Source organism: Hemicordylus capensis, chromosome 3 (genome assembly GCF_027244095.1).
Source record: "Hemicordylus capensis ecotype Gifberg chromosome 3, rHemCap1.1.pri, whole genome shotgun sequence".
Taxonomy (NCBI): Eukaryota; Metazoa; Chordata; class Lepidosauria; order Squamata; family Cordylidae; genus Hemicordylus; species Hemicordylus capensis.
This window is the reverse complement of record NC_069659.1, coordinates 135804489-135876577: the sequence shown is the minus strand read 5'-3', so window position 1 is coordinate 135876577 and position 72089 is coordinate 135804489. Positions and strand designations below refer to the sequence as shown.

General features: G+C 43.4%; 1 long non-coding RNA gene across 2 annotated transcripts; it reads right to left on the bottom strand.

Annotated features, from left to right (window-relative positions):
- Positions 1-28669: 28669 nt before the first annotated feature.
- LOC128349078 (uncharacterized) lies at positions 28670-49752 on the bottom strand. 2 transcript variants are annotated; one of them, XR_008318544.1, is made up of 3 exons: positions 49639-49752; positions 49149-49231; positions 28670-29134 (listed from the first exon to the last, which is right to left on the bottom strand). It is a non-coding gene; the product is annotated as an uncharacterized LOC128349078 (long non-coding RNA). The 2 variants fall into 2 exon arrangements; XR_008318543.1 differs by lacking the exon at positions 28670-29134 and adding an exon at positions 35995-38267.
- Positions 49753-72089: the final 22337 nt, after the last annotated feature.

The following is a 72089-nucleotide window of genomic DNA, read 5'->3' as shown; positions in this document are numbered from 1 at the left end:
ATTTATTACCCACTTTCAGTCTAAGGGTTTTCTGAACAGTCTGTAGTTCATAAGCATACAATTTAAAAGAATGGCGTTAGCACAATCTCATGATAAAACAACAAAAACTTCGGCATGACCTGGATTTTCCAGCCATTCCAAAGTGGCAAAGGAAGGAGACATTGCACAGATTAGGAAAGGGATAAAGTCCAAGAGGATGCCAGTGTGGTTAATGAGTGTTCAAAAAAAAACACACAAAAAACACCCTTCTAAAAAGCTTTGATGAATGGGCCTTCTGAAAATGAATGGTTTATTTTTTAAAATGTTGTATGTGACAGACTGCAAATGTCCATTTGTATGTATGAGTAATGAGAGTTTTATTCATTATTCATTATTATTGCTGTTGTTGCTGTTGTTGTTTGTTGTTGTTGTTGCTATGTCTTACATTATTTTTGCCCTCCATACAATGTTTGTTATTCGACTATATTCTTGAGATACATACCTTTGTACTTTGATTAGACTAAATGAAAAGGACTTTTAAAAGGAGGGGCGGAGCCTTGCCCACATAATAAGGAAATGAAAAAGAGTATCAATAATATGAAACCAGTCAGGGAGGATTGTAACATTAGACCCAAAAGGTGTGAAAGGATTACTGGAGATGTATAGACAGGTTGTGGAGAAGATGTTTTAGACCATTGAGAACTGAGCAAAGAGGCACTTTAAAAAGTGGTTCTCCTATATTTTGTAGGGGAACAGCAACTGTCCACCCCAGCACAGCATCCCTCCAGCAGTTATTGCAAGTCTGGACTTTAATATTTCCTGTTTGATTGTGAACCCTTTTGGAACAGGAAACCATATTTATTTATTTATTTGTTTGTTTGTTTATTTATTTATTTATTTTTCTGTGTAAACTGCTATGAGAACTTTTGTTGAAGAGCAGTATAAACATATTTGTAGCAGTAGTACTAACAGCAGCAGCAGCAAAATGAAGGATCTGCACTTGAACTAGCGCTACTTCTTATTCATAAATGCCCTAGACTTAGGGTTGAGAAATGAGGTATTATTATTTCTTGTTTACACAGTCAGACAGGTGTTATTGACTGGTTTGTTTTATACAGACATCAAGTCCTTCCCAAGGACCTGGGAGGGCTGAATTTTATTGTCAATGTTGTTGCTATTGTTATAGATATCGTCGCAGAATATAGGCTGTTCCCAGTAAAGTTGCTTTTTGTAATTGGCTGATGGTGATTTCTGTGGCCCCTATGGTGGTATTATTATTATTATCAATTCGGTTTCTATACTGCCAAAAATTGCTCAGGGCAGTTTACACAGAGAAATAATAAATAAATAAAATGGATCCCTGTCCCCAAAGGACTCACAATCTAAAAAGAAACATACATAAGATAGACACCAGCAACAGTCACTGGAGGTACTTTGCTGGGGATGGATAGGGCCAGTTACTCTCCCCCTGCTAAATAAAGAGAATCACCACATTAAAAGGTGCCTCTTTGCCTAGTTAGCAGGGTCTGAGGATGAAAACACATTATATGGGATTCTAAAAGCAGAACCATGGAGGCTCCATTTGGTTCTTATAGCAAATAGCCATTGCTACATCAGTCCTCCATGATTTGTTTAATCCCCTTAAAGCCATCTAAGCAAGTGGCCATTGCCACATCTAATACTACAAGTTGTACATTGTACATGAAGAAGTACTTGTTTTTATCTATCCCTTAATCACTATCCATCCATTTCATGGGTGAACCAAGTTCTGGTATTACAGGACAAGGAGAAAAATATGATCTCTGTCAACCTCCATTAGATCGCATTTGTCCAGATGTGCATATGTTTGTCCACACAAGCCCTCTATTATGTTCCCCTCAAGCTGTCTTTTTTCTGAGCTAAAAAGCCCCAGATGTTTAGCCTTTCCTCATAGGAAGGTGCTCCAACCTTGTCATAATTCAATACTGCTGTGCTGAATGTTTACGAGGTTAGAATGTTGCTGCAAAACTAGTCATTTTGAGAAAGGGAGGAGGCACCAACATGTTCACACACAACACCCTCCCCCTGCCAACCTACTAGACAAAAGGGAGGTGCTGCATCAAGGGAACTAAAAGCCCATAAATAAGGCAAAATACAACAAACAAAAACAAGAAGCAAAGATCCTCGTAGAACTTCCTGTGGAAGCGGAAACATTTGTTTAAGAACACAATATGCCCAGTGTGTTTTGGAGGCAAAGAAACCATTCGCTTCTTCGGGGGCAAAGACATTGCTTTACTGTGGTAATTTAATCACAGAAAAGACCTTGTATGACTGGAAGAAAACTGGCAGAAGAAACTTACATGCTCTTCTTCACCAATTCTACATGTTTTGCTCCAGCCAGTCAGTCAACCAAGTGAAAACTAACAGACCTTCTGAAGTATGGTGGAAGTGGTTTTTGACAGACAGTTTCTTCATTCTGAGGCATTTACTTTCAGGCACGTGCTTTCTAGGCACATGCATTCACAAGTCTTGTGCTTTTCAGACACAGAGTGTATTTAAATCTCTTTCATCACACTAAGAATGTATGTGTGCCCTAGATACGATTAGAGGTGAGGGACAATGCAGAGCAGCTAAGGACAGGACCCATGCATGGTGGCAGGGCAAGGTAGGGACAGGCAAACCGGTTTGACTTCAAATTGGTTTGACATCGAATAAGTTTGGTATGAAGGTTCAGGGTCGAGTAGCACCACCCCCAGTTCAGCTTGACCCCAGACCAAACCTTTCCCCCAGGCCATTTGTGGGGTTCACGAGCATTTTTATGTTAAACATTTTTTTTAGTACTTACCCCCTCCAGGTGTGGGGATTCTCTGAGGCCATCGGGAGGTCCACAGAGGCTTCCCCTCTCCCACCAACCACCCTTATATCAACAATAACCCAGTCATGACCCAAGCCATGCAGAGGCCCATTATGCATGCGCGGCAGCCTCCAAAATGGCCACCTCAAGTGGGGGAAGGCCTGGAACAGGATGAAGAATGCCCAAACCAGGAGATTTTTGACATAAGGAATGGGATTTGTTTTAAATGTAAAAATACTCGTAAACCCACCCACCCTCGAACTGGAGGGGGGTGTTCAATGGAGGGCAAATCTAAACTGGCCCGGCCCAGTTCTGGTTCAGACTAGAAACAAACTGGGCCAGCTGGTTTTGTGCACACCCCTAGTTCAGAGTGGGGAAGATTGCACTTTACCGGGGCCCAGAGATCCAGGATGGTCCAGCCCAGGCTACTACTCTATCACTATGAGTAAAAAAATATTAGACTGAATTGTAGATCATACGTAAGGATATTTTTTTGAAAGTTCTATACTACCCATTGGACCTCCACAATGAGATTTTCTGAAGCCAGTCAAAAGTAGTCTGAACAGTGAGTTGCTAGCCATCTCTAGGTCCTTCTGTAGAACAGAGGAGACATCCTTGTGCACTTAATTCTAGGACCTGCCATTTGAGAGACAAAGGGCATTTATTTATTTATTTATTTATTTATTTATTCTCAAATTTGTACACCGCCCCAAACTTTCATCTCTGGGCTGTTAACAATAGCATAAAACCAGTTTAAAACATTTACAAAAACTTATTAAAACAATTTAACAATTTAAAAATAAACCAGAAGTTAAAACCTAGGAATTTAGGAAGCTGAGAAAGCTTAGGTGAAAATACGGGTTTCCAAGTGTTTTTTGAAAATTGCCAGAGATGGGGAGGATCATATCTCAGCGGGGAGTGCATTCCACAATCTCGGGGCACCAATCTATGTAGCCGCCAAACAAATTGGCGGTAACTGGAGACGGACCTCCTCAGATGATCTCAATGAGCAGTGGGGCTCATAGTGAAGAAGATGCTCTCTTAAATACCCAGGGCCTAAGTCGTTTAGGGCTTTATAAGTTACAACTAGCACTTTGTATTTCATCCGCTAACCTATTGGCAACCAGTGTAGCTCCATCAGTAAAGGAGTAATGTGGTCTCTCCGAGATGACCCAGAGACCAACCTGGCTGCCGCGTTCTGAACCAGCTGAAGTTTCCAGACTATGTACAAAGGCAGCCGCACATAGAGCGCATTAGAAAAGTCAAGTCTGGAGGTTACCAACAAATGTACTACTGTTTTGAGATCACTGATCTCGAGAAACAGGCAAAGCTGGCGTATCAGCCGGAGCTGATAGAAAGCACCCCTGCCACCGCCTCAACCTGAGAAACCAGAGAGAGGTGTGAATCCGGAAGTATTCCCAGACTGCGTACCTGTTCCTTTTGGGGAAGTATGACCCCCATCTAGAACAGGGAGATCAAAATCGTCTCCATAGTTCTGACCCCACACAATAGGTACCTCCGTCTTATCTGGATTCAGCTTCAGTTTATTCTCCCTCATCCAGCCCATTACTGCTTCCAGGCAGGCATTTAGGGAGGAAATGCCAGCTCCTGAAGAAGCTGACATGGAGAAAGAGCTGGGTGTCATCAGCGAACTGGTAACACTCAGCTCTAAATTCCCTGATGATCTCTCCCAGTGGTTTCTTGTAGATGTTAAAAAGCATTGGAGAAAGTACAGAGCCTTGAGGGACACCATACTTAAGCTCAGATTTTGAAGAACAACAATCTCCAATCAATACCATCTGGAATCTATCCGAGAGGTAGGAGCGGAACCACTGTAAAACAGTGCCTCCTACCCCCAACCCCCTCAGACGTTCCAGAAGGAGACTATGGTCAATAGTATCAAAAACCGCCGAGAGATCCAAGAGGACCAACAGAGTCACACTTCCTCTGTCAGTTCCCAAATGGAGATCATCCATCAGGCCGACCAAGGCAGTCTCCACCCCATAGCCCACCCGAAAACCAGTTTGAAATGGGTCTAGATAATCAGTTTCCTCCAAGACCGCCTGGAGCTGAGAGGCCACCACCCTCTCAAATACCTTGCCCAGACATGGGAGGTTGGAAACAGGCCTATAATTGCTCAATTCTGAGGTATCTAATGCAAGCTTCTTTAGAAGAAGTCTAATGATTGCCTCCTTAAGACAAGGAGGCATCCTGCCCTCACTCAGAGAAGCATTTATGATTTCCACCAGGCCATCTACAACAGTCTCCCTGCTAGATCAAACAAGCCATGTGGGACAAGGGTCAAGAGAACAAGTGGTAGGCCTCACCACTCCAAACAGCTTGTCCACATTCTCAGGAGTCACAAACTGAAACTGATCCAGTTGAATCACATAAGAGGAATTGTTGGGCACCTCCAGTTCAGACATCAAATTAATTGTGGAGTCTCTAGGTTGGCCCGAATCCGAGAGATTTTATCTGCGAAAAGCTCTTTAAACACATCACAGCGGGTAACTGATGACTCCAAATTGTGGTTCAAGGGAGAGCGAGCAGATACTAGTCCCTTCACAACCCTTCACAACTCTGCTGGACGTGAACCTGCAGATGCAATACAGGCAGAAAAGAACTGCCTGCAGCATGTATTGCCTGAGCATAGATCTTTAGATGTGCTCTATGTCACAATCTGTTAGATTCAAGTCGAGTCTTTCTCCACTTGCGCTCCAGTCACCTACCTTGCCGCTTCAGCCCATAGATCTTCCGTATACCAAGGGGCCAATTTTGAAGCAGGTTGGAGGGGACGCTTGGGAGCAATCATGTCTACTGCCCTGGTGAGCAAGTTGTCCCAATTCTCAACCAGGGCATCAACAGGATCACCGGCAAATCCAACATTGAATCCCTCCAAGGTTTCTTGGAATCTTACTGGATCCAATAACCTCTTCAGGCAGACCATTCTAATAGGCCCTTCGCCCCTGCGGAGGTGGGAAGTGGTTGTAAGTCCAACCTTAGCCAGATGGTGGTCCGTCCATGACAATGGGGAAATCACAGGAGTCCCCACCCATGGAACACCACCCTGATCAGAGTGAAAGACCAAATCAAGCATGTGACCTGCAGTATGCGGCAGTCCAGAGACCACTTGGGATAGGCCCATAGTTGTCATGGCCGCTATGAACTCCTGAGCTACCCCGGACAGATGGTCCTGAAATGAACATTGAAATCCCCCATCACCAAGAGTCTGGGAGAGTTCCGCGACCAAGTCTGTGAGCTCAGTATGGGATTTGGCTGGGCAGCGGGGTGATCGGTACACCAACAAAGTCCCAATCTATCCCTGGTCCCCAAACTCAAGTACACACATTCAGTATGGTCCGACACCCTAACAGGGACCCTGGTAAGGGAGATGTTATCCTTATAGACCACAGCCACTCCTCGTCTCCTCACCTGTTCCTCTATAGAATATCCTGGAGGGAGAAGCTGGGACCAAACTGGACCACTAGCCTCCCCCAACCAAGTCTTGGTAATACATACCAGGTCTGTATTTATACCTCCCCCACCCCTCTCTCTCATACACACATACACTTCTGCTATGGTACAAGAATGGTTAAGCTGCCTTGCAAATTATCTATTGAGTGTGAACTTGCAAGAGAAATTGACTTTTGGAAGATAATTCATTATTTTGCAGAGAAAAAGCCAAGAAAAAGTAAAGCTATAAAGTGAATTAGTCTGTTTATAAAATGTTTGCAGCCATGTTATTCCATTAGAACAACAACAGCAACAACAAAATCAAACCATCAACTGGATGATGCCAGTATCTGGAGGGACCAACATCCCCAAAGTTACAAAGTAGTGATATAGAATGTAATTTCAGAATTATAACCGAAATGTTTCATGAATGCACGAGATTTTATGTATGTAGGATGGTGTGGGGTTGTGAGAGGGAGTTGTCCAAACAAGTTTGCACTGGTCCACAGTAATGATGCCAGGACCCTATCCAAGGATTGACCATGGCCCTGTATTCCATGGCGTATGTCCCACACTCTGCTTAATACACTGCACTGGCTCTCACACTGACCTAGCAGCCCTGTCTCTGAGGATTTTGGGGAATGTTGGTATGGTTTCTGTGTGAAGCAAATGCACTCCACGCATGCTCACTATGCAAACTGCATCTTTATTACTTTATAAGTCTCAGAACTCTGACCAGTGTGAGCTTCAAAATGCTGGTCTGAATCCGTGTACATCAGGGCTCAGATTAAGCTCTACAGGCTCATTTAAAATAATGCATTCTTAGCTGCGATTTTTCTCCTTGAAATTAGAGACTAGAACTTGTATGCCAAAAATACCTCAGAAATAGCTATTTATATACTCCCCTCTTCAAAAATCAGTCTATTCTTTCAGTATTAGAGCACTGATGATTTAAAAGATCCTAACAATATTATTTCGTGGTCCATAGATCATAATAACCTTGTGTTAGTCACTCCTGGGTGCCAGAGAGGTTGTGAAAAACAGTGATGATGACAGCTGTCATCCTAGGACTGAATCACTTTGAGAAACAGCCTTTTGCTTTGCCCCTTGAGCTGATGATCCGGATGCTTTGACACGGGGCTACAGTTCCATGCCTGTAATTTTCTGTAGACCAGCTCCAAATCAGAAGCCCGCTGACTCATGGCTCTCAAGCCCAAGGGATTCTCAGACAAAACCAGTAGATGCAAACCACCTGCAGAAAGATCAGTCGCTTTCTGTGTCGCATTTTATTTCTCTGGTAATAGCACAACAATAATTTTGCATGATACTTTGGAGGTATTTTGCTCACTTTATTATAGTGTTGTCTACAGCAGCTCAGCCTCCGTCATCATTTCTGTGACAAACAAATAACTGGCCTTTAAAAATCCATTCAGGATGAAACCTGGCATGCATACACTCAACACAGAAACAATTTATTTCACCTTCTTTAAAAATATATATTTTGTTTAACTCTGTTGACAGTTTTTAAGGTAGAGCAGGATTTTTTTTTTTTTAAGGTTTGCTGAGACATAGGTATATGTTTTAGTACTGCAGCAGAGATTTGCCTTCTAAAGCAGTGTTTCTCAACCGCCGGTCCATGGACTGGTGCTGGTCTGTGAGGAGTTGAGTGCCGGTCCGTGCTGGCCCATGAGGAATTAACCCCCCCCAATACCATTTCGAGCCGGTTGGGGCCACCGCTGGTAGGAGATCTCTGGAGTTCATTTCTCGGCAGTCAGTCCTTGCTGCTAGGATAATGTTCATTTTGAGGAAGCTAACCCCGGCTAACTTGGCAGAGAGGCACCTTTTAACGTGATGATTCTCTTTATTTACCAGGGGGAGAGTAACTGGCCCTATCCACCCCCAGGCACAGTACTTCCAGTGACTGTTGCTGGTGTCTATCTTATGTTTCTTTTTAGAATGTGAGCCCTTTGGGGACAAGGATCCATCTTATTTATTTATTTCTCTGTGTAAACCACCCCGAGCCATTTTTGGAAGGGCGGTATAGAAATCGAATAAATGAATAAATCAATGAATGAATGAGTGTTATCCCAGCAGCGAGGCTGCCTGCCCAGAAATGAGCTCTGGAGAGCTCCCAGTGGTGCCCCCCCCGGCTCAAAATTGTTTTGGCGGGTGCCTGGGGGAGGCGGCGAGGGGGGGGGACCCCTTTACTAACTGCTGGTCCAGAAAACTGCGCACCAAGAATGTACCGGTCCATGACTCCAAAAAAATTGAGCAACACTGTTCTAAAGCATAGAATTATAGCCAGTATTAGTCAGTATCATTTTGAATACCCAGATTTGCAAAATGATAAAATTATATGAGGAGAGAAATTATAGTCCTGCCCAAGAACTGAAGAAATTAATCTTTTTGCACCACTTTAAATAGAGCCATCCAGAACATGTATAGACTTTAAAGATACTTATCTCTCATATACCAGCTATATACATCGTAGTCCTTAAAACACTTAAGAGAAAAGAGAGAAGGAATTCATATTGAGTGACATCATTGAGTTATATGCTGTCTGCTTTGACTAGAAGCAAACTCTCTCCGGAGCATAAGACTCTTTGGCGTCTTCTACAGAGGTGTTTCCTTGCATTGCTATCTGACCGTTAATATGTGATGTCAAGGACTGAATCAAGCACTTTATACATCATGTGAAAGTATCTGCTCTACCACTGAGCTATGTGTTCTCCCCTCATGTGTGCAAATAGAATGCTTCATTTATGGCACTGTACTGAATCATCATGATCAATAGGACTCTTTTCTAGGTAAATTAGTTAAAATCAGAATGCCAGTATTAGTTACACACATACACACAATATGCAGCCATTAAATGATACCCAGAGCAACGCAGTGCTGCTGCTTGCAGGAGGATGTTTGACTAGCACAAAGCTGTTGCACTGGCTAGTTGTACTTCAGTCTGGAGCTTGAGCTAAAGACTGGTCTTCTGCTACTGCAAGCCTGCTCACAATTGCGCAACTGCTACTCATCTCATTTGTTTCAATGGGAACTCGTGCACACAAACGCTATAGCATAAGTGTGCAATTCTGCAAATCTCCATTATTTAGCACAACTAAGCTAACTTCTGGTGCTAGCCCCCATTTGCTCATGGCACAAGTGTGCCATTGCTCTGGATACCAGTGTTTTTACTTATGAGAAGGCCAAGATCCCAAGACTAGCATAACTAGTTCAGTGAGCCTGGGGTGGGGTGGGACGGGACCAGTGTTCCCTGTAAGAAGGATTCCCAGATGTTGTTGGCTACAACTCCCAGCGTTCCCAGCTGCACTGGTGGAGGATTATGGGAGTTGTAGTCACCAGCATCTGGGAATCCCTGTTACAGGGAACACTGGTTGGGGCTTGTGTCTCAGACAGCAACTCTTTGTAGCCTATTCACACGATGCACATACAATCTGTGCACAGTGCATGCATATACAGTTGTGTGTGCGCATATAGTTATTCGTACATTATGCTGAATGCATATATTACAATACACTCCCTTTGCAGAAGCCTGGATGGAGGTTACATGTTCAGTCATTCACACAAAAACATGTGCATGTGTAAAGACACTTAGAAACGCATGAAGCTGCCTTATACTGAGTCAGACCATTGGTCCATCTAGCTCAGTATTGTCTGCACCGACTGGTAGTGGCTTCTCCCAGGCTGGAGTCTTTCCCAGGCCTACTGTACTTGGAGATGCCAGGGATTGAACCCAGGACATTCGGTATATAAAGCAGATGCTCTACCACTGACCCATGGTCCCATTGCCTTGAATGCAGGCAGAGGTGGAGCTATAATTGGGTGGACATGTCCCAAGAACAGTGCTGTTCAACTCTGGCCCTCCTGCAGATGTTGGCCTACAATTCCCATAATCCCTGGCTGGGGATTATGGGAGTTGTAGTTCAGAAACAGCTGGGGGGCCTAAGCTGAGTAAGCCTGCCCAAGAACATGTGCCACCTTGCCTCTGGACCACCTCATCCTGCCTCAGGGACCCATTTGCTTACCATCCCCGCCTCCTCTCCCCTCCTGGTCTGCTCACCAGCTGCCTGCAACCATGCTCCTGGTAGCTTCCTCCTTCCTGTAGCATGCCACACTGCCCATCCCCAGTGGCACACACCATGTTCCTACAGCCCACTGCTGCTTCCCAGCCCTTCAGGGTTCTAACCCCAAGGTGGCTGGGAATGAGGGCACCTCTTCAGTCTTCATTCCCAGGCATCTCAGGATCAGAGCTGGCTAGAGCACAGGTGGTAGGAGCATGCCACCACTGCCATCATTGCTGCCGGGGTAGGGAGGATGCTGCTGCCATAGGAAGGCTGCCCATGACAAAATGGATGCTTATGCCCTCACTATGCCACTGCATGCAAGTACAAGGAAAGATCTATGTATGTCTCATGTGACATGGCAAATTACCTTTTTAAGTACAGGGGATTTTCACAAAGAGCTTGTGATAGGGCATTGTGGTCTGTTTTTTACCTTAAAAGAATCAAGTCTTATTTAACATGCCTTTTACTGTAACATTTTGGATAGTGAACAAAAACTGAGGCCTAAAACACCTACCTAGATAGATAGATAGATAGATAGATAGATAGATAGATAGATAGATAGACAGACTGGCTTCTGGACCACTAGTTTTAGGAACATAGGAAGCTGCCATATACTGAGTCAGACCATTGGTCCATCTAGCTCAGTATTGTCTACACAGACTGGCAGCAGCATCTCCAAGGATGCAGGCAGAAACCTCTCTCAACCCTATCTTAGAGGTGCAAGGGAAGGAACTTAGAACTTCGATGCTCTTCCCAGCGCGGCTCTATTTCCTAAGGGGAATATCTTAGAGTGCTCACTCATGTAGTCTCCCATTCATTTGCAACCAGGATAGACCCTGCTTAGCTAAGGGGACAAGTCATGCTTGCTACCACAAGACCAGCTCTCTTCCTGCTATGCTGGTGCAACTGTGCTGACATCAAAAGTAAAACTGTGCCATTGTGTCATTCAGCCCTTAGGGGCATATTTTCAAGAGGCACAATGGGCTTCAGAGGGAAGCAGAGATTAGCAACAATCATCCCTTCCTTCTCACACAATGACATAGTTTTACTTTGGATGTCAACACTGACATCTTCAAAAATATATCCCTGAGGGTTGAGTAGCGCTAGGGGACATAGGTTTGGGAGGCATTAGTTTTCATAGGGAAGAGAACAGTGAAAAATGTCCCTCTCCCCTCACACAATGGCACAGTTTTAGTCTGGATGTCAGCACTGTTACACCAGTGCAGTGCTAGTCTGGATGTCAGCCTTTGTTGATTCCCAAGGATTAAGATAAACTAAGTTCCAGTATTTACATAATTTACACATTACTTCCTTTAAAATGTGTATTAAGAAAACTGACTGCATTTGATTTAGTGCACAACTAAGTGTGGCACCTTAGCAATTATCGATACTGCAATTTATTTGATATATTGCTATATATGACCATTTAGGCTGTTGTTCATCTTGCTCTTGACAATCTCCTTTGCCTGTGGGTGTAAATGCATGCATGCATGCACCTGTGATACGATGCAATGCAAAATATGGGCTTATCGTGTTTAGCAATGTATATTTATACAGCCACCACACACATTATGGCACACAGTGGTAGGACTGTAAGTATGGTCTATTTGCTCGGTCATGCCTGAGGAACTGCTATATTGAGCAGCCTATGAACTGGTCCTTAGAAAAATGAAAATCTTTATGTCTGATTGGATGACAACTCTACATACTAAAGATATTAGCAGATTAGTGCCTAAAGAAAAGTCAGTGAATAATCGTTCCTAAGGAATGCTGAATTGTAAGGTTCTCCTTCCTCTAGTGAGGTTCCATATTCTCAGCTCCATCCCTATCTGCCACCAAGCAAATGCAGACATTTTCACAGAAAAGATAATCAAACCAATAATTCAAATAATGTCGGTCTATTATGACTGGAGAATTAAGTCAAACAACAAACAATAGCTGATTTGGATATCCTATTAGTTGTTCTAGCCCATGGCCTAACAATAGAGTTAACAATAAATAAATAAATAAATAAAATAATGAAAACAACTTTATTTGTTAGCAGCCCCATAACAAATTGTTATCTGGGTGGCTAATAGGAAATAGCTTCATTCAAACTTATTTAAGGGAGTACAGCCCATAAATACTTATTAGCACATATAAGCACAGCCTCCACAAATGTACAAGAACCCCTACCAGGTGCGTAAATTACTGATTTCCCCCAATGCACATCTCATGCTTACAGCATTCGTCTGAAGAGATCAACACTGTAAGCGTGATGGTGGGCTGTTCCATGATTGAGAGGCTCGGACACGTGACCATTTGTTTCTTCAGGTTAATGTTGTAAGCATGAGGAGCATGCTGGGGGAAATCACATGCTGGGCAGGACTTCTGGCATGTTTGCGGAGGCTGTACATGAAGACCATAGGCCACCTCCAGCCTCAAAGGCAGGATGCCTCTGAGTACCAGTTGCAGGGGAGTAACAGCAGGAGAGAGGGCATGCCCTCAATTCCTGCCTGTAGGCTTCCAATGGCATCTGGTGGGCCACTGTGCGAAACAGGATGCTGGATTAGATGGCCTTAGGCCTGATCCAGCAGGGCTGTTATATTCTTAAATAATGTCTGAATGGGCTAATATAACTTGACATAGATAAGGTAATTTAGGGTTTTTGGTGTTTATGAGATACTTTCCTTTTAGTTTGGCAGTTTGGTACTCCCATCATTAGGGATACAGATGATAGAAGTGCTCTTAATCTGTGCCCATGTTGTTCTGTGAGCACCACCTTTCACCCAACTCTTTATATGCGGAAAATATAGCAGATGCCTATGCAGTTCAGTTTCCTGTTAAGACTGGTGGATCCCAAAGGATCAATTGGTACTGCAAGGACAACACATTCAACTTTCTGTTTCGTATTTGACTTTATAAAAATTGCTGTTGGAAGGAAAACGTGCTTCCTTATTTCCATCCCAGACAGTGAGAGATACTCTCATTATCATATAATTTAGTTGCATCCGCTCTGCATACTTGTGATGAATGAATTTATCCTGTATGTTTTGTAATGGACCTGGATTGAAATACCCAGGATATACAGATTCCAAAAAAACAAAGTATTGAATATTGTGTGATTTGTGCATTTCAGCGATTGTTATTCATATTCATTCACATTCTCAGCAGGCATATGGGGAAAGTCTATCCAGAAGCCAGCAGAGAGGAAGAAGCAACTAAAATAAACAGATGGGTGGACAGGGAGGAAATAATATTAAGTAGTTAAATAGACAATATAATGTCTAGGGAGAAATATAAAAGGGCTGAGCGGGGGGGGGGCCTCAGACAGTAACCCTCCCTCTGTTCCCCCTCCCCCTAATTCACACAGTGAAAGTAGTATGGCCAGCTTTTCATGGGAAATTATGAGGTGTCTGTAAACAAATGCAAAGATCATAGAAATGAATATACAAGACAAAGAAGCATGTACAGGAGCCAAAAACTCAGTTTCTCCGTTACCCTGATATAGTATAAATCCTTTACCTTTAATGGCCCTCTGCCAGGTTTATATTGACACAACTGATAGCAGAATATCTGATAGCCAAGTGAGAATTTCTGAGTTTAACCAAAACAAAGTGAAGCATTGGGAATCAGTAGAAGCTCAAAAAGGAGTGGCTATACATGCCAGCTGGTAGAATAATGAAAAACAGAGAGGAGAGGAGAGCTGGTCTTGTGGTAGCAAGCATGACTTGTCCCCATAGCTAAGCAGGGTCTGCCCTGGTTGCATCTGAATGGGAGACTTGATGTGTGAGCACTGCAAGATATTCTGCTCAGGGGATGGAGCCGCTCTGGGAAGATCAGAAGGTTTCAGGTTCCCTCCCTGGCTTCTCCAAGATAGGGCTGAGAGAGATTCCTGCCTGCAACCTTGGAGAAGCCACTGCCAGTCTGTGAAGACAATACTGAGCTAGATAGACCAATGGTCTGACTCAGTATATGGCAGCTTCCTATGTTCCTGATTAATGATCTGACTCCAATCTGATTTGTTTCTAGAAATGGACTGTAGTATTTCTTATTCCATATTCATTCTTCCTTCCCTTTTTAACCACCCAGAGAGTGGCTATCATACATCAACAGCTGCAAATAGGGAACAGTGAAGTTGTTGCCTCTCACCAAAATGTTGCAAGATCTGAGGTAGCTGAGAGCTTCCTCAAAGCACCAGGTTCTGGAAAAATACTGAGGCTGTTCTCACAAGCAGCCAAGCCTGGGCTTGGCTGCCTGTCCCCTGGGAAATTCCACCAGGAACCACCAGGATCCGTGAGGATCCTGCCAGTGCTGCGGCATTAAACCCAGTGCCGAAGCCTGGCTCTTAGCCAAAGTTAAGGGTGCAAATGCACCCTTAACCTAGCTTCAGGATTGTGTGTCCCAGGATCACAGAGATGGGTGCCTAGAGTGCCCATCCCCTGAGGAATTGCTTGGCACACAGTGCACTGTGGGATTCCCGGAGGCAGGGACAAGGGGTCCTGGCCTCTGTTTACCTGTGCTGCCGGGAGCGGGGCGGACAATAATCCACGCTGCGACCAGCAGCGCTGGCCATGTGGGTGTGTGGCTTGCACACCACAGGTGAAGGTAGGTTGAACCCTGCCTTCTCCGCTGCATGCCCGACCGTGCACGTGGTTGTGTGAATAGCCCCAGTGCGTGTGTGTGTGTGTGTGTTACTGCTTTTAGTCTTAATGATTACATTCTTGCAATAATTATGTCTGAAGTGAAAGATGGTATCTTTGATGGTATCTAATGGATGACTGGTGGTATCTTTCCCCCACATTAATGTACATGAGTCCATTATGACAAGCAAGAAATCAAATAAAGGATCCTTACAAACATGTCCTCTTGAATCTTCCTCCTCCAGAACTGTTTCGTACAGTGGCTACAGTACCTGTATTTGTTCATTTACCTTTTCCCTCTGACCCCATAAGTAACTATTTTAAGTTGTGAACATCTGTGAGTGCATTGATGGAAAGGAATTTTATCACAGTAGAAAACACCCACCCACCTACACCCTCCCCTACTTGGCATTCCTATGTTTAATCTTGATTATGCTACAGGTTGCCCCTCCCCACATTATACTATATCACATGAGAATTATTATTTTTAATTCAGTACTCAACCTTGAAATGAATAAAGGTATCATATAATAGGGCCTTTTTTCAGCTTACCATTTGTATAGTACTTCTCGGAATCCAAAGCGTTCCCATGTATTATCTTGTACTAATCCTACCACAACTCTGTATTATTATTAGGAAGTATTGTGGTCTCCATATTTATTTGTTTGTCAAATTTGTAGACCGCCCCAAACTTCAATCTCTGGGTGGTTTACAACAACATAAAACAGATTTAAAATGAAAACCTTAAAGCAATTTAAAGCCACAATCCAGTTAAAAAGCTTGGGTGAAAAAGTACATCTTCAGAGACTTTTTAAAAGCTGTCAGAATTGGGGAGGTTCTTATTTCAGCAGGCAGCACATTCCAGAGTCTTGGGGCAGCAACAGAGAAGACCTGTCCCTGCATCGCCCCCAGACAAGCCTCTGGCAACTGCAACTGAGGCGTGCCTAAGGCCACTTATTGAGTTCATGGCTGAGGTGAGATTCAGATCCTGATTTGTAGCCCACCTGCTATAACATGCCACATCCTCTCTAAGCACTTCAAGTTTAAAACAAGTTTAATACCCTGATCGATGCATACCTACAGGAGGCACAATCTGACACAGGACTACTTAAGAACATTGGCTAATATCCAGAATAAATTACTCAAGTTACTCTAAAGCAGGGTTGCTTAACCTTGGGCCCCCAGATGTTGTTCGACTACACTCCCAGAACCCCCAGACATGGCTTTGTGGCTGGGGATTCTGGGAGTTGTAGTCCAAAAACATCTGGGGGCCTAAGAAACCCTGCTCTAAAGGACCACTACATTCCAATAGGACTTCCTCTAGTAAATGGAGTCAGGATGTCAGCCATTGATTATGATGGCCTTAAGTCTGCCTAACCCTGTATATTATTTTGGCCATATATCAGTTGGGGAATGCACTCAAGCTTGACATGCATGCGTAACTATGATTTGTCTCATGTGCAGGGAAAATACATTGCCTTGCTGCAGTTTAGAGAAACATGGGGGTAGGGCTTGACTGATTTTTGTCATTATTGGAGTAAAAGGCATTAGTGTTTCCTTACAGATGGTCACCTATGCTGGAAGCACATGAAAGAAGCCTAAATTGTGAGAAGATTATTCTAAATTTAAGGAAGCATTAACTCCCTAATGCTAAAGGTGGAGCCATGCTGCTAAACATATTAGTATTTCTTAATTCAAACACCTGTTCTGCCCAAAAGATACATAAAAAGCTCTTATTTATTGCTTGCATCTCCATTTCAGATTTAATTTCACTATAAATTCATCTCATGTTAATTTATGTACAAACAAAGACACACACATTTTAAATATCCGAAATGCTGGAAATAAACTTATTTTTAATTTTGTGCTTGTTTTCCATTTGTCAACCAGCAAATGAAAGGACTGAATAAATCATGCACTAATTGCCAGCGGTGCTAAATTTAGTGTGAGATCTGGAATCCTTTTGATCAAAACCGCTGAATATGAAATCGTCCTCAGCTCTCTAGGCAACTTTATCCGCCTTTCTATTCTCCATCTGTCAGTCACCTGGGAATTTGTGAACTATTCCATATGTCAGGCTTGTCAATCACAATGGAATGTGGGAACTATCTGCCTACTGCATAGGAATTCTTGTTAAAAATTAATCTGCATTAAGCTAGGAGTTCTATGTTTTGTGTACCACACCATTTAGTATTTCCATACTATTTTCCCCATAAAGAGAGGCTAAGTAGATATGATATGACTATTCTGATATCTTCAGAGGCTATATATAACCATATAGAAGTCTATCACTTTATATATATATATATATATATATATATATATATATATATATATATATGCATGCTCAAAGACTGGGGAAGCTGCAGTTAAAGTTGGTTTCTATCTTCCATTTTCAGTTGCTAACTTCCATCCATTCCTCAGGGGCTGAATTTTTACATTTCTTATCTCAACCCAAAAGGTGACTTTAAAGTGGGGGGGAAGGAAGAGTATGAGCAAACGTGGGTTAGACATTTTTAAAATAAGTGAGTAGGAAAGAAAAACCATTTCTATTTCACCAAGAAAGTTTCTACTGAACTTTTATGCGGTGATTGTGTTGACTTGGTTGGGCCATACGGAACAAGAAAGTGCAGACATATTGCTTCACAAGATTAAGAGGTGGCTGTAGTGTTGGTTTTGGTGGAGGGAAATTGAAGTTCAATTGCCCAGTCAGTCATGGGGCTCACTTGGTGGCCTTGAGGATGTCACTATTGACCTAACTCAACAAAAAAGATTGTTGATAAATGCATGCTGTTCTGAGGGTTTTGCAGGAAGAATGATATACAACCATGACACATAAGTAAGGAGACTGCATTGACAATGCTTGTACACTTGGAAATATCCTACATATATTAATATTTTCTGCTCATTCCCCAAACTTAATAAACTGACATACATTAATGTCATATAATGAATACATTATCTGTCCCGAAGGTATACGAGTTCACAAATGCATAAGCACTCAGTTCCAGTAATATCTGTGATGAGGTGCATATGTGAAATGTATTGCAGATGATGGGTTCATAGAACTTCACAACACCCCATACAAATGATTTTCAACAGAAGCATTTCACATATTCAAGTGTGATTCATTGAGTAATAAGACAGCGAGTCATGTACATGTATGTATGAATTAACATGTTCACCATTCCTATATCCCTGCTTCTTATTACCAGTACCCTGGAAACTCATCCATAACGTTCCTACAATCTCCTGTAGATCCCAGTTCATTATTTGGTAACTCATTATTCGTGCTGTACAATTTTACTTACAATTTTTAACGTACATTTTTACTTACAATTCTACTTAATTTTACTTTGGCATTCCAGCTGTGATGAAGCACAATTAACTGTGGATGGGGATGGAGGGGGTTATAGTTCAACAATATGTGGGGTGCAAAGGTTGCCTACCTCTGCAATAGATCCATGATCTATTATTGTTTCTGCATACTCCCTTAATAATAGAAGCATTGACTCCAACATCTCATTTGGGTTTGGAACAACTTGGATCTCTTCAGGAAAATTTATTGAAAGCATGTTAAAACATGAAATAATTTCCTGCATTTTCCATGAATTCAATGGAAAACTCAGTTCTACCAATGGTGGAATCAAAACCACACTCAGAATTTTAACTGACCTTCTTGATCATTGTAAAAGAAGCAAGAACATAGTAGCATTCTTTGCTCAGCTTGAAGGAGCAGGCCACCTGGGAGACTGATGCTCCCTTAATCTTCTCCAGGGTGTAGAAAGTGAATTAATATCTTCCCTAAACATCAGATAGCCATGACCATCTCTTCTTCCCAAGCTTCCTCGAACAAGTAAATGCTTCCAAGAGAAGATGTGGAAGGAAGAGAAAATCTTAAACACTTAAACAAAATATGCCCATTGTGTTCCCTTGTGTGACATTTGTAGTGCTCATGAGCCAAACTGACTTAACGTTCAGTCAACCTGTCAACCTTATCTTATAGCCTGAAGCACATAATGCAGATTTTAATCCTTCATGTTATGTGTAATCCATTCCGCCAGTCCATGATAGGTGCCAAGCTTCAAAGGAATACAAGCCTTTGCTATGCTCACATTTGACTCAGCATTGATGTTGCATTCTTTTGTGTGTGTGGTTGATTAATATTACACTGGGTTCTTCTTGAAGATCTTTGATTTGTGGTCTTTTATCGGCCACCTAAGTCTATTCAAATATGTAGTATACCTTTAAAACTTCATATTTGCCCAGTTGTCCTGCTCTGAGGTTTGTATATTTACCAGGTGCACCACAGTTCAAGAGGGATTGTTGACAAGTTGAAAAGATTCAAAGGAGAACTAGGAAGATGATAAAAGAGTCTAGAAGGTAAATCCTATAAGGACAAACTGAAAGAATGAGGGCATGTTCAGCTAACAGAAAAGAACATTAAGATGCTAAAAAGGGACTTCTTTAAGATCATCTCCCCCCCCCCCCGATCTTAAAAGATCAAGACAGATATGCTTAAAAGGATCTCAGTTGATGGAGAATAATTCTTTATCATGCCTACCAGCATAGCACAATGGCATTAAACTGTGGGAAAGGCGATCTACGCTGCATTCTATGCATAGTTACTCACAAGTAAGTCCTATATTTGCTAGAATTCACATGTTGCATATTTCAGTCATCTTCCTAAGGTCACCTTTAGCCTATACATGAGTCTCACATTCCCAGACCTTGTGCATCTTTTTCTTAAAAATAAATGAAAACCTTGAGCTACTACAAAAAGGCATTTTAGTGTCCTAAAGGGGAAATGTAACTCTTACAATCATCTTAGGAACATAGGCAGCTGCCATATACCAAGTCAGACCATTGGTCCATCTTACTCAGAACTGTCTACACCGACTGGCAGTGGCTTCTCCAAGGTTGCAGGCATAAGTCTCTCTCTCTATCTTGAAGATGCCAGCGAGAGAACTTGCTGCCTTCTCCATGAAAGCATGCAGGTGCTCTTCCTAGAGCGGTCCCACCCCTTAAGGGGAATATCTTACCCTGCTCACACATGTAGTCTCCTATTCAAATGCAAACCAGGGTGGATCCTGCTTAGCAAAGAGGCCAATTCATGCATGCTACCACAAGACAAGACCAGCTCTCCTCTTGCTGGACCATAGTTTGATGTTGATTACTTAGCCCTAGACCAAAGTACTAATTAGTAGGTATGGATTTGATCTTTTATTTATTTTATTTATTGTTAGGCTTTCAGAACGACCTTTCATTAAAACAATCTGAAGGTGGTTTACAAAATATTTAAAATGATAAAACAGTTACACAATAAAACTATTAAACTGGAATATTAAAATACCAATCTTATTTAACATGTAGAAAAGACTACAAAATATTAGGGATGTGCAAAAAATTTCGGGCACAGATTGATCTGTGCCTGAAATGAGCAATTTTGGGTGATTCGGGGCTGAACCGAATCACCCCTGATGCCCCCCTATATTTTGGGGGGCTGAGCCGAATCACCCGAATTTCGGGGCAGAAAAATTTGGGTGATTCAGCTCATGACCGATTTTTTGGGAATTTTTGAAGTTTTACTGACTTTGGGGCAGTTTGGGGGCATAGCATGGGATATGGGCAAAAAGAGTGGAGTGGGGTGGTAGTGCCTAATGGGTGCAGGCTACCACCCCAATTTCAGGGGGATTGGGCAAAGGGCTGATTTTTGGGGAATTTCTGAAGTTTTCATGTCTTTGGGGCAGATTGGGGCAGATTGGGGCAGAATGTGGGGCCCTGGGCAGAAGAGTGGGGTGGGGTGGTAGTGCCCAATGGGTGGAGTCTACCACCCCAATTTCAGGTGGATTGGACAAAGGGCTGATTTTTTGGGAATTTTTGAAGTTTTAGTGACTTTGTTGCAGTTTGGGGGCAGAAAGTGGATCTGCCCCAAAAGAGTGGGGTGGGGTGGTAGTGCCAAATGGGTGGAGGATACCACCCCAATTTCAGGGGGATTGGGCAGAGGCATGATTTTTTGGGAATTTTTGAAGTTTTGGTGTCTTTGGGGCAGATTGGGGGCAGAAAGTGGATCTGCCCCAAAAGAGTGGGGTGGGCTGGTAGATAGAGCCTAATGGGTGGAGGCTACCACCCATCCCCAATTTCAGAGTGATTGGGCAGAGGGCTGAATTTTGGTGAATTTCTGAGGGTTTTCTTCATAAGGTGCAGTGTGCTAGATTGATCCATTCATCATATTCTTAGTAAATGAGAGTGTGAAAAAGTGAAAGTGGGGTCATGAGAGTTGTTTACTTGAAAAAAATCTCATTTGCTATCATAGAATGAGAATTCACACCTCAGAAAATAAGGGAATAAGATCCCTTCAGAAAAACTTCTGAGGGGACGGGTGAAATTGGGGACGGGTGGTAGCCTCCACCCATTAGGCACTATCTACCAGCCCACCCCACTCTTTTGGGGCAGATCCACTTTCTGCCCCCAATCTGCCCCAAAGACACCAAAACTTCAAAAATTCCCCCAAAATCAGCCCTTTGCCCAATACCCCTGAAATTGGGGTGGTAGCTTCCACCCATTGGTCACTACCACCCCACCCCAAGATTTTGCCCCTGGGCCCCTTTCCCCCCCAAATCGATTCAGATTCGGATTCAGATTAAATCCGAATCCAAACCGAATCAAGGGTGATTCATGTGGCCCATATTCGAGCACAAAACAGAACAGGGGTGATTCGGTTCAGGTCCCGAACCAAATCACCAAAAATCCAAATTGCACACCGCTACAAAATATTTCTTGAACTTTGCATCTTAAGGTGAATGGAGATACCATATAGTGGCTAAGAGGTTTCCTTTAAAAACATTTTTTCTATTTTTACACAGTATTCAGATTTATATTCAGTTTAAACAACCAACCTATTAACACTAGTTAGTGTCCTGACTAAGGCAGCAGCATATTGGGAAGATGCACCTGCACTTTGGAGAGCTTTCTTAGCTCTGCAGTGTGAGCATGCAGCCTGGGTGGGTGTTATTTTCACCTCACTCTGGTTCCCCTGGAAATGCCCTGTGACCTCCAAAGGTATGTCCCTGAGGGTTGTACAGCCCTCAGGGACATATTCAGAGGCACAATGCACTTCTAGGGGAAGCAGAGATGGGTAAAAATCGCACCACCCATCCTATGTACTCCGCGCTGCAGAGCTCTGGAAGCCTTTCATGCTTGGTTATTTTATGCAAGAGGGCCAGCGTGGTGTAGTGGTTAGAGTTCTGGACTAGGACTGGGGAGACCCGAGTTCAAATCCCCATTCAGCCATGAAACTAGCTTGGTGACTCTGGGCCAGTCACTTCTCTCTCAGCCTAATCTACTTCACAGGGTTGTTGTGAAAGAGAAACTCAAGTATGTAGTACACCGCCCTGGGCTCCTTGGAGGAAGAGTGGGATATAAATGTAATAATAATAATATTAATAATAATAATAATGGTGTCGGCATGTCTTCTCGGTGCTCTGCTTCTGCTTTACGATTTCAGCCAGTCTTTGGAAAAACTTTCTTCCCTGATAATCTGCTTTCTTGAAGGTTTGGTGAATGAATGCCTATAATATTTGCAAGTAGGGATGTGCATGGGACTGACTGGCCCGGTTCGGTTCAAGTCTGGACTGGACTCGAACCTGATTGGACCAGTTCAGTCTGGCACCCCTTAGAACCCCCCCTCCCCTCAATTTGGTTCGGTCCCAGGGGAGGTTCATGAAGGGGTTTTTTTTGGTTAATTTTTAAATTACCTTTAGCCCCTTCAGGGAGCTTCTTCTAGGCTGCGGGGGGGTGGGTGTCCATGAAGGTTTCCCCTCCCCCTGCCAGCCTTGGTCAGCACTGCCACTATTTCAGCCCATTTGGGCCTCCATAATTTGGCACAATGGCCATTTTCCCTGCCGCCACTCATGCACAAATGGCCTCTGTGAGGCCTGGCATGGTCCAGGGCCTCTCAGAGGCCATTTGTGCATGCGCAGCAGCAGGTAAAATGGCCACCGTGCCAACTTATGGAGGCCTGAATGGGTCAAAATAAAGGGTTATACAGGCCGCGGTGATGCTGACTGAGGCCAGTGGGGCGAGGGGGAGCCTTCACGCCCCCCTGCCATGGCCTAGAAGAAGCCCCCCCAAAGAGACTAAAGGTAATTAAAAATATATATATTTTTAGAAGTCGTGAATCCCCTGAACCGTCGGCGGGCGTGGGGGGGTGTTAGTCCAAGGTTGGACCGAACAGGTTTGGGGGCAAACCTGTTTGCACATCCCTACTTACAAGAAGCTTGATTAAACACTCTTTGGAAATCGAACTACAGGACAACTTTGGCTATTAGAGCTGCTCTGGTAAACACTGACTTATATTTAAATTAATTATTATTAATTAATTATTTTCCTTTATCGCCATCCCTTATGGTTGGGTAGGTACCTCAGCCCTGTTCTCTTTCATCTTCTCTTTTCAGTAAGTTAATTGTTCAATAACCAAATATACAAAACCATTCTTGAAATCTAAAGCATGGCACATCATAATTTTGAGAAATATATGACCTGAGACCTGTCCAATGTTATAAGTATTATTCCAGAATTCAACAAACTTCATCCAGTTATTATTTTTTTAAGGGTTTCATATCAAGTTCTCAAGTTAATTAACCGTGTCAGTTTCTGCAATATACTAGAATTTTTTTCTAACCATCCCTTTCTTTTGGGTATAGACCTTACAATCCCATGCATGTTTACTCAAAAATAAGTCCACTGTGTTCCACAGTGCTTACTCTCAAGTAAGTGTATATAGCTAAGTGTGATGAATATTTTAATACATACAAATAATAGAACTAACTTTCTATCAAACTCTCCAGTGTGTGTGTGTGTAATATAAAAATTGAAATGAATTGAAACAATAACATTACAACTAACAACTGCAACAGTAAAACAACTTCAATACAGCAACTGTGACCTATAAAATAACAAAAGTAAAGGTAAAGTTTTGCCGTCAAATCAGTGTCAACTCCTGGCAACCACAGAGCCCCATGGCTCTGTTTTCTTTGGTAGAATACAGGAGGGGTTTACCATTGCCTCCTCCCATGTAATCTGAGATGATGCCTTTCAGCATCTTCCTATATCGCTGCTGCCTGATATAGATGTTTCCCATAGTCTGGGAAACATACTGGCGGGGATTCAAACCAGCAACCTCTTGCTCCCTAGGCAAGTTACTTCCCCACTGCACCATTAGGTGGCTATAAAATAACAAAAGCAGCATTCAATTATTATTATTTTTAAGTCCAGATGTAACTGTCAGCACAGGTAGCAAAGTTCTCTGTTGTGTGGGTGCATCTTCCTGGTGTGCTACCAATAGGTTGCTCTGAATGTCGGTCAATATTACCAAGATTACCTTTCCAACATCATATTACACTTGTGGCATCATATTACAGTACACTCCATCTGTATATTTTCTTTGGCATCACTTACTAGCCATATGCAGACTTTATTAATCCAGGTATAGAAATGTGGTGGGGAAGTAGATGCATACAAACTAGATTTACACACACCCCATCACACACATACTGATGAAACCCTTAGCCATGCCCCCAGCCTTCCATGTATTCTGTAGTTATCAGGGAGTTCCTCACCATGTCCTAGAACCCTGGGCAACCAGGGTTCTAAATCAGAGGAAGACATTCTGCCCATGTTACCCCTGCTAACTGGGCAAAGAGGCACCTTTTACCATGGTGATTCTCTTTATTTAGCAGGGGGAGAGTAACTGGCCCTATCCACCCCCAGCACAGTACTTCCAGTGACTATTGCTGGTGTGTGTCTTATGTTTCTTTTTAGAATGTGAGCCCTTTGGGGACAGGGAGCCATCTTATTTGTTATTTCTCTTTGTAAACCGCCCTGAGCCATTTTTGGAAGGGCGGTATAGAAATCGAATTATATTATTAATTATTATTATTATTATTATTATTATGTTCAGTTCTCTAAAAGGGGCAGATGGACTTGACTAGTAGGTGTATTAACATGGGGATGGCTAACCAGTTCACTCCCACTTCTGTCACCACTCATTTCTGTTCAATTAATATTCTATATACAATTGAATAAATTGTTCAAACTTATTTGTTTTATTCAAATAAACTAGGATAATTTTCAATTTGCTCCAATGCTTTGAATTTATTTTGTAAAACTTCTCAATGATTTATTAATCCAGGTACACAAATGTGGTGGGGGCAGTTCATAATGTTTACAGTTCAATTGCTAGATTGTTTTCATAAAAATGTATTTCAAAGTGCTTCATGATGCTGGCTTACAGCCAGCAGGATATAGAGTTTTGGACTAGGACTGGGAAAACTTGGGTCCAAATCCCTAATTCAGCCATTGGTCTTGTGGTAGCATGCATTAATTGTCCCCTTAGCTAAGCAGGGTCCACCCTGGTTGCATATGAATGGGAGACTACATGTGAGCACTGTAAGATATTCCCCTCAGGGGATGAAGCCGCTCTGGGAAGAGCATCTATGTTCCAAATCCCCTCCCTGGCAACTCCAAGATGGGGTTGAGAGAGATTCCTGCCTGCAACCTTGGAGAAGCTGCTGCCAGTCTATGTAGACAATACTGAGCTAAATGGACCAATGGTCTGACTCAGTATATGGCAGCTTCCTATATTCCTATGACCCTGGGTTGTTTTGAGGATAACTTGCCTCCCAGAGTTGTTGTGGGGGTGGGACTAACCATGTATGCCATCGTCAACTCCTTGGAGGAAGGGCAGAATAAAAATGTAATATTAATGCTGCATGCACATTGTTTTCAATATTATATGTGCCTCAGACTAGGCTGCTCATTCAAATTCAAGCTGAATAAAACTATTCCTTATTGACATTTCAGAATCCATACTTCTGTTACGGCAAGTAGGCTTTCAAAAAGTACACAAATGTGTTCCGATATAAAATCTTCACCAAAGGCATCCATAACGTTAACACATAATCCCACACTACTCTCTCAAATGCTTTCTCAGTGTCAATAAAATATAAGGATATAAAGTGAAGTGTTCTGTCAAGTCGATTTCGACTCCTGGCACCCACAGAGCCCTGTGGTTTTCTTTGGTAGAATACAGGAGGGGTTTACCATTGCCTCCTCCTTCACAGTATGAGATGATGCCTTTCAGAATCTTCCTATATTGCTGCTGCCTGATATAGTAGAGCGAGGATTTGAACTGGCAACCTTCTGCTTGTTAGCCAAGCATTTCCCCGCTGCACTAGGACTTCTATAATAACTCTTAATATTTCTCTAGCACTTCTTGAGTGTGCAATGAACTTCACATATATTGACTTCATGTAATCCTTACAACAACCCTGTAAGGTATCCTCATATTGCAGATAAAGCTGAGAGGGAGTGGAATGCCTCAGGCCACCAGTAAGTTAATGGCAGAAGTGCGATTTGAACCAGGATCTTCCTGATTCATAGCTGTCTTTTAGCCACTACACCACAACAGCTTTCAATATTGTATATATTATAATTATTATTTCTGAGAAATCTAATATTATTGCTTAGATTGTCCCCTTCATAAATCCTGTCTAGTACATTGTATTTATTTATTTTTAAAAACAAATTACCACCTTTTGGAAAGACCAAAGCAGCTAATGATAATGACTGAAATGCTATAAAATAAACAAATACACCATAAGAACAATTTTTTTAAAAAAAACCCAGTATAATCATAAAACAATAATGGGGGAGGGGGAGACAGCAGCACGAGAAGCAGTAAATCAGTCAGCCAACATTTTCCACAAAAGTAATATGAAACAACCACACACACAAATTAAATTGTTGTAATGTTTTAACTTTTACTATGTCATTTATTTTGTTTTAACTAATGTTTTAACTTTTTGTTTGCTTGTTGTAAATGGGCCAGAGATGTGAGTTTTGGGTGGCATAGAAGTGTGTTAAATAAATAAATAATAAATAAATTTTGACTGCCCACAAAAAGCTCAGCAATGATGAGGCCAGGTGGAATCCTTTGGGAGGACATATTGACATTTCATCAGGATTTTATTAAATCTTTGACGTAGTAATCCTGCTAAAATCAAATAATCCTTTTAATACTAGAGAGATAAGTTTGGAAACTTCCACCTTAGAAGGATTTTAGCTTGTGACCATGTTTTCACTGATTAAACACTTCAATCAAAGTTGAAGCAAAAATTACATTACAAGATCAAGTAATCAAATAATTATCTGTTTCTGATGTTTTAAGTGTAAGCAATGTATTCAAAAAATGACATTTTCAAATTGCAGGCTTAGAACTATGTATTTTAAAAATAATATCCAAACAAACTATCTCTAGTCTGATTTAAATTTGTTCTCTGCCCAACATTTCTTGAGGAATCATTCTTTTCTTTTCCCATCATAGCATAGGTTATAATCATTGTCTTCCCTAAACCCTTCTGCTTTGCATATACATAGGATTTGTCTACAGTATGTTTCTTTTATTTCGAGATTTCCTTGTACTCTCTTTAATTGTTCAGTCGTTAATTGTTCAATCCTTGTATTGTTATCCCAGTCTGTCTCCTTATCCTGCATAGCCCTTCTCAAGCACTGTCCTTCTGAAGACAGTGCACCCAGCTAGAGGGGGAACAGAAGCACACTGGGTAGCCAGCCATTCTGCTGTCGCTCATTCAGTCCTAGTCAGCAGGTGCATGCATCAAACCCTGGCTGGTCAGAGCTCTAGAATGTGAAGAGAGTCTCCCTGGCCTGGATTTATTTTTTGCTTCTGCAGACAAGCACTGAATCTGGACAGAACAGAGGGTCTGGGGGCCATAGAGCGTTGGAACAGAGAAGCATGGCCAGTGCATTCTCCCTGTCTGAAGACACTATATCCAGAAGCATAATGTCTCAAAAGCATTTGTATGTTCTGTCTTTCTCTTTCTTTTTAGATATTCAGCAAGGCTTTCAATGGAGCCTCTAGTAATAAGTTTCTTAACTGTTCCCATATTTTCTTAGTTTATATATTTATACTAAAAAAAATATGAACTATTGTGATCTTCCATGGGATTCTTCCTTATTACCTTATATAGAAGCAGTAAAGGATCTTATATTCAGATTTTAAAATTTTCTCTAATTTCATTTCCTAGATGAGCATATTGACCATTGCATGATTAGATATTGTTACCGGATTTCTGTATACTGTACTTTTCCAATGTTATATCTGTAATATAATCTATTCTAAAGTATATTTTTTTGCAAGAGAAAAAAGGTTGACCTCCACTCTAACACAGCATTGGTGCTAGGGAAGAGGGGTGATTTTCACTGATCTTTTCTTCATGCTGAAGTCCACTGTGCCTGATAAAAATGTATCCCTGGGGGTTGCATTAACAGCACCAGTGCTGAATTAATCCGGAGGTCAGCCAATACTTCTGTGCAAAATTAAAGTTACTCAGTATATACTCTAGTATATAGCTTTTCAATCATCTACCAGATTCTTTTGAAATCTGGTTATTTATAAATGAGTTCTTTCTACTTTTACCCATAATAAGGCTCAACAGTATACAACTCTCCAGCTACAATTTTCCTTCCATGAATCTTTCAAACTCCTTAATTAAATTATTGAACAATTGACAAGTTCTCCCATTAGATGCATAGATGCTACAGACAGTCAATATTTCCTTTCTACATCTCTAAGTACATATTTTATTTCATAATTGAATTGTGGGACAATACATATAGCTATTCATTTTGTTTCAGTCTTGTGTCTGGGTGTGAAACTTTTTTCCTCCTAAAGTTGTTCCCTAAATTAAATTATGGTTCTCTTTCCATAAATGTTGTTCACAAACAAACTAACGTAGAATCTGTGGTGAACAGGACCATGCCTTTTCCATCCTTGCTCTCTATATGTTGACTATTCCCTTGTGAAGAGAACTATGCACAAGCAAGTTGTATAGTTTTTGCAGATTCCCAAATAATGGCTTACATACTAAGAAAGCACTTGTAGCAGGTGTTACAAGGATGTGGGGAAAACATGCAGGCTGCTCCGTGTGCCCATAGGCTAAATGCAGTGTTGCACAACAGAGCAGACAGAGACTTCAGCAGTGCTCTTCCTTCCTCTTGAAGATGTCTGTCACCACAGAAACAGGTCAGAGTCCTCTGTGATCAACAGCTACTAGTCTGAGGCCACCTCCAGCTTCTGAGAAAGGATGCTATGGATCAGATAGATAGATAGATAGATAGATAATAGATAGATAGATAAATCTTTATTGTCATTGTCCTGTGCAGAACAACGAGATTGAAAAGAATCTACAACCACTACTACAGGACCTAACAAGAATAATCTAAACATATACCCATACGCCCCCCTCCCATCAACCCACTAAAAACCCACTAAAAAACTCTAAAAACTAAATACAAAAAAACCCTCAGAAGCTGTGTTTTGCTGCGTTCAAAGCTGAGACCACTTTTGGGTAGACGCTACTTCTCAAGCGGCTGGTCCTGGTCTTTAAGACCCTATACCTCCTTCTCGAAGGCAGAAGCTGAAAGAGATCATTTCCAGGGTGCGTGGGATCCTGCGCTATCTCTACAGCTTTATTATAACACCTAATGGCATAGATTTGATCTAAGGTAGGAAGAGTACACCCAATTATTTTCTCCGCAGTCTTAACAACCTTGGACAGCAGTGTTCTTTCTCTGGCTGTACAACTCCCAAACCACACACAGATCCCATAAGTCAACACACTCTCTATAGCACAGCAATAAAACACCAACAATAGATTACTTGAGAGATTAGTCCTCCGGAGAACTCTCAAGAAGTATAATCTCTGCTGTGCTCTCTTCACCAGATCTTTGGTGTTTGCTCCCCATGTCAGGTCATCTCTCAGCTCTATTCCCAGAAATCTAAACACCGAAACCCGTTCCACACAAATCCCTTCAATAATGAGTGGCTGGAAATCCAATTTGCATTTCCTGAAATTCACAATGATCTCCTTTGTTTTCTTTAAATTGAGGAATAAGTTATTCTCCCTATACCACTCTGTCAGCTTCTCCACCTCCTTCCTATAGGCCGACTCACCTTCTCCAGCAGTAATCAGACCAACCACAGTTGTGTCGTCTGCAAACTTAATAATCCTATTGCTGAGGTAATTGGGAACACAATCGTATGTGTAAAGCGTGTACAAAAGTGGACTCAACACGCACCCCTGCGGCGTCCCTGTATTTATACTGAGATCCGTCAAGACATGAGAGCCCATCCTGACCCGTTGAGAACGATCTGATAGAAAATTCAGTATCCACCTGCATAAGCACGGTGGAAGCCCCAGGTCCAATAATTTTGGCACCAATCTATATGGGAGAATAGTATTAAATGCAGAGCTAAAGTCTACAAAAAGCAGTCTTGCATAATTCCCTTGTTTCTCCAAATGGATCAGGACAGTGTGTAAGGCCATAGCCACAGCATCCTCCATGGATCTCTTCTTCTTATATGCAAATTGATAAGAATCAAATCCATCTGGCAAACAAGCCATAATACGATTCCGCACCAATTTCTCAAAGCATTTCATTATGATGGGTGTAAGCGCCACAGGTCGAAAGTCATTCAGGCTATCTATATTAGATTTTTTTGGCAGAGGTACGATATTAGAGGATTTCAGACAAGATGGAACAGTGGCTTGGGCCAGAGATCGATTGAAAATCTTTGTAAAAACTTCTGCCAGTTGTTCCGAGCAATCTCTCAGCACCCTACCAGCCACTCCATCAGGGCCCATAGCCTTCCTCACATTTATTTCCTTTATCCAGGGGCATAACTATGATAGGGCAAGGGGATACAATTGTCTGGGGGCCTATGGCCTTGGGGAGGCCTCCAGAGGCAAGTCACATGACTGACTCCCCCAGCCACGCACCCACCCGGGCTTCCTTCAGTTGTATTCATTCTCTGCAACCGATGTGAGTGTTAAGACCTGGAGCTACCAGAACAGCATGTCTTTCTCTAGTATCATTAAATGACTTGCATCATCCACAATTTACAAAACCTTTTAAAAAATAATTTAGGATGACATTCTATTGTGGTTTTTTTGTTTTTTGTTATCACTATTCAGTTTTTTTTTTGTTATCACTATTCAGTTTTTATCACTATTCAGGTTTTGTTTTGTTATCACTATTCAGCCTCATTTAAGATTTCTTTACTTCATGAGCTGAGCTTCAGTGTGTGTGTGGGGGGGGCATTTTAAAATCTTGTCTCTGGGCCCACTCCAACCTTGCTACACCCCTGCTATGGATAACTGATATGTGTTTCTTGTCAGCATTTGAACTGAGTTTTTTCCAATGGCAACTTAAAGAAGAGGAATTCTCAGTCATTTGGTTGAATTTTAATGAATTGCTTATACTTTGAAGCATAAGATATACATCCTCAGAAGAAGTTTCTTCCCACCCAACCCCTTTCTTTTTCTCCTTCGTTGGTTGTATCTTATAATGTTTACATTATGTGTAAGGGATTTTCCTTTTCCTTTTCAGTTTCCTTTCAGGGGTGGGGGACAAACATGTTTTAAGGACCAAAAATGTTTTAAAACATTTATCTCACTATAATCCCACATGGTAGAGGAGGCTAAAAGATTTGCCCATGGCTTCTAGAACAAATCTATATCTGTATTTAAACTGCGATCCTAAACATATTTACTAGAGATTAAGTACTACTGAACCCAGTGTGGCATGTTTAGGATTGTACTGCTCATTTTATACTGAAGTCAATGGTAGTAAGCTATATATATATATATATAATTCTATTTCAGGTATCTTCTTCCGAATGCCTCTTTCTCTCTTTATAAACATGCACATATATATTGAATGAGAGAGAGAGAGAGAGAAAGAGAGATAATATCTAGGGATAGGCTACTTTGGATGTTTAGGAACTCCAAGACAGTTCTTTGAAATATGTGAAATGTATAAACAGCACAGTTGAGCACATAACATTGGCTTTGTTGTGATATCACACAGCAGTTCCAACAAATCTACTATAGATCCATGCTGTCAACAGATACATGGAGGAAAACCCAGTCAACAAGAATGCTTCTTAGGAAAACCTCCCAATTTACTTGTGTGTGACTCAAGGCCCAAACGTCTCATCTTTGAACAAATCATTCTTCTGGTGAACAGCTATTCTCCTTCAAACCGTTTTCCCCCTCTTTTGTGTCATAACAGACCTTGTACTGATGATTCCAGCAAAAGGAATATGCTACCATGATTTTAACTAGTGAGGAACACATTCTTTTTTTATTATTATTATTCTAAAGGAGAGGGGAGCCCCCTTCCTTAAGGATTACCAGTGAAAGGATCTAGAAATAACAATGCATCTGTCTCTGTCTTTCTCTCTCTAAAATGTCTTTTTAAAATGCAACCTAATAATGCAATCTATATATTGGTCAGCTTTGTTTGGAGCTTTCTCAAGATAAAAAGCTGTGAGATACCCAGCGGTAATTACATAATTTCAAATCACATCTTGTTGATCACTTTTTATTCTGTAACTATTATTCGTTTACTTTAGCCACTGCTAAAACTTTGGCTTCATTATGCAAGACCAATTAAAAGAGGAAGACTGCTGAGGAAACATAATAGTACTTCCTTCAATTTATTACTCACGCTAGAGGGGTTACACACACACCCACACACACACACCCCGCTAACTTGTTCTGCTTGCAGGGCTAATGCATAGCTGCTTATGCTATAGATAATTAAGTGTTTTGGTGGGAAATTTGTTCATGAGACGGATATATAATTAGACAAATTTGTTCACCTATCTTGGCTCATTGAAGTCTCTATGAGCTTCCTTTGCTTGGCAATGGGTCCTGATCCTAGAAGCTTTTATGCCTGATTAATTGTCAATATTAGGCAGGGGTTTGCTCATTAGCTTCGTGCAGGGCACATTGCCACTTGCAAGCAGCCCCATTTGGAGAGATGATGTGTTAACTGTTTATTAACAATGTGTGCACTGCTTTTTGTAAAGCAGAACAAGCTAATGGCAATGCACACACCCTGATACATTTTTGAGGGAAACAGCACACACAAAAATCTTTCCCCTTGTATAAAAGTAGAGCCTGCCAGTATCCTGAATTCCCCTGTGAATTTTTTCATACACACACACTAACAGAAATTTACTGTGTATTATTCAGGCAACATATCTTGGGCTTTCAATCTCTCACGTCAATTACTTTAAATCATATGTACCCTGGTGTGCTTTAGCAGTGTACATATTTTTAAACAAAAGGAAGCAAATTAAACTTCATATGGCTGTACAACAGGTGTTTGGTTGGGATATTCATTTCGGAGGAGTCAGAGCTCTAGCTGAAACTTGACAGAAAAGGGAATTTGCATCTCCTTGAATTAAATTTTTCAAAATTTGCTGTCTGGCTAATTAGGTCCAAGGCTAAGCAGTTCATTTCCTGTTCTCCCCCATTACAGAGTCTGAAGTGTGCACTGTCTCTAAAACTATAGCTTGCCTTATTGACAGACAGTTGGGACTTCTCCAGGATATTTCAAACTTGCACTCACAAACCATGTGACATATTTATGCAGGTCTGTGCTCAGACCTATAGGGGTCATTAGTGGTTTGCAGCAAAGACGACCTGTACTGTAGCATGTCCTGATTGCCAAACACTTCTTCTTTTTTTAAGAGCTTCCACCACAGAAGAAAATATCCTCTGTGGGACCTTCACACCATTAGAATTAAAAAATGTGAAGGAAGTGGCCGGGGCTGTTGCAGAGCACAAAGCAAGAAGCAAATGCCATGTGATTCCAGCCCCTGCTGCTCTTCAGTAGGAAAATGCTGCCTCCATATTCTCTGAAGCTGTAACTACACTTCATGAATGGTGAATGGCTCAGGCTGCAGCTCAGAGGCCTTCTGTGCCCACGGAAACTAAACAGAGGATGCCAAAAGGCTCCAGACATTAGAGAGGGCTTTTCAGGGGCTTATGGCTGAGGAGAACATGGCATAATCTGCAATTCTCACACGGGCAGAGCTGAATACAGAAGAAAATACCACCAAGCAAACAGGAAGTGTTCACAGGAGCAGAAGCCATCCCATGTTTTTGTTAATAAATATAGCCTGCAATTGTGAGGTTTCATTTCAACTTGATAAAGACCTGTGGGGTTGAAAGCCTTCCATACAGGCTATAAGTCTATGCACACTTACCTGGGAGTAAGCCACACTAGATATAATGTGACTTACTTCTGAGTAAATATGCATTGGTTTGATGTAATAAGTATTTACAGTTATATGCTAGAGATTATCCCTGCTGGCACATCTGTGTGTGTGAATGAATGAGAAAGGGTCTGCAGACATGCATTTATCAGAGGATGACCGGTATGTTAAAGAGAATGCTGCTCCTTGCCTCTGCGCCAGCGCGGTGGGGCGGGGTTGTGCCACCGGTCTGTGAGGCAGGCACGGCGGTCGCCATCTTGCCCCCTCCACATGCCAGGGGACTGGCCAATTAGGAGAGGGGGCAGGGCACAAGCAACCCGGCAGCCTTCATCTCAGCCAGTGGTTCGACAGGGCTCTACCCATGGGGTGCTCCGTCTCCTGCTCCGCCTTTGAACTTTTCAGTTCCTTTTTGGAATGGGCAGTCCAGGACAGGGCGGGACTGTTCTCAGTGGTACACTACTTGATGACTACCTTTTTCCTGCCCTGGCCTAGTCAACAACATGTGAATACCTGATGCGCACATTTCAGGAACTGGCACAAGATCTGGGCGTTCCTTTTGCACCAGAAAAAACAGAGGGTCCAGCCACTCAGCTCGCATTCCAGGGAATTGAAATAGATGTGGTAGCCCAGTGCTGCCAGCTGCCAATAGAGAAGGTTCTAGCCCTGGAACAATGCATGGGGCATCTGCTGGGTGCCAGGAAGGTCACCCTAAAATAATTACACGTCATAGTGGGTCACCTGAATTTTGCATTAAGGGTAACCCCTCCCGGCCGTGCCTTCAAGCCTCTCATCACTGGGTGTGGGTTTCCCAAGATATTAGGGAGGATGCCAGAATGTGGTTAGAATTCCTGAGGGGCTTTAACTGAATCTCCCTCTGGCGCTCAAAATTCTTGCTGGAGGCTGAGCTTCAGGTTCAATCTGACGCAGCAGGAGGCCACAGCTCTGGTCTCTTCTTCCGAGGCAGGTGGTGCGCAGCAAGGTGGCTTTCAGAGTGGGAAACATTGGGGGTTACAAGGGACATGACGTTCCTGGAGTTTTCCCCGATAGTCGTTGCAGTGCATATATGGGCTGGGGAGTTCAAAGATCGGGCTGTTCACTTCCGGTGCGACAACATGGCCACAGTGCAGGTGATCAATTCGTAGACTTCTAGAAGTCCCTGGGTGATGCACCTGGTGCATGGAAGGTCCGGACAAGGGCCTTTGCCCCGTGCGGACCATAAAAGTTTACTTGGCCGTGCGTGGGGCATGGGAAGGCCATCTGTTCCTTCATGCAGATACCAGAGTGGCTGGGAATGGCCCCCCACTCGGGGGGTTGCGCAGCCCTGGGTTTGGAGTGTGCTGCGCAACACACACCCTCTCAGCGGGGGTAAGCCTTGCGGTGAGATGAGGTCAGGACATGGAGCCTGACCGAATCAGGACCCAGCCCTTCTCCCTGGTGTGGGATGCCCTTCACTATGATCGGCCACCACACAGAGGAGTGCCCGCACTCTGAATGGTTACGGACCTCGTTGCAAGTATGATCATCACTATACTTGAATAAAGTGGCCCTTATTTACTCCAGCCAAGCGTGTCCTGTCTTCACTGGGGCCTGGGGGTGCAAAGGAAATTTCTGCTTTGGTTGAGTAAACAGCTACTCATTTTAAAATTGGCAGTGTTGTTTTCAGAATGGACCATCAGTAGTTCCTTAATATCCTAGTGCACTGGTTCCTTTATATCCTAGATAATGTCTAGGTGTAGCACATTATTTCTATGAATGCTATGACATATGCCAGGCAAAATATAGTTTAAAATCAAATTGCTATTTCTTCTAAGTGCTTGAAACAACTAACACGGGGCTTTTCAGTGGGCAAACCCTCCTCGTGTTAATAGATCTGCTCCAGAGTGCTCTAACTATGCTTTTGGGCTAACATCAGGAATCAGCTTGACTATGGGGGGAGCAGTCTACCACAGTTTTAATCTGAGCAGAGTTTTGGTCTGGAAATAACGAAAAGGTGGAAATGCAGTTTAAAGATTTATTTGAGGGGGAAGGGGTACAGGAAATGAAGAGATTGGTTAGGCAGGCAATGGAATCTTAAGGAGCAGTCTGAACAAGAATCTCACAAAGAGGAATTTTAGGTGAAGGTCAGAATTGTAGATAAATCAGCTTAAGGTGTGCCGTAGAAAGGGCTAAAGTGGAGGCTTGAAGAGGGAAGAGAAGGGGGTGAGGAGATTTATAGGGGCAGGAGATTAATATTACCGATCCTGACCCATTGGTGTGTCTGGTGCACTTGTAAAGAGGCAGCTGAGCAGGTCTCCTTGAAGTGGGAAGGAACCAGAAAGGCAGGGAACAAAAGGTAAGTGGCATAGAGCTAGCACTCGCAAGCTTGAGAACCAGTATGGCGTAAATCCAGGCAGACCACTGTTCAGGTGCCCATGAAGAATCCAGTAATAGGTTCCAATAAAGGTGCTGAGTACAAGTAGGCAAATTCATGCCCTGCGGTCACGTACAAGTCACATACCCTGGCTGGAGGGTGCTGAAATGTAGGCTTAACAAAGAGACTCATTGTTACATAAACTGATCACCTTCGGTGCAAACCCAGTGGACAAAAGGCTGGAAATGGTTTGGGTGAAGTGTACATGGAAGATTGAATGGCTGACCTCAATGCTTTATCTGGACAGGAGATGGTTCTCCAGGTGCAAAGATAATTTCCCTACATTTTAACGAGTTTACCTCCTTCTGGTCGTTGGCCAGCTCATTAGCAGTTGACTGTGGGATGGGGAGTCCTCATGCCAATCTTGAGTTACTATGGAGAAGATTAGGTCATGCTATTTCTCTTGCAAAATAGAGTTTGTTACTTCCCTAGAGAATGTTTTTGACTCAGGGGGTCTACTTTTGCCAGCTTCTTTCTCTTTGACAGTGAGACAAAGAGAGGTATTTAGGGATGATTCCCTTTCAGTCTTCATTGTTGTTACTAGTCCCACAGTTCCAAGCATATGGCAGGGTGCTGTCTGCTAACCCAAAATAAAGATGTTTTAGGAACACATTCCTCATTCATAGCTGATCCAGGAAAATAAGATTAATTACATATTGAGGCTATTCTCATGACCACTTGAAAGTGAGCTAAGGGAGCCCAGCCCTCTTTTGAGCAGTTGTGAGAACTACAACCACAGGCAAACCCTGTGGTTCAGCGGCAGCTAGCCTGCCTAAGTACCCCTCCCCTAAAACAAGATTAGCAGAGTGAGTGCTCCGCTAACCCAATTTCTGTGATCATGAGTCGCTGCAGTGCACAAGGAGACCCCCGACCGGGTGCCTACAACAAGCCTCCCAGCCTCAGGGGTCTCCCCAGAATGCCCCACACACTTGTGCAGAGCCCTCAATCCCCATCACCCCTACCAGCTCTGTGAGAGAGCCGGTAATCATGTGGGCAGGCGATCTGGCCACCCGGGGCTCAACGACTGCTCATATGCGGGGAGAGTGGGCTTGACCCTCTCTCCCCGCCAAACCCTCCTGTCTCCACACCGATTGTGTGTAGGTCCTCATTGGGTTCGTTTATATATTTAAAACATTCATATGCCAATTTTCCGATGAACTAAGCAGTTTTCCAAAGTAAAGCAACATTTAACACACTATGAAACAAAAGTCACCATTGTTATGACCATTGTTATCTCCATTGTTATCCACCATTGTTATCTCAAGCCACAAACAGGAAGTGACTTGGAAGTGTTAGTGCCCAACAGAGGGCACATTGGGTCTGACATGTTTGTCAGGCTGACACAAATGCACAGCCCTACTCTCTCCTCCAAGAGCCATATCCCCTGCTTGCCAGACATGCTGCAAACTCATCTAGAATTAACAAAACTGTGGTGGGGTACAAATCTCCAGGCACTGAGTGACTCTGCTCTTCAGAAAGAGAGCCGATCCTGGGATAGGCCACAAGGTCAATGTGAGGGAAAGTAAAGGTTTGGACTGGTGCTAAAACTCATTGGAGCAAGCTGTCTATTACATGGGAACTGTTCTGAGTGCTGAGGAACTTGTCTTGGTCCTTGCTGGGGTTTTCTTGCTTCCTCCTCTCGCCCCGCTGATGGTGTCTGAGCTGTTGGTGACTGACCAGGATAGGGATCTTGGGGTCGTGGTGCACAGCTCGTTGAAAGTGTTGACTCAATGTGCGGCAGCTGTGAAAAAGGCCAATTCCATGCTTGGGATCATTAGGAAGGGGATTGAAAATAAAACTGCTAATATTTATCTATATATCTAACATATTTTTATACTGCCTTATATGTATGTCTCTAGGCAGTGAACAAATTTTAATATTAAAAATCACAGATTAAAATACATAAAACACAATAAAAACAATATGAAACAAATTATTAAAATTAATTATAATTAAAAGCTTGTGAGAACAGGAAAGTCTTGAGCGTTTCATTGAGGGTTAATTAATTTAGTCTTCAGGGTTAATTATAATATTATAATGCCCTTATAGAAAACTGTGGTGCGGCCACATCTAGAGTATTGTGTACAGTTCTGGTCACTAGGGATGTGCACAAATTGATTTTTTTCCCATTTCAATTTGTACCCAAATTGAATCACCCCCAATTTGTTTTGGGTCTGAATCTGTCCCCCCCCCCCCGAATCACCCCAGATTCTATTTGTATCTGAATTTTCAGAGTCCGCATCCAAATGAATTTGGGCCAAAAAAAGGGGTCCCGGGGGTAAAAGAGTGAGGTGGGTGGCAGTGCCCATTTGGGGGTGGGTTGTGGTGGGTGATAGTGCCCAATGGGTGCAAGGAAGCTATCACCCATTTTTCAAAGAACTGGGCAAAGGGTTTTTTTTTTTAATGATTTTTGAAGTTTACACGCTTTTCCCTATAGGGAATAATGGAGATTTCAGCAGCCTTAGTTATATCTCCCCAGGGGTGGCTCCAGGCCGGCCCAGAGCAGATTGTGGTGGGTGGTAGTGCCCAATTCAAGGAAGCTACCACCCAGATTTCAAAGGAATTGGGAAAAGGGGTTATTTTTAAAGAATTTTTGGAGTTGGCATTTCTTGGGGCAGATTTGGGGCAGAAAAGGGATTTCAGGGGCAGAAGAGTAGGTCAGGTGGTAGTGCCCTAATGGGTGCCCGATACCACCAGATTTCAAACCCTGGAGGGCACCAGGGTGTCCCAAAGCAAGTGGTGGTGTAGAGCACATAAGGTGCCAACCACCCCCAACCCACAAGCATATCGGGCACTGGGTTTTATTGTTTCTGAGGTGTTCTTCTGAGAGTAGATTCTCTGGTAGGAATGAGAGTGGATTCAATGTTTTTTACTCAGTACAATCAGCAAGCTCTGTGCCAACATTTCTACTGGAAACTCAGAGACTGGTAAAACCTCCTAGCGGAGGAGCAAGCCAGATTCATGGAGGGAAGATCCACCATTAATCAGTTTCTAGTGCTTCAGCACCTAATTGAGAAATATTCCACCCACAACACAGTTTCTCTGTACGCTGCCTTCATAGACCTCAAGTCTGCATTTGATTCGATCTTGCAAGTTAAACTATGGGAAAAATTAGAAGCCTCTTCGATCGATTGGCAGCTGCTATTTTTCATCTGTACACTTCATGACAACATGACTCTGAAAGTCAGATGATACCCCTAAGGTCACTTGACAAGCACCATCCCTATCCACATGGGCATTAAACAAGGCTGCATATTTGCCCCGATTCTATTCAACTTCTACATACATGCCATGATGGGTCACCTAAACAACCTGGACTTTCACACACAGACCCCGCCCCAAGCTGGCAGAGAAACACATTTCCATCCTGCTCTATGCAGACAATACAGCAATTCTCTTGAGGACCCCCATAGGTCAAAGAAGAGTACTGAAGACCACCTCAAAGAGTACCAACTTGAAATAAATTATAATAATACCAAAATTATGGCCTTTCCCCAGAGACCAAAGAGACACTCTTGGCGCATAAACAGGCACACAATCAAGTAAGTCCTATGCTTCAAATACTTGGGGGTGGTTTTCTATGCACCTGGCACCAGGAAGGCCCACGGCAGCCATGTCACCCAAAAGGCAGTCCCGGATGAATCCAATTACTTAGTCCCTTTCCAGTCTAGCTTCTGGCCTGGATAACAGATAGAAATTTATTATTGATTGATTGATTGATTTGATTTGTATACCACCCTTCCAAAATGGCTCAGAAATTGCCTTGGTCGCCCTGGTGGATGACCCACGCCTAGAGATAGACAGAGGGAATGTAACTCTGTTGATTCTCCTGGACCTTTCAGAGAATTTCGATACCATTGACCATGGTATCCTTCTGGGAAATCTCTCTGGTTTGGGATTTGGGGGCACGGTTATATGGTGGCTGCTACCTGGAAGGTCATAGTCATAAGGTGGTGCTGGGGGATTTTTATTTTTTATTTTTTATTTAACATATTTATATACCACCCAAAATGCAAATCTCTAGGTGGTTTACAACAATACAATAAAAACAACAAATAAAAGGGTTAAAACACTACAACAATTTAATATTTAAAACAATGTTAAAACTATTTAAAACCATCAAACTATTAAAACAGTATCTAATTAAAAGCCTAAGTGAACAAATGTGCATTGACTGCCTTTTTAAAAGTTGTAAGAGATGGGGAGGCTCTTATTTCAGCAGGGAGCGTGTTCCATGCCTTGGGGCAGCAATGGAGAAAGCTCATCCCCGAGTAGCCACTAGATGAGCCGGTGGCAACTGCAGACAAACCTCTCCTGATGATCTCAATGGGTGGTGTGGTTCATCGTGAAAAAGACATTTTCTTAAATAGGGATGCTTATTTCTCTTAAATTGGGATGCCTGTTCCAACCCCTTGACCTTTGGGATGCCACAGGGATCTATTCTGTCCCCTATGCTGTTCAATATCTACTTGCAACCTCTGGGAGAGGCAGGGGTGTAGCAAGGTTGGAGTGGGCCCAGAGACAAGATTTTAAAATCCCCCCCCCACTCAAAGTCCAGGGCCTCCACACACCCCAGGCCCCCAAGGATTTAAGTCTGATATTCCAAAATAAGTATGCTGCCTGGAAATACATTTCACTGAATACACACATGCACACTTCACAGTATATAGTGATATACATTGAGTACTATACATTTGTTTTACTTTTAATGCCTAGAACACACTAGAAAGATGAATGATTAAAATGGACCCCTTGCTGCTGATTAGCAAAGGAGACTTTCAACCATGCAGGGTGAGCCTATGTTTGTTTTCTCAGAATTCTGAACAAATTCAGTCAAGTTCGATTCCAGGAGGTTTTTCACACGAGGCTTTTAAAGCGCTTTAACTCACATCTCCTCTGGAATGGAGGTGCTGCATTCACATGTTGGCCAGATTTACCCTGAAGTCCCTACAAGTTATTGGGGAGCAGTTCACACACAAGAAAAATAAAATAAAAGCACAAGGCATGCTTCACAGTTCTCACTCAGACCTTCTGGGTTGCAAAACTACTTGAACATAAGTGCATTTATAAATGAATGAATGAATGAATAAAATCAATATAATACTGTTTCTTCCAGAAGTTTTTGTAATTTTCTGCCATGAAACAAGCCACTTATAGGGCTTTTTAGATAGTTTTTTTTAAGCCAGCAAATTTTCCAAGCTGTTTAAAAATAAATATTCAGAGACTTCTCAGTCCCTCCCCCCCATATCAAAGCCCTATGGCAAGCAGATGCCTATATATCCGGGACGAGGGGGGCGGGGAAGGTAACCACAAAAAGGAGTTCACACTCTAATTGGCAGCAAGGGGTCTTCTGCTGCAGAGAACAGTGGTGGCCACTCTGGCTGCCTCCTCCTTCCTGGCTGGCTTGGGCCCTACTGGAGTTCAGGCTTCACTGCGGCCTACACGAGGCCTCCGTGGAAGCCCCGCCCACCCGCCGATCAGCTGAGAGGCGGGAGAAAAGGAGCTCTTTGCAGCGTGTCTGCTGCCTGGATTGCCGGCCAGGAGAACAAGCTGGAGAGACGGCGAAGAGGGCAAGTGGCTGAGGGGCCTTGGGGCTGGGCAGGGGGCAATGGGGAGTCATGTGAGGTACCTCTGGGGGGCCCCTCCAGGCAGTGGGGCCCCCAGACAACTGTCTCCCCTTGCCCGATCGTTGTTACGTGCCTGGGGAGAAGTCATCCATGGGTGTGGGCTGCAGTGCCATCAATATCATGTTTAAGTCGGCAGACACCATGGAGGCAGTGCATCGTCTGAGCCATGGCTTGGAGGTTGTTCTGGACTGGATGGGGGCAAACAAGCTGAGACTTAATATAGATAAGACCAAAGTGCTGTGGGTTGGTAAAACTGATTGTCGAGCAGCGAGGTAAATCTGGTCTTGTATGTGGTCATACTCCCACTAAAAGACAATGAGGGTATTCTTACGATCACTGGAAAGCGGGCTAAGGGAACTTAGCCCCCTTTCCAGTCACCGTGAGAACCAGCGGGCTCACAGGTGAGCCCGGTGGTTCCATGGCAGCTAGCCCGCCAAAGTACTACTCCCCTTTGCCCAGGTTAGTGGAGCGAGTGTTCCACTAATCTGAACTTCCTGATCGAGTATTGCCGTGGCGCGGTTCCGCACCATGGCAACACATGAGGAAACTCCCGGGATCGGGGGTCTCTCCAGGATGCCCCACGCACTCACACAGGCATCCTGGAACTTCTGGGGGCCACACGGCCCCCAATCCCTGCAGCCTCCGCCGGCTCCGTGACGGAGCTGGCAGTTGTGTGGGCGGCTGATCTTGCCGCCCAGTCTGCTGCCTTGATCGTCTGCAGGGAAAGCGGGCTAAGCCCGCTGTTCTCACAGAATCCCCTCCGGCGGGTCTCACTGATTGTGCGACTCACCTCAAAGTCTGCAGCTTCAGGGTGTTTTTGGACCCAACGCTGTCCTTGGAGGTACAGGTGGCGGCAGTGTGTAGAGGTGTGTTTTACCAGCTACGGATGGTACACCAGCTGTGACCCTGTTTGGGGAAGTCGGACCTGACATCAGTCATCCATGTTTTTGTAAAGTCCAGATTGGACTACTGAAATGCACTCTACATGGAGCTACCCTTGAAAATGGGTCGGAAGCTTAAGCTGGTCCAGAACGCTGCTGCAAGGATACCTATGGGTGCAAGTCGCTTCATGAGTGTCACACCCATCCAGCGACAGCTCCATTGGTTACCAGTTCACTTCTGGGCTAGATTCAAGGTGCTGGTCTTGACCTTTAAAACTCTAAATGGCTTGGGGCTGGAGTACCTGTTGGATCACATTCACCCATATGAACCTGTCAGGGCTCTCCACTTGGCATCTCAGGTCCTGCTCATGGCCCCGCCACTAATGGAGATCAAGTTGGTGGGCACTAGATACAGGGCCTTTTTAGTGGTGGCCCTTCGACTTTGAAATCCTCCCCAAATATTTTTGCTATGCTCCCTCCCTTAGTGTTTTTAAGAAACAATTTAAAACACATCTTTTAAAAGAGGCTTTTTAATCTTTCACCTGTTGCTTATATCTGGTAAGTTCTTTAGTTTTTATAGTTCTCAGGTTTTAGCTTTTTATTAATAACTTTTTATTAACTTTTTATTTAATTTATTATAAATTTGAAACTTTTTTTAAAAAATGTGATTTTAAATGTGGTTTTAACCTGGTCTTATAATGTATTAATGTTATTAATGATGTGGATATTTAATGTTTATTAACTACTGTATTGGAGGGGCAAGGTAAAAATATTTTTAAGAAAGAAAGAAAGAAAGAAAGAAAGAAAGAAAGATGATGCCCAGAGGAGCACTACCACCATCCTAAAGAGGAGGCCACTATATACCTGCAGTCCTCAAAAAGTTTGAAGCCAAGTCGCTGGCACAATTTATCTACAGAGCACAGCTGGACCCCTTCTCCAACACTGCCCCTGGATCTTGTCCAGTCCAAATTTCTAAGAGCAATATTCCAGTTACCTCACTGTCTCTCCAGTGCTGGCCTACAACTGGAGGTGGGCCTGGTGAAAGTGGAGGCTAGAGTATGGCTACCCATACTCAACATTATGGGAGCCAGCATGGTTTAGTCGCTAGAGTGCGGGACTAGGACCGGGGAGACCCAAGTTCAAATCCCCATTCAGCCATGATACTTGCTGGGTGACTCTGGGCCAGTCACTTCTCTCTCAGCCTAACCTACTTCACAGGGTTGTTGTGAAGAGAAACCAAAATATATAGTACACCGATCTGGGCTCCTTGGAGGAAGAGTGGGATATAAAATGTAAACAACAAAAACAACAAACAATTGGCTAAGACTATCGTTCCTGCCAATGGGCCTAGCCCCCCCTAACGCTTCCAATCCACCTGGAAGTTAACCATGCTGGCGAAACTAACGTCACTCTGGCTCTGTCCCCTCCAACTACTCTCCTTAGGCCACAAGCAGGCCAGGATGCTTATCAAACAGTGCATAATGGACGCATAGCACCAAACTGATCTAAGCTCCCTGTCACTGAAAGCCTAAGGTACATAGTGGCACCTGCCATATACCTAGCACAGCTAGAGGCCCCTAATCACAGAAGAGCCTTCACTTTAGCTCACTGCAGCACCCTTCCACTGGCTGTACTAGATGGAAGATACAAAATATCCACTTCTTGGAACTGCTGTGCCCCTGCGATGCGGGACAAGTTGCAAGCATCGAGCACATCCTCCTGCACTGCCTATTTTACAGAGACTTCCCCAGCACCCTCATTCTCCTATTTACAAGCTTGCCAGGCCACACATGCCAGTTCTACGTTTCCCTACTAATCTCCAGCTTCAACCCTTTTATAACACATAGGGGCTATTCTTACGATCACAAAAATCGGGCTAGGAAAATCCTAGCCCAGTTTTTGTGATCGTAAGAACCACTGGGCTCGCAGCCGAGCCCGGTGGTTCTGGAGCGGCTAGCCTGCCCCTTAGCCCGGGTTTGCGGAGTGAGTGTTCCACAAACCCGGGCTATCTGCTCGTGAGTAGCCGCGGCGTGGCTCCACGCTGTGGCTACTCATGAGTAGACCCCCGGCCGGGAGGCTTAAAAGCAGCCTCCCGGCTCGGGGGTCTCCCCAGTATGCCCTGCGCTCTCGCGCAGGGCATATTGGGGCTTCCCGGGGCCATGCAGCCCCCAAGCTCCCCAGCCCCCGCTGGCTCTGTCTTGGAGCCGGACATCGTGTGGGCGGCCGATCCGGCCGCCCAGGGCTCCCTGCCCACTCATGAGTGGGGAGAGCAGGCTTAGCCGCTCTTCCCACTCAGCGCCCTGAACTGGGTCTCACTGATCGTAAGACCCGGTCCATAATGTCGCCAAGATGCACAGCAACGTATGAAATTTGCTGAGACCTGACTGCTACTAGCAAGAACTAGCCAGGTCCAATACAGCCCATACCTGCACTGCCGCCCCTGTTCTCCAGAGATACAGCTCTCATCTTACCATATTTTAATCACATTAACGCTACCATATCTTAATTAGCTCTCTAACCCTAATCTACTATCTATTTTATAGCTCTTAACGTTTTATAGATTTCATAGATCTTATAGCTTTCAGCCTCTATGCATTTATTTTATCAAAATGTTAAATCTAACTTTTAAAAAACGTATCGCTTCTGATAGATTTTAGCTCTATGCTCATTTTATATTCAGACAATAATAAGATTTTAGCATTAACTGTATAGCTATTGAGAAGATTCTCACGATCCACCAAAAGCAGGCTAAGGGAGCCTAGCTCGCTTTTGGAGGATCGTGTGCTGCCATGGGAGCTGCGTGGCTCCCAGCAGCAAACCCTCCTAATTCCCCTTCCCCTTGGTTAAATCCAGTCTATTTGATCGTGTGTTTCTGCACCGCAGCAACACACGAGGAGACCCCTGCCGGGAGGCTGAAACAAGCCTCCCAGGCCTGGGGGTCTCTCCAGGATGCCCCGCGCAAGTGTGTGGGGCATCTTGGAACTTCCAGGGGCTGTGCGGCCCCCGATCCCCGCAGGAGCCGGCAGTTGTATGGGTGGCCAATTTGGCCGCCCAGAGCTGCAGGAATGATCGCATTCCCATTCAGGCAGGTCTCACTGATCATGAGACTCGCCTCATTGTCTTCATGAGCTATGACTGTTCTTAACACCACTGTTGTCATGTGTTAACTTATGCCTGTCAAAGACCATACGATGGATAGATAGATAGATAGATAGAGTTCTTTCATGATCGAACATGAAAGTCACTTGCTGTGACATCTTCAATGATTTTTTTGCAGATAAAATCTCTCATATTTGGCCTGAACTGGATTCTACAGTTACTGCAGAGTCTATTGTGGAAGTGGTCCAGCAACTCCTCGTATAGGATTAGATTGGATCACTTTCAGCTTGTAACTCCTGAGGACATGAACAAACTGCTTCAAACTGTATGCCCTACAGCCTGTTCTTGTGACCCTTGCCCAATTTGGCTTATTGCATCTGGTAACTGTATTATCAGAGAGGGTCTGGTAAATATTATAAATGCTTCTCTGAGGGAGGGCACGATGCCTCCTTGTCTTAAGGAGGCTATTATTAGTCCTTATTTGAAGACACCTGCATTGGATCCCTTAGAGTTAACTAATTGCAGACTCTTTTCCCAGTTTTGTATGATATGGATTATCATACCCATTTCAAACCATCTTTTGAGTGAGCTATGCGGGGTGAGACTTCCTTGGTTGGCCTGATGGATTATCTCCAATTGGCTGTTGACAGAGGGAGTGTGATTCTGCTGATCCTCTTGTATATCTCAATGGCTTTAAATACTCTCGACCATGGTATCCTTCTGGGTCGCCTTAGGGAGATGGGATTAGTGGCACTGTTTTACATTGGTTCCGTTCCTACCTCTCTGGTAGATTCCAGAAGGTGTTGCTTGGAGACTGCTGCTATGCAAAGTGAGATGTAAAGTACGGAGTTCCACAAGGCTCCATATTGTTTCTAGTGCTCTCTAACATCTACATGAAACTACTAAGAGTGATCATCAGGAGGTTTGGTGCAATCAATATGCTGATGACACCAAAATCTATTTCTCCATCTTGACCTCATTAAGAAATGTCCTAACTTCCCAAAATGCCTGCCTGGAGGCGGTAATGGGCTGGATGAGGGATAACAAATGGAAGTCAAATCCAAATAAGATGGAGGTGACTTGACTGTGGGGTACTGAAGGGGTGTTTGTAGGCATTGGGACCTGCGAGATGGTTAAGATCTGCCTTTTCTTTATGGGAAAGATCAGGTACATAGCTTGGGAGTGCTCCTGGATCTTAAACACTCTCTGGTTTTTCAGGTTGAAGCAATGGCCAGGAGCACTTTTTATCAGCTTCAACTGATACATCATCTCTAGAGGTAAATGTCCTTAAAGTGGTGGTGCTTATGCTGCTAACCTCTAGGCTTGACTACTGTAATGCACTCTACATGGGACTGTTTTGTACATAGTCCAGAAAGTACAATTGGTACAGAATGCATACCATTCAGAATGCATACCATACCAACCCAAAGGGACCACTGGTCTCTGGGGCAACCCAAAGGACCACATAACATTGATTTTAAAAGACCTACACTGGCTGCCAATATGTTTCAAAGAGAAATTCAAAGTGCTGGCTATTACCTACAAAGCCCTCAATGGCTTGGGTCCAGGGTACTTAAGAGAGTGCCTTCTCTGTCATGAACCCTGTCTCCTATTAAGGTCATTGGGAGAGGTCTGGTTATTGTTGCTCATTCAGTGGTGACTCGGGATCAGGCCTTCTCTGTAGCTGCCCTGGGACTCTGGAATTTGCTCCCTGTCAAAATCTCCTTCTCTGTTTGCTTTTAGGGTGACCCTTAGAACACATCTGTTTTCTCACGCTTTTATCTGAAATAAATTTTGAACTGTTTAATTTTTTTTTAATCCCATAAGATTGTTTTAACTTCTTAAACTGTTTTAATTGTTCTTACTCTGCTTTATATTTGTTGTGTTTTAAAAGCTGTGTAACACTACCTAGAGATGCACATATCAGGTGGTATATAAATATGATAAACAAATATCAGACAAGATATTCACATTGGGCAATTTTTCTTCTTTGCAGGACTTGATGAAGTTCACCCTTTGCTGCTTCTCAGTGCTTTCATTGAAATTCCATACATTCATGCTTTCACTAAATGCATGCCTGTTCTGCAACTGTTTAAGAAACTGTGCCTTGTCCAGGGTGGAATAGTAGTTAGAGTGTTGAGTTAGGAATGGGGAGATCCAGGTTCAAATCTTGACTTAACCATGAAGCTCACTGTGTGACTTTGAGCCAGTCACCATCTCTCAGCCTAACCTACCTAACAGGGCTGTTATGAAGACAGAAGGGGGAAACCCTAGAGGAAGAGTAGAATAAAAAAAATGTAATAAATAAATATCAGAAAAATGTAAGGTGGCAACCCTGCATACAGTCAAGGAGAAGAAAACTCAGTGGCTTAACAAGAGGTTGTTATTAAAAGGTACTCAGTTGTACTATTGTTGCCCAGGTATTCAAAGCACCTGGTAAAACAATCTGTATCTTCTCATTTTAGCTCAGCAGTTCCGAACACCTTATTTGAAACTGAATTCTGTGTATTTCAGTGTGCCTTGCTTTCAAGTAATATGTATAACTTTAGAGTATTCATTTGAAGTCAAAGATTTTCAGTTAATCATTTTCCTTATATACTCAGTGTGAAACAAAACTTTCTTTTTCAATTCACAAAATGTGAGATAAACTCTTAATTGGAACTGTGTGTAAGATCTTCAAACAAACAAGTAATATCCATTTATGTTTCCTTTATAGGATGAGTTAACACTTCTTTAATTACACTAGATTTCTTTGTTTGAGGTCCACTCTGCCCTCTCCTGAAACAAACTAGGTGGGGTGGGGGGAGTTTGAAGAAAACAAAATAGACCTTCCGATAAAGAATTTCTGAAATAGGCTGTAGCTTTGTGCATTTACTTGTAGTCACCAACAATAGTAACAGTAAGATAATTCAGCCTTTACAACCTGCGGAGAAAGCGGAATCTGTCTCATTTTCAGCATTAAGCAATACATGAAACCCACTTGGGGATCCTGGGAAAAGCTCCTTCAACACTCACTTGATGCTTCGTTTTGTTTTTCTCCTCCCACTGCCAGGCCAACATGAACTCCGAAGGACACCCAATCCTCCTGGTTTCCCCACCTGTAATGAAATATACAGGAGCAAAAGCCCCATTAGAGGAACTCGGTCACAATTGCTTTCTTAACTCATTATTGTGGAAGCATCATAAAACCCAGTTTTAAATTCTGTACTGTATGAGGTAAGAGAATGCCAGGGCTAGTGATGTTAGTGCTCAAAACTTTGTGACTCTGTCACATGCACTATTGGTCAATTGTAGCCCCAATATATTGATTAGCAGTCAAAGAAGCATTTTGGGTGGTTGTTTAAATACATGCCAAGCCTTCACTACATGTTTCAGACACAATCCATTGTGAAGTTTCTTCCATATGAACGGCTGAAATTAAAGGGGCCTGAGCAAGAACATTAACTTCAATGGGGCTCGCTTAGTTAAGATGATGAACCTTTCCACAGACCGCACCCCACATTACCTTCATGTCTCTCTATACACTTCCATACACATCAGATAATATACGTCTCAATACCAGACAACGGTTCTTATCATCTCTTAGCACTTTCTTACGTCCTATTCTGAAATGAAGGACAGAGAAAAATCAGCTTCCATGTATGGCCTTTGATGTATTCCACGTGCAAATGAACTTTTCTATAACTACAAAGTTTCATGAGAAGGTCTGTGTGAATCATTAACTTTTCAAAAGGCACCAGTTCCCTTCTGTCACTAATGACATGCGTAACAGTTTAATGTAATGCTACTTTTAATTATCAGAGCCCTTTCTTTTAAATATCAAATTTCCCCTCTCTAAATTGTCCTGAGTTCTCTTTACAGTCTCATCTGTCACTGTAAATGTCATCATTTTATTCCTTCTTTGGATGCAGTGACAGGCCCTCTCTTATCCCTAACTTTATCTCTTTTTCCATCCTTTATTGTACTACAAAGATCCCTTTTTCGTAGTTTACAGCTGTATCCGCTTTCCACACGTGGCAAATGATTGCCTCAGTAAAGGTATTTTCTGTTTCAATCTTGCATTTTCCCAAGGGAGAACAAACAAGGGACAAGCTTTCTGGAGTTGGTTTCACTGAGAAAATTGTTTAGAATGGCCTCATTCCTCAACAGATTAACGAATGCATACAATCCCAGCTTAAGTGCTATTGTACAGCACAATTTATCCATTCTACTTTGTCCTTTCCATTTAGAAAACCCCCCTCACCAATTAAAGTAATACAGCCTTCCCATACCTGCTCCCAATTAAATCCAAGCTGTATTACCTGCCTTGATGCAGCTGGTCACACATTCCTACCACTTACCAGCATTCATTAGGGCCTTTTCATTATAAAAGGGCTGGTGGCAGGAATTCAAGCGACTGGCTTTATTTAGAGCCCACCTAAATGATCAGCTTTCAGCACAAGGTCCCCATAAGAACAGGATTAAGGGAATGGAGGGGAGAACTCATACAGTAGCAAAATATCATTGTTTCAGCTTTGATCGTGTCTTCTTAACCTTGGTACATAAAACAAGAAAAGAAAAGGCACTGTCCATGTGCAAAAGACAGCTGGTCATGATTGAAAGATAAGAGCTAATAAGAAAAATGTCATGTGCTCCCAATTTTATTTCTTTATATCCCTAGGCTCCCGAGCCTCTTATACTGAGAGGAAACAATAGCAGCTATACAAAATGATTCCCCTTTACAGATGTGCTTTGTCATTAACCACTAAGACTTCACTGCTGCAGGCTGGCTCAGCACTGCTTAGGAACCGTTTTACTTACCCAGCTTAAATAGACTCTCACAAGGAGGGAGGGAGAGGGAGAGGCACTGGCACTGAAAACCAACAGTTAAAACAGTATTGAAAGCCACTGAAGATTTGCTTCACCGTGTTTTTATATATTTATATTTAGAGAGACAGAGATATATAGATAAGATATATAAACATGAGCAGCTGCCTAATACTGAGTCAGACTCTTGGTCTGTCCGGCTCAGTATTGTCTGCACTGACTGGCAGCAGCTCTCCAGAACTCTTTTCCATCCCTTCCTGGAGACAGCAGGGACTGAACCTGTGGCTTTCTACCTGCAAAACATTTTCTCTGCCAATAATCTATAGCCCCATCCCCTTTAAAGCGAAGGAGCCATTTTACACATAGGGACAGAGCAAGTGGCCAGCAGTCAAAGTTCAGGTTACTATGTGTCATAATGTCACTGCAGACACAAGGTAGTCACACATATGATGCTGGCTGGGACTTCATTTCCATAATGTACCTTTTCAGCCCCTCATACATAACTGGTTTTCTTTTCTCTCTGCATTCCTATGCTTGGGGATACACCAGGATATGGGCTTTTGCTTATCATATTTTGGGGTTCAGCCATTACAGTTCACGGCAGCAGACACCATCTGGTATGGGTCAGTGTGGCTAGAGTATGCTTCAGTGGCTAGAGCAGTGGTGTTGTATGTGTGAAAAATACAATCAAATCCCCTTTTGTTATGGCCTCATTGGGTGGCCTTTGGCAAGAACCTCTTAACCTCAGTTCCATTGTGTCTTGAAAAGGTGAAGGCTCTCCTCCAGTGCCACTTTCCCAAGCTTTATGAGTAAGAGATTATTTGGGGCCATATGGGTGTTCAATGTCAGCTTCCTATGGCCTCCAGATGGTTATTATGGTCCTTCTGTGTTAGTGCTGTAATTAGCACTGCAGAGATGTTCTTCTCTAGCGTTCACAAGGATACACCCCAGCTTCTTATGAAGAAATCAATATTGTTCATTTTTGGTGCACCACAATTGTGGCCCAAGCATCTCTAAGAGAAATAACTCCAACATCCATGTTACAACAGCCGTCATTAACGTTCCTCATTCAAGGCTGCTCCAGCAGGCAGATTGCAGTTGATGTAATGTTTATGGGAGAATCCATTTAGAGAAAGAGGGCATTCTTGCAAAGTGTGTGTGAACTCACCAAAGAGACTGTTGTTGCCTGCTCTTTATCTAGCAAGGTAGTTGAAATGTGGGATATACATAGCCCATGAGACACTGGTAACCAGGAAAAATGGAAGGAAAGGCATGTGGACAGTTATCCCTCCAAAGGAGGGACATGAATGTATCTGGAGCAACATTATCTCCTCCTCTGTACATTTCTGCTCCCAATCCTGTGATGTCCAGCCTCCCCCATCTCACCAAATCCAACTTTTTGCTCTCTGCAGGGTACAGCCGACTGATCATTATCTTCACTGCATTGCAACTTGTTGCTTTGGGTGACAGTCAGAGAAGATGGACTAGCTTATTCAGTTACTGGTGGGCTGGGATAAATCCTAAGGATCCATCCATAAAGTATGTCATGCAGGATTTGGGGGCGAGAATGGCAAAGTTGTGACAAGGGAAATGTTGGATGTTGATAAAAATGAGGCCAGATGTGATAAGGGAGAAGAAAGGTGGTAAAAAAAACCTTCCAAAGTGCTTTATGGGCAGTCCCGAAGCAACTAATACAGGGTACATATACTACGACAACAACTATTTATATAAATAGTTGTCATTGTTTACATATAAGTTTCTGGGCCAGTAAAGAGTTCACACTCACTTTGCAAAGATGCCCTCTTTCTCTAAATGGATTCTTCCATAAACATCACATCAACTGGAATTTATGCAATGCCATTAATATAATCCTCTCTATGGAAGACATGCCACATTCACAGGTAAATGTGAAGTCTCTTTTCCCTGTAAAGAAGCCTCTCATGGCATCAGGGCTGAGGGATGTTCCAAGAAAGTTGGAGCAAGGGAGGCTTAAAAGAAATGACAGGCAACAATACGCAGATAGTTCCACTGTTGCATTTCTAAACTGTAAAATTCACCCTCTCCAATTTTTGGATGTGTATCGTAATAATCCTTGCCTGCATGCCCATACTCTTTCCAGGCATCAACAACATATGCATATCCATAGCATTTCCCCCTCCCTTTTTTTGATGGGGGAGGATGTATATTAGTGTTTTCCTCTCAATTAACTCCTAGGCAATTTTCCCAGCTAAATACATAACATCTTTGGCAAAGTGCCAAACTAAACCTTAAGAACCAATGCTAAATTCTGCACTTATACAGGCAGCTTAGATTTTCATGTGGTGAACTGGATGCATGCCAGTAACTCCCACCATCAACCCAACACTAAGAATGCTATATATACATACAGTATATAGATTTTATTAAGAAGCATCTCCTTAGATTTCCAAGGCCACTTGTACACTGCAGAAAGACCTGTAGTAGTATAACATGAAAGAAAGATTTATCCTGCGATTAATTAACCCAATTAGCCATTTATTTTATGTAACCTTATACTTCTGATGGCATTAAATCAAGCAGAACAAAATGATGATTTTTTTAAAAAAAATTACAGAATTATGCACTGCATCCTGGACAATAAATTCTTTTCGAAACCTTACTATACTCATCCCCCCCCCCTCACCAAAGGTAATCAGGGAAAGACTGGAGAGTTTCAGCCTCCACTTTTGTCATTATGTTGTAAAAGGTTCATTTAATAACCAATCTTAACAAATTGGTCAGTAATTCAACCCATCTATCTTGGGTTCCAGAACTGAAATTAGGATTCTTGGTTTCCAAGGCTAGGCTTTCCTAGCAAATATACTGTTATTGCTCTTTTCATTTTAATTTCAGTTCATAGGCACCAGATTAGAATGTGAGAGAGCCCCAGAGGTCCTACAGGAAGCTCTCTCACAGCCTGAGCTCTTGGGGCAGCACTCATAGAACCCAAGCCCATGAGTGGTGATGGTGAAGGAGTGGAGGCGTGGTGAACCAGCCTCTCCCACACCATCATACCCCCTGATATCTGAACACTTGCTGAGTGCTGGCAACAACCTCAGTAGGAGCAGATAGAGTAGAGAAGGGATGCACGAACCCAGGGGTATAGTGAGGTTCCTGGCCGCTGAGGGACACAGTTGAGCTAGGGGGCCTCATTCAGCACCCCAAGCCACACCCCCTGCATCTGATGTCAGATGCAAGGGGGCAGGGCAACCTAGCCCACCCAAGCCTTCCTCTCCCCTCCCTTCCCCGTTTCCTTGAACTCACCGACACCATTTGGTGAAGAGTGAGAGGGTAGCTGGCAGCTCCTGCATGGTGGTCAAGGGGTGGAGCAGCAGTGAGAGGAAGTGGAAGGAAGAGGAAGAAGAAGCACGGGGGGAGGAGAAAGTGTGGCAGGGTGGGCCCCTTGACTTTCCAGGCGGGGGGACATTTGACCCCCCCTTGTCCAATGGATGCTATGCCCATGCATGAACCAGTTTGGCGGTCATTTTTCAGACCGCCAAATGAGTTCGGAGGTATGGCATTCAGACTGTTTTGGCAGGGAGGTTACCTTTAAGTAGCAGGGAGGGTGCCCTTATCCCTACGCACACATTCCCCCCACCAGCGCTGCCACCAAAACTGCTGGTGTGGGGTTGCTGCCTACCTCTTTGCAGGCCCAGTCAGCATCAAACCGGAATTGTGCAACGCGTATGCAGCAGTGCCAGTGGCAGCACTGGCAGGTGAAATGCAGGGGTGGGGAGAAAGACCACCCTCCCTGCTCCTTACTCCCTGCTCCTTAAAGGTAACCCCTGCCACCACCAAAACATCCGGCCAACAGTTCATGCACATCCCTAGAGTAGAGAAGGAGTGAAAGACATTAGAAGAAGGCTTCCCCTTTAAGACTTTGACTCTCCAAGCAGAGCTCAGGAAGAGCACTCTGGGCTCAGAGATACTTGAGGGCTCAATCTGCCTCTGACTGGTGTTGAGACAACTTGGTCCTTTGACTCTCTATGAGGTCCTGCTGATCACCTCCACCTTGTGGGCAGCCAGGAGAGGACACCCTGTTCCCAAACATGGATCTCTCTTGCCATACAAGAATGGTTGTTTTCCTTATTAAAAAATTAAATAATGCAATAAATTAGCAGGTTCTGCTCTGGATCCAGCATGATTGTTTAGAATCTTGGACCTAAGATTAAAAAATAAATAAATAAATCCCAGTGCATACCTTCAGTTTAAATCTGAGACTGCATATGTCCAAATCTTGAAATGACTGACTTTTGCTGCACATGTGTATTGGTGCCTGTACACATGTACATGCTTTTGTATGAATGACATATGTTTCATTTTAAAAGTGAACCTAGGAACAGGTCCCCTAAATGTGGGATACAGTCTAGAAGTATACTACTGTATGTTTGTTGAATGTCATGTGTAAATTATATATGCATAAATTGTACACATAGTGTATGTGCACTAACTTAACATGCGAATAGAAATGATGCTTTGCCTTCTTCTGTAGTTCAATAGAAGAACTCACACCAGACAAGGCCAAGTCTTGCCTCACTAACCATTTGGAGTTCTTTGAGAATGTCAGCAAGCATGTGGATAAAGATGACCCATTTGAAATAGTATAACTGGACTTCCAAAAAGCTTTTGACAGAGTTCCTCACCAAAAGCTCTTGAGTAAAAGTAGCTGTCATGGGATAATGGGACAGGTTCATGTGTGGATTGGTAAATGGTTAAAGGACAGGAAACAGAGGTTAGGAATAAATGGACAGTTTTCACAATGGAGGGAAAGAAGAAGTGGGGTCCCTCGAGGATCTGTACAGGACCTGTGTTCTTTCACTTGTTCATAAGAGATCTAGTTGGGGTAAGCAGCGAAGTGGCCAAATTTGCAGATGGCACTAAACTATTCAGGGTAGTGAAATCCAAAACAGATTGTGAGCAGCTCCAAAAGGATCTCTCCAAACTGGGTGGGTGGGCGAGAAAATGCCAAATGCCATTCAATGTAAGCAAAGTAAAGTGATGCATATTGTGGCCAAAAAACCCCAACTTCACATATACACTGATGGTGTCAGCTGTCAGTGACTGACCAGGAGAGGGATCTTGGGGTTGTAATGGACAGGTCAACTCAGTGTGCAGCAGCTGTGAAAAAGGCTGCTGTGAAAAAGGCAGCAGCTGTGAAAAAAGCAAATTCCATGCTAGGGATCATTAGGAAGGGGATTGAGAATAAAAATGCTAATATTATAATGCCCTTATACAAACCTATGGTGCGGCCACATTTGGAGTACTGAGTGCAGTTCTGGTCATTGCATCTTAAGAAGGACACTGCAGTACTGGAAAAGGTACAGAAGAGGGCAAACAATATGATCAGAAGCCTGGAGCACCTTCCTTATGAGGCAATGTGGTGCTCAGTTTGGAAAAGAGGTGACCACGGGGAGACATGTTAGAGATCTATAAAATTATGCATGGAGTAGGGAGAGTAGACAGAGAGAAATTTCCCTCCCTCCCTCTCACAACACTAGAACCAGTGGACATCTAATGAAACTGAAGGCCAGGAAATTTAGGACCAACAGAAGGAAATATTTTTTCACACCGCACATAACTAATCTATGGAATTCTGTGCCATGGAATGTAGTGATGGCCACTAGCTTGGGTGGCTTTAAAAGGGTTTAAGACAAATTCATGGAGGTAGCTTTCAGTAGCTACTAGGTCGGTGGCTGTGGGCCACCTCCAGCTTCAGAGGCAAGATGCCTCTAAATATCAATTACAGGGGAGCCACAGCAAGAGGGGGCATGCCCTCACCTCTTGCCTGTGGGCTTCTCAGAGGCATCTGGTGGGCCACTGTGTGAAGCAGGGTGCTAGACTAGATAGGCCTTTGGCCTGATCCAACAGGGCTATCCTTATGTTCAGACAGGCCCTTGCATATTGATATCAGTATCCACCACCTATGTCATTCTCAAGGCTGCTCAAAACATACGTGCTACATTTTTTTTCTGGTGGCAAGCAGTAGTACACCATCAGTGTTTATCCCAGTAAGTTAAGAACAGATTTGCAGGATCAACCCAAGATCCATCTAGTTCAGCACCCTGTTTCCACAGTGACCAACCAGGTCACTCTTGGAAATCCACAAACAGGGTTTTTCTGGTAGGGATCTAGTACCTTTAATATTACAGCAATCATCCAGCTATAGCATGGGCTTTGTGACGTGACTCAATTACTTGATTTCATGAACTCTAGCTGAAGTAACTTTACCACTACACAATAATAAATGACTGACACTGAAGAAAACTGATCTCCAAATTCGCTGTGCCCTTCATGTACCTCTATAGCAGTGTCATTCATCTGAACTTCTAATTATCTGAGCATTTTGAATATTCCCCAACCCATTCAGATAAATGACACTGTACTGTGCATGTTAAATAAATACCGACTCTATGATCAAATAGCACTGCATTCAGTTTAAAGGACAGCTCCCAATGGAAAGAATTTTGACATTCAGATAAGCTGTAAAGTGGCCTTTTCAGTCTGCACTACACTTTTTAAGCTGGACAATTAAAAGTATGAATATGAGGGGAGAAGGCAATAAAAACGAACTATTAAGATGATATGGTCCATAGTTCAAGGCATGTAGAATTCCTGACCATAATTTGCACTGGAGGTCTGAATAAAGACCTCTGCTTTCAGAACTGAATGTGGGGGAATCATAAGGATTTTCTTCTCAGTGGGATACTCAGGTCTTATCTTTTCATTCTTTGCCTTCTAAGATGAATGGGAGCATCACCTTTAAGTAGGATGCTCTGCATGTGGTAGTATGTTGAACAAGATAAGATGTGTTGAAAAGAGAAGACCGAAATATTCCACCCTATCTTAGCTAGTAGGTATGACTATTGGTCTTTCTGTAAGCCAACTAGAATGACCATAATATGCCCAGGTACTGATGTACAGGCTGCAGCTCCAAAAAATAAATAAGGTGACTCAAATACACATGCAGCATTAAGAAATAGGAGACTCCAAGGCCCCTGCCTTAAGCTTTTGCTATAAATCCTCTTGCCTATATTTTATTTGGCATGAGCCCTTTTCAGCTTATAACAGTTCCATTTTTCAGATCAGTCAACTGCAATTTTGGGCCCAGGAATCTTGAGAAGGGTGATGGTGTCTTCACCTTACTTCTTCGTTCTCAATTCAGCGATGTGATAACAAGGGGAGTTTTATTTTTAAGACATTTTGAGCGTTTCCGGAGCAGACTCAGATAGCTGCTTCACATTAAGAGCCAGAAACTCTGAAAACCTGTTGTTGACAGAGATCTCTGGTTAACTAAAAACATATTGGAGTAGCTTCCATTATAGCTCTTTAAGCAACTTTGCATTCATGTGCCACGATAACTGCAATCAATGGTCACAATCCTGGTCACAGTTCAACACAGGACTAAGCATGCTGAAATCAATTGCCTTACACTAAGGTCGTCAGCCTTTCAAAACTGGCCCTTAAACTTTGCTTTTAATTACAATCTAAGATGCAGACATTTAGCAGGTAGACCTTTTTCTACCAGATATCTCCACACCAGAAAAAGCTTCACCTGCTCAATTTCTGTATACCAAGCTGCCATGAAACAAACAAGGGCATTGTCTTAAAAAAAACCGATTACTGGCAACTCCTGCTCAAGTATGTTTAACTATTGCATTGGATTGACGTTTACCAACCATGCGTCTTTGGCATTATGGAAATTTAAAGTTTGATAGTTCTATAGTCCAAAGTTTCATAGAAACGTAAGAAACTGCCTTATACTGAGTTAGATCATTGGCCCATCTAGCTCAGTATTGTCTATACTGACTGGCAGTGACTCCTCAAGGTTTCAGGCAGGAGTCTTTCCCAGTCTTACCTGGAGATGCCAGGGGCTGAACCTGGGACCTTCTATATTCAACCAGATGTACTACTACTGAGATATTCAGTGGATATTGATCTACTAAAGGGAATATCGTACAGCAGACAGTGCTTGCATGTAGTTACCCATTCAAATGCTAAGCTGAACCCTACTTAGCAAAGGGTACAATTCATACTCACTACTAGGGGTGTGCACAAACGGTTCGTGGAGAACCAGGCCACTATGAACTGGGTCGGTTCCAGCCAGTTCAAGCAGTTGAATCATGAACTGTACTGGCCTTCACAAAGATCTTCTAAAGGGTGGCCGGGGGTGGGGCGGAGAGCCAAGGAACTTTTAAAAGTAAGTGATAAGGTGCTTACTGCCGGCAGCAGTGGTACCTCTCTTGAAGCTGTCGGGGCCCAGTGTGGAACAGCAGTGCTCCCCCCAGCAGCCCACGTGCATCAGCTTGGCTCTGGCACTGACTTGGCCTCTGTGCATGCCTGTTGGTTTGACCAAACCCATTCACGAACTTGCGGTTCAGTTCAAATTTGGACTAAATTCAGACCAAACCACGAAAAACTTCACACACACCCCTACTCACTTCCTCAAGACTGGCTTTCTACGCCTCTCCACTACTCACTAGGACTGGCCCAAGACAGTTTGGCACCTGAAGTGGACTCTTCCTCCTTCCTTGCATCTTCCCTTACCTGGCTTTCTAGCTGTGGTCCCTGTGCTCTTCAGTGATAGGTTGGTGGCATGTAAGAACTCTGCTGTTCCAGCAGTAGCAGTAGTCAATGGAAGACAGGGAAGAAACAGAAGAGGAGCCAGGAAGATGAAGAGGAAATTAGAGTGGCTAGAATGGTGATACCTATAGCTTTGCTGGCTGGAGTGGTGCTTCTTGCTCTGTGGTACTGCCAACCACAACAGGTATACAAGTGGACAGGATGGCTCCAAATCTGCCACTTGCATAAATTTGCCACCTGAACCTGTCGATTTGTCTCGCCCTGCTTCATGGTAAACTGGGCCTGCTGTGCATTTAATCAGGGATACACAAGTACATATGTACTGTGGATGAGTCAAAGAGTCAAATACTATATAACTAGTTGACATGCAAAAGATCATTCCAGCCCTTAGGGAATCTGGCCGATATCCTGATGTGTGCATGCAGCAAAGCAAGCATGTATGTAGCTGCTGGGTTCCAGAGTCCCTGCATTTCCAGAGTCCGTGCATTTGGCAGGGGGGCACTATTTTTGCCAGTCTTTCTTTCTCTCTGAAGCACTCTGTGCCATCTGAAAATATGTCTCTGAGGGTTGCATAGCCCTTTCTCCCGAGGTTGCTTTGCAATGGAAGGCCATCTTGCCTCACAATGCACAGCTGCAGTATAGCATGTTGCTCTCATTGGTTCTGGAAGTACAAAATGAAACTTATCTAGTTTGACTTATGAATGTAACTTCTGCCAGGGAATGAAATTAGTCCAATGCAAATTCTTCTGAATTTGCAATCTCCCTTTCACCTCATCATGTCTAGATTTCACATAGGACTACAGTAGCAGGTGCAGCATGTTGGATACATAAATGTTGCCCTTTGTGACCCAATTTTTCATTTTTTCTGCTATTCTTTACAATGAGTATTTGAGATTCAGAATATCTTCTAGGTGAATTATCTTTGATGATGAACAGTCCTATATTTGTTCATCCTGTATATGTTCAGTCCTATACATGTTGACTTGGAAGTAAGTCTCACGGTATTCATTGGAATTTACTTTCATATCATATAACTCATGGGATTGTAACCTTGGTGATGCTGGCACCAAGGCATGCTCATTTACCTATTACTAGTGGTAAAGAGTACATGTCACCAAGCTGCTTCATGACTGGTTTGAAATACAAATCTGGCACACTCATACACATGTGCAGATGTACTGTGTGGCCTGTGAGGTGCTTGTGTTTTGGCAATCTTCTGCAGGCAGTAGAATATTATGTTTATTGGACTCCTGCTCAGCCACCATACAGAGCTATATGGTGGCCCCGCAGAGCTGTATGGGCTGCATTTCACTTGGAACTCACAAACTGTGCAGAGCTGTCTAGCAGGTTCCATTTGAAGAAAGTCCCTATGATGCCAATGGAATGTATTCATCAATTTCAAGCAGAACTTACCGTTTTTGCAGAAGCGTAGAGTTGGACCACAGGCCTCTTTCTCGGGTACATGCCAGTTTCAATCCATTTTAAAGCTGCTGAGTATACTCTGTAAAAGGCACTCACCCTGCTTCTGAGCTGGCATTGTCCACATTCAAACACTGCCAGTGTGGGCAACAATGCAGGCTGTAAATGCTTGAAGACAAGCATTTTTTCCTATTCAGCCAAAATGGAACATCTTCAGAATTATCAGCATTCACAATTTTCATGGCATAGCCAGTTGCATTTTCTTTTTCTGTGCTTTCCCCCCCATTTTTTCATACCTTGAGAACTTTTTTTTGTTGAAAAGCAGTATATACATTATTATTATTATTATTAGTAGTAGTAATAATAATAAATAATTATGACTGTGTAGTTGTGCATGTAGTTAAAACACTGCAGATCTGATGTGACTGTGTGATTGGTTGTACTAAGATTAATTTGGTGTGGTGTTTTACCAATGCACGGAACGACATGTGCACTGCACAGAAAGTGATGTAATCATCCATGTAAACCATCAAGACTGCTTTTCTGCAGTGCTTTAACAATGCCAGCCGTGCATCAGTAACACAGAGGAGGAAAAGATGTGAATGTACCATAAAAAGGAGCAAAAGTGCACATGGCCAATTTCAGACTTAATTTTGAGAATTTCTCCTAGTTAAACTAGAATGCAAGAGTCACATGCAGCAGGGTTGCAGAGGGAAAGCTTGAGGAGCAACACCTCACAATTTGTTTTAGTGGGGAGAACAGGCACGTTGGGGGAGATACAGGTTATTAGGTCTGGTGGAGGGAGTTCACTAAAATGAGTGAGGTTCCTCAAATGCTTAGGAGGGATCGGCACCCCACCCATGCAAGGCAGAATAGTGAACCAATGGAGCAATAAGGCAATGGAAGGAGGAGGAAAGAAGCTGTTCATTCCTACTTCATTCCTACAGTCCCCCCAAAAGGTCATGTACACAGCCTAGATTGGTAGCTGAGAACTCATTCAAGCCTCTTCTTGGTGCTTTCAACCAGGGGCAGAGCTATAACCGAGTGGATGGGTTCAAAGAACCTGGGCTACCCAACTCCTGGGAGCCACCTTCCTTGAATCCCCAACCCCAGTAATTTCCTAGTCAGCGTTTGCTGACTGGGTGCATTGATTTTCCTTTCTCTCCCGCTCCCAGAGAGGGAGAGAGGGGAAAAAACATGTACCAGCCAGCAAATGCTGTCCAGGAATGAGCCCCAGAGGGCTTGAATGGCTTTTCCAAGGCTCTCCTCACACCCCTTTGCATGTTATGTCACATGCAAGGGGGAATGGCTAGAGGACCAGAGGACCTGTGCGAGCCCTCTGGGGCTCATTCCCAGCCAGCATTTGCTAAAGTACCCATTTGCTGGTTGGGTACACGTTCTTCCCTTCTTTCCCTCAATGGAGAGAAAGGCAAAAACAAAACAAAACATGCCACCAGCCAGCAAACACTGGCTGGAATTGAGCTCCGAAGGGCTTGCACAGGCCCTGTGGGACCCTGGCCACACCCCTTTGCATGTGATATCATGTGTAAGGGGTGTCACTGGCATGCACACCACATGTGCCCAGCAGAACCGTAGAGATGGGGGCAAACATGGGCCCCCATTCCCCTGGCTACGCCAGTGCTTTCAACAGGCAACATATGGCTTTGTGTGATTTCCTATCTGGGTCGGGATGTAAAGGTGGTCTGTATCTTTAAATCTTACAAATAAAAAAGTCGGCCTCCCACTGATTGATTGGCTGCATCAAGCAAACAACAAAAACAAAACTCAAAATAACTATCATTCCATTTGCATTCCAAGGATGTCAAGATTTGAGGTATGAAATGTAAAGTCATTGGCATTAAGAAAATGTATTTCCATAGCACATCATAGCATAATATGCACAGACAGTATAGCAAGTTGTAACTTTTTCTGCACTCTGTTTTTTGAATTTTTTTCAAATTCTCATTCCATATTAATATTCAGTATTCATATTGTATGTGGACACTATGCAAACATAAATGTTCACGTTGTCACATTGTTATGACACTAAAGATCACTGTTAAAACTTTCATAAATTATCTATGAAGCTGTAAACTGGCTTTATCACTGGCATCATACTTTTCAGAAGTGTATTAAATATTTTTGTATAGAGTGTATCAACATAAAGGAACAAAGGGAATATATAATAGCATTTGATTACTTTATGTTATATTTATGTGCATAAATTTAGTAAATGGCATGGTTTAGGATCATGTTGTGGGATTTCTGGGATATACTAAAAAGATAAGAAAGCTTTTGTGAATTGCAGCGAATAAATTAGGCAGGTGAAATGCATACTGGAAAGAATTGTAAGGTCAGATGGTCAGATCCTATGTCAGGTAGGGCTACTCCGGAGGGGCTTGCTCAAGCAACATTATTTCAAGCTGGCAAACACTGTGCTGAGACTCTAAAACAGCTTATTGGCTCCAAGAGCCCAAGGCATCCATCCACAGAGGAGGCTGCCTCCATCCCATCCATTTCAACTGAGCATATGCGATTCTGCTGTATCGCTGGAATGGATCATCACATTTTGATACAGAGGAGCATCAGATTGCCTGTTGTCAGTGGAAACTTTCTAGTGTACATCTACTAAGGCTGGCAATGAAATTTTGAAAAAAAAGTAAGCTTAAAAGATATTTCAGCATTCCTCTCAAGGAGAAACATTTGAGGATTTTCAAGGGAAGCCAAATTTGTTTCTATAGCTCCACTGAAATTTTCAGGGGTTTCCTACACATTGCTAGCGTGTGTACTGCGGGCTTGCTTCCCAGTCAGGAGGCATTCCCAGATCAGCAACTCATGCAGAAACATTCAGGTGGGCTCCTCTGAGAAAGTCATTTAGACTCTCTAAAGCCCTATTCACACATTATGTTAAACACTTGTACAATGAGTGTGCAGTGTACACAGGTTCAGTTATTCACACTCCCTAAAGCCCTATTCACACATTATGTTAAACACTTGTACAATGAGTGTGCAGTGTACACAGGTGCAGTTATTCACACCATGTTGAATGCAGATACAGCAGTACACTTCCTAGCTGCACCATACATTTGAGGGGCCTGTACCCAGGTTCACATTTAAAATGAATGCAGGTAGAGTCACTCATATAAACACATGTATGCGTGTCCAGAATCTGTACATAAGGTCTGAGTAGAGCTTAAAAGTAAATATCTCCTGGAGGCAGTGTGAAGTGTTGACATTCATCCCCCTCCCCCCACTGTGCACCCAAGGCTGCACATCTGGAGAATTAGCGGGGAAGCTCTTCATCATGCAGGCACAACTTGCTGCTGCACTACCGGTAGGCTGTGCTACATGTTAGTCACTGAAGAGTGGAATATAAACAAAATGAGTGGAATATAAATAAGATGAGCTGAATAAAATAAATAAATGTGTCCCTTTTGTTGAAGCACAGCTCCTGAATACTCTTTGAACACAATCCACAATACTCTTTGAACACAATTTGAATAGATAGTTCACTAAGGCCAACTCCATTGAAATGAATGGGGACTTGTGTGAGAAAGATTTTCCTAGTAGATTGTGACCTATATATCAATATAGCTGTATAAGCTGCTATAGATCAACGTAAGTATATGAACAAAAAAAATGGGGCGCCTGGATTTCAGAGGGAATGTCCTTTTTTGCTTCTTCATCACAAAGTAGTCAATTTTGTCAGAGGACAGTATTCTACACAATTTTAAAACAAAGCATTTTCTTAATAAAGTCCAAACTTGGTTTAAATAGAATAGTATGCTGTGCTAGTGCTTCAGCTTTCTTTGAAATTAAAGTTGACTGAAGTTTTGTGTTCACAGCTGGGGAAAGTGACACGTTTGAGCTTTAACGCTACAATCATCTAACAACTGCACACAGGGGTCCCCCAACTGATATTTTACTGAGTGCCAAAATATTAACTTTAACGCAATCATATTACATTTCAAACCTTGGATAGGTTAGTTTACAATTTTTAAAAAATCTCGTTGCAGCAAGATTTGAGTGTATTTCCTTACATCTTACCTCCCCCTGCTGGTTGTGCAAGACAGAGTTTTGCAGCATAAGCTTTTTGGGTGGTTGTTTTTTTTTTTTTTAAAAAAAAACATCACCCAAAGGAACAGCTGTATAGTTCATCTAGTACTAAGTAAGAAAAGGTTCACTTGGTACTAAGCCTGCAAGCTGCTTTTAAGGCAGGCCCTACACACGGTGATCCATCAAGATCAATGCAGCCCAACATGCCAGCTCACCAGGGGCTTGATCATTCCTTTGTTTTGCTGCCTTTGGGGGATTTACCCCCTGTTGTACCGGTTTGTTTCTGGGGCAAAGTGGGGCTCGCATATCTGCTTATGGTCAAAAGCAAGGATGAGTGGGACAGGAGCCAGCTTCTGTGAGATATAGAGCAAGGTGAAGTGAACAGTTAGTAAGGGGGTGGAAATGCTTAGGGGAGTGCAAGTACTTTGGCCAACAGTCCGCAAGGAAGTATCATTTAAAACTCCTGGAAGGATTCTGGACCAGGCTGCACATATCATTTCGTGATTACTCAACACTTGAAGACAGCTTCTATGTTCCCCAGCAATAGGATATATATCTGGGCAGCATCCAAGAATGTACTACTTTAGATAGGAGATATGTCCAGAATCAGCATAACTTCAGCCCCTTCTAACTGGGCAAAAAGGGACCTTTGAAAGTGGTGGCTCTCTGACAATTAGCCGGGAAGAGCCTGAGGTCCTGGAGAGCTGGAGCAGCAGTGTCCATTGCTGGTGTCTCCCTTGTGTTCCTTTTTGGAATGTGAGCTGTTTTAAGACAGGAAAGCATCCTTCCATTCCTTTGGCTATGCAAACAACTGTGTGTGTTTTGTTGAAAAGCAAGAACAGTAGTCATACATACATACATACATATAAATAGATAATAGAATGATGATGATGAGAACAACAACAACAACAATAGAGATAGGCCACCTTCAGGTGTGGCGTGGAACCACAGGTAGATGAACCTGTATTTAATCTATGAGGGCGTGAATCATCCTGCAGATGATCGCCAAGCAAGGTTTTGCAGCCTCCAGCTTGTTGGCAGAAGGGCACCTCCCTCCTCCTGGTCCACCAAGGCTGCATCCCACCAAGCTCCATAGTGCTCGCGTCGCCGGACTGTGGGCAAGGCATCAGGATGTCAGTAGAGTGGTAATGGCCACCGTCTTCAAGGCGGCGTGTCCAGTGTTATCATGCTTTTTCAGCATCGGTCGCCCACCCTCAGCAGGGAAAGGGCATTTAAACTCATTCCCCACACGCACAAGCAGAACTACTGGTATCAGGAGATGTAGAGGAGTTCCAGTTTTCTGTTACTCCTGGAAGGGGTCATGATTACTCCCTAGAAGGGGACATGTATATGATGGTGGGCAAAGGATCCTGGGGTTAATCCACTGTGACAAAGCATGTTCTTGGAATGGTAGACCCAGGCCAAGCAGTCCAGGAAGAACAAATACACTCCTACCCCATGTCGGCCTCCTGGCTGGAGATTAACCCTCTTATGATAGGGCCAGTCCACTAGAGAAGACCAGAGGCTCCATGAGCTTCTGGTCTCCATCAGACTGAACTCTCATGAGATAGGCCATCCAACTATAGGGGTCCAACTATATCTCTGTTTAACAACAGAACTCATACTCCATGACTTCCCCTTTCCACTCAACCCTGACAGACTCCCAAGGAGTCTCGGCTGCTCCATGTGTCTAGGCAGTTCCGGGTAGGGTGACATTGGGGATGGCTTCTAGTACACATTCAAAATTCCCAGGCTGGGACCGGCGTTGTATAGGACCGACAGTGTATGTAGATTGGCCACCGTGGGGAATCCCAGGTCAGGGGTACTACTGTTTTCAGTGATTCCTGCCAAACCAGGTGGCTATGGTGGGCAAAGAAAACCAAAAACATGCATATGAGTTAAGGGATGACCAGACTGCCAGAGGGAGCACTTTGATTCCTGCTTTCTGCCAGTCACCCGGACCAGAAAATCACCAACATACTCCTGACCCCGTGTTGGCTTGCTGGCTAGGGATTGGCTACATGAGGTTCGGTTCTCCATCAGATTGTGCTCTCATGAGATAGCCAATCCAAATAGAGGGGGCACCATTGATGTGGGGCCCTCAGTATCCCTGTTTAAGATCAGAACTCATACTCCATGCCTTCCCCTCTCCACCCAACCCTTACAGCCTCCCAAGGAGTCTGGGCTGCTCCATGTGTCCAGGTGCTCCTAGGTGGGCAGAGTTTGGTGACATCCTAATACATATTCAAAATTCCCAGGCTGGGACCAGTGTTCTGGTGTATGTAGATTGGCCACTGTTGTCGTAAATCTGCCGGGCTTAGCCAGACGCAGCCAGAAGCATAAGGAGAATAACAAACTGCTACGGGAATAAATTGTCCAAACCAGTCCATCAATCCGAAATTCAACAAGGTCCAAAGCAAAATCCAGAGGCAAGGTCAGTCAGTCCAAGGTCTAAACACTTTCAAGGAAAAACACAGGAACGCAGCCAAGTAGCACGGAAGAAACTGTCGCTATCAGCAGGGAAGTTCTGTTACAGGTGTCTTAAATAGGCTGAGGCCCCTGGTGCTGTCAATTAAGAGTTGCTGAGTCAGCATCTTTGCCTGTTTTACGCATGCGGGTTTTTAGCTCTTGTTGTCTTTTGGATCGGCGCCTCTCTACAGCTGGGATTGGTTGCGCCTCCTCCACAAGAGCTGCCTCACCGAGCTGTAATCCTTCTTCTATTCCCTGTACAGCAGACCCACTCTCCTTAGCAAGCTCTGGTCCTTGCCCACCCTCATCTGCTGTTTGTTCTGTCTCAATCCCCAACTCCTCTTCGGAGTCTTCCAGCATGCCCATGACAACTGTGGGGAAACCCAAGTGTAGGGAGCTGTTGTTTTCAGCTATCCCTGCCAAGCCACATGGCCATGGTGGATAAAGAAAAATATGAATATGTGCTATGAGGTGACCAGACTGCCCGAGGGAGCACTTTGATGTCTGCTGTCCAACAGTTGCCGGGACAGGGGAAAGTGTTGCTGGGATACCCTTCCCCAGGGATTGCAGCGACCTAGCAACTGGGCTGGATAGCATCAGCCCTCTGGCCTGCATGCGAGCTTCTATGGCCTGTCACTCTCATGAGAGAGCCATCCTTGGGAGGATGTCAAAGGTTTTCTCATGACACTTGGCTTCATTGCCCAGTTAATGTAACCAATACCTAGGTGTAACCCAGGATCGTTCTTCTCATGAGGTATGGCCAATATTGCATGCTTGTACCCCAGGGGAAGGGGCTGGGCTCCCCTTCCCCTACAAACTTGTACCAAAAAGAGAGAGAGAACAGAACCACTCCAGAATTCCAGGGACTATCTTTTAACCCAAACTTTGATGTTACTCTATGTGTTTGTACAAATACTTCTGCAGCCCTTGATTGCTGCAGACCTTTCCCGCTGTGCCCATCTTGTTATCCCATACTTTTTGTGTGGGTTGGGTGACCATAAGACGTAGTGGAAAGCAAGCTCCCCCCAAGGTGATTCTCTGCCCTTACATGCATTGAAGCTTGGGTTGCTAGGCAACAGCAGGAGGACTTCAGGGACTGCGGGGTGGGGCAACAGGTTCAGGACCGTAAGGATTGGGATTGTGTATGTGCTTGAGCTGCATGCCGCCTGAAAGCACACAGAGTGTGCTCGTTTTCCTGGCCTCCAGTGATCCACACTACTAGGAGCATTTGCTCATCGAGGGGGAAGGTAGGTTCAACCCTGCCCGCCCCTTCTCCCTGCTCCTGTTATGGTTATGAGAACAACTTTACTATGTACCATTCAGCAAAATACAACCTCCTCATAACAATTTGCAGTTTTCTTATCAAGAATTTCAGTGAGTATTCTTACTAGTAGAGAATTCAAAATAATGAGATCTGACTTGTCTTGTTCATCTGGAGATCACTTATCTCTCATTGCATCATTATATTGGATGGGTAGAATTCACAGCTCCAGAGTGACCTAGAAAGAAACAAGAACTTCAGCAAGAGAGTGTGGGTGGAATTCCTTATTCAGGTAAACTGGGATTGCTATTTCAGGACAAAAGTTTTGCAAGAATGACTTCCATTTCACAGCTGTGAAAACAGGTGTTGAGAAAGTGTGTGCCAAGTCTTCTCAGGGATGTGCAAGGATTGTTTTGGTTCAGTTCCCCACTGTTTTCATGGTTCGATTCCATTTTCATTTAATCATGTAGTTCTTAAAATCCCAATCATTTTGGAAAAATCCCCCATACTGGTTTGTAAACAACCCGGAGTTGCGTTCACGGCCCGTGCCTGCCCCCACCCCAGTTATGAAAACAAATCGACCCCATATGTCATTCTAGTTCATGTGGGCTCCAAGCACATTGATTTTTTTAACAAATGAAAATAGGTGCTGCTCAAAATGGTGATCTCCCCCCATTTCACTGAGGATAAATAACAACAACAACAACATTTATATCCCGCTCTTCCTCCAAGGAGCCCAGAGCGGTGTACTACATACTTGAGTTTCTCTTTCACAACAACCCTGTGAAGTAGGTTAGGCTGAGAGAGAAGTGACTGGCCCAGAGTCACCCAGCTAGTATCATGGCTGAATGGGGATTTGAACTCGGGTCTCCCCATTCCTGTTCCCTCTAAGAGGGATTCCCAGATGTTGTTGACTACAACTCCCAAAATCCCCAGATGCAGTGGCTTTTCCTTGGGGATTATGGGAGTTGTAGTCAACAACATCTGGGAATCCCTCTTAGAGGGAACAGTGCCCTCCTGTTGTCTTTACTTTCAGTGAGGAAAAGGAACACCTTTTCTCATGACTGGAGAAAGGGCTCAAAGGGGGTGAGAGGAGGAATCCTTGAAATGCTTACCACCCCTGTAGATGATCCTTTTCTTCTGGCTAGGTGAGTGGGTCACTTGCCCAGATGCTTGCTGGCTGCTACGAGCAGCCAGGAAGTTTGGGGACCAGGAAAGGACTGGGCGAAGGCGGGAGGGGGAGGGGAATCTTCTGAGACCCCCCCCCCCGCCCCCACAGCTGCAGCAGAACCCCCTGGAGGCCAGCATTATGACCCAGTGAGTTATTTAATTTGTTGTTGTTGTTGTTGTTGTTACAATTAGTATCCCCAAGATATCCCAGTGTGTTCAGTTCAAAGTTGAACTGAACCGAACCGGGCCCTGTTTGGCTCGAGGGCAAGCCTTCAAACAGTCTTGGTTCAATGGTGAACTGGTTCAAACTCAAACTGGCTTGCACATCCCTAATCTAGACAGCTCCCGGCAGTACTCATGTGCAGGCAAAACCAGGCTGGGCTTCATTAGCTCGGTTTTGCCTGCGTGTGAGAATGACCTCCTAGTGTTGCCCAGAACTGTATGCTATTAGGCTGTGCTACACTGTCAGTTTCATTGCACATTCAGATGCAGATGTGATGTTTCAGGAATGCATAACTTTTGATGGGATGCCTTTTGGATATGCATTCAAATGTGTGTCCCTACCACATTCTGCCCCAACTAGTCAACTACATCAGTTTTATTGCAGGAGGGAAGAGTGACCTGATTCCTTCAGGCAACCATTGTATTGCCCTCTGTTCTCTGACTCCTGCTCCTACCATTTTGTAAAAGGGATCCCAAAAATAAGATTTCTGTCAAATAACGAAGGCCTTGATGGTGAATTATCTAAAACCCGGCCTCTGACACTTAATACTGCAGTACATGCAGAGACTTGTTTTTTGGGTGGTATAAAAATGTGTTAAATAAATAAATAAATATAAGGAAAGAAAACGTGAAGACCTAAGCAAGGTTATCTTGATATCGAGGCATATACTGTATAGTTCAAAAGGTATGCTGGGTATCTAGGTAGTTTGCTGGTATCTAAGCTGAATATAATAGAAACCTCTAGCACTAGTTCAGTGATCACAATTTCAGATCGATATCTCATAGATCTGATATTTCATAGATCTGAAATAATTTATTTATTATTTCTCTGTGTAAACCGCCCTGAGCCATTTTTGGAAGGGCGGTATAGAAATTCCATAGATGATGATGATGATGATGATGATGATGCATGGCATAATTAAGGTAATCCACCTAATCCACATAATAGTCAAGTGGAAATGTCAGTTTCAATACCTTATAGAATCTGCTTATTTTTATTTATCATCAAAATATGCCACCGGACTTCCTAGTTCTGTGCCGTTGCAGTTGTGAAAGGGATCTGAAAAATGCCAATCGGGGTGAGGGGGGAAATGCTTGTTAAATGAAACCTCCCCTATTTTGGTTCAATATTAATAGGAAGGTTCCCTAAATCATTTTGGAACCAACAAAACCTAGGGGCTGTTCTCATAAGCAGCCAAGAGTAGATTAAGGTAGCCCAGCCCACATTTGGCTGCTCAGCAAACCTACCTGCGGAGCCCACAGCTTAAATGGAGCTAAGGGAGGAAGTGCTCCCTTAGGTCTCTTTTTTCAGTCGTCTGCCAGTCCCGTGCACACTCATGCAGTGCATTATGGGAATTAGGGAGGGGGCAGAACAATGGCTTCCATCCCCCAACCCTCTGTGCTGGTGAAGATAGTGGATGATCATCTGGGAAACTCAGAAATTAGTTCAGTTCATTCCAAACCAAATTGCCAACCAAATCGACCCTATTATGATGTAACTGGGAATGCAACATTGTCTGATCCTTTCTCCCACCCCACCCCACCCCACACCACACCACACTCAATGCATCTGAAAGCCCTCTTCTTTCCTTCATCCTGAAATAGCAGCATGCCAGGAGCTGGAGTTCTGCAGAGACCTGCCCCTACTGCTGTTACCCCCAGAACCGGTAGCCAGATATGTGGGAGGGATTGGAAGCAAGAGTGAAGGAGGAGGTAAGAAAATATTTACTGGCCTTAAAAGAGTTTTCACGGCCAGATGAATTGCATCGTAGGGTACTAAAAGAACTTGCTGATGTTCTCTCAGAACCTCTTTCTATTAGCTCTGAGAGTCCTGGAGGATAGAAGGGATGCCACAGGACAGGCCAACATCATCCCAATCAATGAAAGAGGGGGAAAGAGGACCCAGGAAGCTATGGACTGGTCAGTCTGTCTGATATCAGGAAAGATTCTAGAAC